General features: G+C 40.8%; 1 protein-coding gene across 1 annotated transcript; it reads left to right on the forward strand.

Moving 5' to 3' along the window:
- Positions 1-5,201: 5,201 nt before the first annotated feature.
- LRRN1 (leucine rich repeat neuronal 1) lies at positions 5,202-41,463 on the forward strand. Its single transcript, XM_060766309.2, has 2 exons — positions 5,202-5,521; positions 38,368-41,463. Exon 2 carries the CDS (start codon positions 38,588-38,590, stop codon positions 40,736-40,738), a length of 2,151 nt encoding a protein of 716 aa, XP_060622292.2. The 5' UTR covers positions 5,202-5,521; positions 38,368-38,587; the 3' UTR covers positions 40,739-41,463.
- The last annotated feature ends 30,626 nt before the right edge of the window (positions 41,464-72,089 follow it).

The following is a 72,089-nucleotide window of genomic DNA, read 5'->3' on the forward strand; positions in this document are numbered from 1 at the left end:
CCTTTCCCTTTAAGAAACCACCCCAAGAGGCAGAGAATGCAGTCAACCTCAGCAACTCCTTTACAGTTAGCCAGCCTATGGGTGCCAAGGAGTCTCGAGGCTGCAATATCTTCCATCTCTAAGGTTGAAGTCAAAGATTAAGGAGACTCAGTCTAAGGTTAAGGAAATTCAGTCAAAGTTTAAGACTTGGATAAACAAGTTTGAAGTATTGAGGAAACAAGTCTTCAGTTTAAAAAAGAAAAGAGGTTTAACAGGAAGAACACTGAAAATAGGCTAGAAAAAGGAACTCTTCGGGGGGAAAGTCAAGAGAAACCCTGTTTAGTTCTGAGTTTCATCTGCTCCTTCAAGTAATTGTTTTAGTCCCTGGGAGGAGTACAATAAAATTACTTTTTGTTTACTGTTACACCTTTTGTTGTGATTTTCCAACTCTGTTCTTGCCGAGAATTGGGCACCTGAGAGAGTTAGCATGGGGATAGAACACTAATACTAAACACCTAAACAGGCAAGAAATAATGACATGCATATAATTCTAAAAAAGCAGGAGAGACAGTAGGAGAAATTCAGTTCCTAATGGCTAAATAGGCAGGAAAAATAGGGCAGATCCTGTTCTGAGTAACTAAAAACACAGAAGAAGAAACAGTTATAGAAGTTTAAAATACCCCTATCCCAACTCCACATTCACCCACCATGCACTTAAAGCCAGAAAACAACTCTTGTGCTTGGCTTTGTAGATAATTAACTCTTCAATAATGAACTTCTCTGGATGTTAAGATCTTCAAGAATAGTCCTCCTGAGGATAAAATTACTTGTGTACGCCACAAACCCTTTCTTCTCCACCGTTCTTACAATTTGAGTTGCAAACAGTTCTTCACTGATACTGGTTTTTTAGGAAGGGTGAGAAACCACATTTCCTGAATCTAGCCTATTTTGATGCTTATTGATTATTCTGATGGTTTTATTGCCTCTGGTTTTAAAAATATTTTTTCCTACCTGGAGTGCTCTCTTTTTGGAAAACAGGCAGCATAGAACTGCAATAGAATTTTTAAAAGTAAATTAAAGACAGGGGAAAAGACATTTGGGCTTTGGTTTAAGCCGCAAAACCTTGTGGTCTAAGTCTTTTGACAGTGCCAATGTCTCTTTTGTGATGGGATATGCTCCAGTGAAATGTGTTTTGTCAGAATGGACCTTCATTGGTCATTAGTCTCATGTATGAGGAAAGGAATAATTGCAGTCCATAACACTGCTCCCTTTTATTATTTATTCTTTGCTTCTCCCTATGAGTTGAGGTGGGGCACAACAAGTTAAAATACATAAAGCCATCATCTCCTCATTATGTCTTTTCTACACAAATGTTGGAAGGGTCCAGATTGTTTAGCCCTGTCAGATGGTGTAATGGTCTGAGAATAGGACTACAACTCTAGAGACCAGGATTTTAATTGCCAGTTCAACCATCATTTTGAGCAAGTGACACTCCTATCAATGTCAGAGAAAGAAAAGTCCTCTATGATAGGTTTGCTATAAGATTGCCATACGTTGGGATGACTTGAAGGCACACAACAACAAATAGATTATTCAAAGTCTCTCCTCTAACAAAAGCACAAAACTTGCTCAGCAGAAGAACAGTTTGATTTACATAACATTTTACATAGCGTAAGAGATGTCTCATTATTCTATTGTGGAGGCTTCAATTTCAGTGAAGTGTTCAATCAGCTCCAGGTTTTAGTACAAAATTCAAATTAGCTATTCAATTTTCTGAACCTATTTTGGTGGCTGGGTTCGGCATCTTGCATAACTCCTTTAAAATCAGACGAAAACATGGAGCACATTCCACAGCCCACTGACACATTAATAACTACCTTGGATACCATTGTGTGATCCCAATTTACATTTAGTTTAATTTAAACATAAATTCAATTATTATTTTCGAACCAACAGTTTGCTGCCATGTGTACAAAACAAAGAAAGCACATGTGTGAAATCACTGTGTGTGAGAATCTATTCTAGGCTGTTTGCCAGTCTAAAAACAATTTCCACATAAGATGCATACGGAACATAAAATGTATAGGATACGTCAATGTCATGGGTCCCATTTACAAGATACCCCATGATATCCTTACATGCAAATACAACTATTCCAAAATCCAAAATTCTGCTCCCAAGCATTTTGGATAAGGAGTATTGTATCACAAGTCTGTAAAGTAAAGCTTCTGCTTTCTTGCTTAAAGATGTTATTTCGGGACCTATAGAAACCACAAGGATGTTTTATTTATTTATTTATTTGCCATATTTATACCCCACCCTTCTCAACACTAAAGGGGATTCAAGGTGGCTTTACACATAGGCAACTATTCAATGCCTTAAAAACAACAGAAAATTAAAATAAAAATTTAAATTAAGATTAAAATTAATATACATAAAAACAGTTAAAAACATTACATCCATTATTAAAACCACACCATCCACAATCATGATCTGGGGCCATTCCAATAGTCATTGCACATATTATTTTATGGCAATTGTTCAAATGCTTGGTCACAAAGCCAGATTTTTACTTACTTATGGATGGTCAGGAGGGAGGGGGCTGATCCGATGTCCCTGGGAAGGGAATTACACACCCAGGGGACCACCACTGAGAAGGCCCTGTCTCTTGTCCCTGCCAATTGTGAGAAAGATGGGACCAAGAGCAGGGCCTCCCTGGATGATCTTAAGCTCCAAGATGGTTCATAGAGGGAGATACATTCAGACGGGTAAGCTGGGCCGGAACTGTTAGGGCTTTATAGGCTAAAGCCAGCACTTTGAATTACTTTGGATGCACCTGCAAAGCATGCACTTTGACACTACTTTAACTGCCACAACGCAATGATGTGAAAGCCTGGGATTTGTAATTTGCTGAGGCAGTGGCATTCTTTGGAAGAGAAGGCAAAGAACTTTATAAAACTTCATCTCCCAGGATTCCATAGTATTGAGTCATGGCAGCAAAAGTGGTGTCAAATTGCAATAATTATTCCACAGTAGAGATTCACCCTTTGTCTGATATTCTGCCTTTCTCCTCCTGGCATCCACTGAACTCCATCCTTTCAGGATTGAGAATGGAAGGTGCATCATTGGCTGCTGATAAGTCGCTGAGCCAAATTTCAAGGTGAAGGTCATGACCTATAAAGCCCTAAACGGTCAGGGCCCCGACGATCTTCGCGATCGCATCTCCTTCTATGAACCGGCGCAAGCTCTAAGATCTTCCGGGGGAGGCCCTCCTCTCAGTCCCACTAACCTCTCAAGCGCGGTTGGTGGGGACGAGAGAGAGGGCCTTCTCAGTGGTGGCTCCACACCTCTGGAAAGCCCTTCCAAGGGAAATAAGACAGACCCCATCCCTCCCCTCCTTTCATAAGAGCTTGAAGTCCTGGTGGTTTTGACAAGCCTTTGAAAATGACCAGTTCTAACTCAGCCCTACACATTGTCGAATACGGCCTTATTCTTCCTACCAATTACCCAGATCATTTCCTCTAATCGGTCCCAGAATGAACAGCCACAGACCCTTGCCTAATATTATTGTTGCCTGTACTGTAGCATTTCACTTAATTCTCAGCTTTTCCCTAGAATTTTTGGGCTTGCACAAATCTTGGCCCGGTCTTTTAAAATTTTTAGATTGCCTTGAATAGGCAGGATTCTTTTAATATATATGTGTTATGGCAACAATTTTTATACTTATATTTTGTTTTGTTAATCTTATGGTTATGTTGTTTTTTACTTTGTATGTTTTGTGCTGTTACCTGGGAACCGCTCTGAGTCCCCTCGGGAAGATGGAGCAGTATATAAATAAATAAATAAATAAATTATTATTATTATTATTATTATTATTATTATTATTTACACACAACCTCTGAGGATGCTTGCCATATATGCAGGGGTTTTTTTTTTTGGTTTTTTTTGTCGTGTCAGGAGCAACTTGAGAAACTGCAAGTCGCTTCTGTTGTGAGAGAATTGGCCGCCTGCAAGGACGTTGCCCAGGGGATGCCCGGATGATTTGATGTTTTTATCATCCTTGTGGGAGGCTTCCCTCATGTCCCCGCATGAGGAGCTGGAGTTGATAGAGGGAGCTCATCTGCCTCTCCCCGGATTCGAACCTGCGACCTGTCGGTCTTCAGTCCTGCCGGCACAGGGGTTTAACCCACTGCGCCACCGGGGGCTCCGACACCCAGATGATTTGATGTTTTTATCATCCTTTTTGGGAGGCTTCTCTCATGTTCCCGCATGAGGAGCTGGATTTGATAGAGTTGATAGAGCTGGGTATCTTGTATTTCGGGACCTATAGAAACCACAAGGATGTTTTATTTATTTATTTATTTATCATATTTATACCCCACCCTTCTCAACACTGAAGGGGTTCAAGGTGGCTTTACACATAGTCAACTATTCAATGCCTTAAAAACAACAGGCAATTAAAATAAACATTTAAATTAAGATTAAAATCGATATACATAAAAACAGTTAAAACATTACACTGCGCCACCGGGGTCTCCGACGCCCGAATTATTTGATGTTTTATCATCCTTGTGAGAGGCTTCTCTCATGTTCCCGCATGAGGAGCTGGAGTTGATAGAGGGAGCTCATCTGCCTCTCCCCGGATTCGAACCTGCATCCTGCCGGCACAGGGGTTTAACCCACTGTGCCACCAGGGGCTCCTATAGATGCAGGTGAAGCATCAGGCGAAAATGCTTCTAGAACATGGCCATATAACCCAAAAAAATTATAGATGCGGGGGGGGGGGGGGTGTTGTCGTGTCAGGAGCGACTTGAGAAACTGCAAGTCGCTTCTGAGCAGATTCTCCTTCACTATTCTAGACCAGCCAAGAAAGAAGTCATGCCTTGTTTCTCCTCCTCCTGGCAGATCCTTGCTGTGGTCGCTTGCTGGCCTTTGTGTGTCCCAGGCAGGTCTGCTTCTTGACACAAAGGTGCACAAAAGCCAGGAAAGAGAGGGAGAGAAAGCAGCAAGCGCCCTGATGGTCGAGGGGCCTCAAGAGCCACGAGAAGAGGAGGAGGAAGAGGAGGAGGAGAGGAGGGTCGAGGTGGCTCGCTCTTCTTTCCCCCTCAGCCACCCCCCCCCGGTTCGTTACCATGGCACCGCGCGAGCCCTGCCTGGCCCCTCGAGAGCGGGGCTGTCCCCTCCCTCCCTCCCTCCCTTTGTTTGCAGGCCCTCCAGCTGGTGCCCTGCTTGCTTGGCTCCCCGGCGAGGAGGGAGGAGGAGACAAAGGGGAGAAGAGCCGCCAGAGCAGCCAATGGCGAGGCGGCCCATCAGCTGACCCGCCAGGTGCGAAGCCGGAGCTGAGCTGAGCTGAGAGGGAGGGAGGCAGGGAAGAAAGGAAGGCAGGCAGGAAGAAAGGCAACGCCGGGAGGAGAAGCGGGAAAGGAGGCTTTCCCAGCTCCCTTCGGAGTGGACATTACAGCTCCTTCGTTGGCTCTTCTCCGGTCCCACCTGAGCAACGAAAAGACAAAAGGGAGGAGTTGGGTCTTTTTTTCCCCGGAAGGTAAGTCTGTTTCTGGGGAGGGAAAGGGGCGGGAGAGGCGGAGGCTTTACCTGGAAGGTGGGGGGAGCAAAAGAGTCAAGAGAAGGTCAGGAGAGATGGAGAGACTCAGAGGAAGGAGGAGAAGACGAGAGTTTGGTTGGAAAGGGGTCCTTCTTGCGGGGAGGAAGGCGTTCTTCAGAGGGGATGGCGACCCAAAGGGAGGAAGGAGGGCCAGACACTTGGTTTCTCCCCTTCATCAGGCGGGGAAGGGTCACTTTGGATGGCGAAGAGGAACTTCTTGCCTTTTTCCTGCCCAGTTTGGTGGGTTGGTGGCCCGTTTCCACTTCCGATCCGCCTCAGGGTCGCTTCTTTGTGGGCTGGGGGAACTTGGGATGCATCTGGATCAGGCCTGGGCAAACTTCGGCCCTCCAGGTGTTTTGGACTCCAACTCCCACAATTCCTAACAGCCGAAGGCTGTTAGGAATTGTGGGAGTTGGAGTCCAAAACACCTGGAGGGCCGAAGTTTGCCCAGGCCTGATCTAGAGTGTTAGAATTGGCGCAAGCACTTTTTGGCAATTAAAGTGGGACCAACTGGATTCATTCGACTGTCTAGACCTCTCTTTTCCTGTCTCTCCTCTGCAAGTGGGAGCTGGAGATGCGGGGCAAGTGGGGGAACTTGCCTTCCCTTGGCCCCCCTTTGTGCTGCCCGCCCACGCGGGATGGCGGCCGGGAGAAAGCCGTCCGATCGCAGCTCTGTGGGCTTGAGGCGTCCCCGTCCCATTGTCTTTCCGCAGAGGCTGGAAAGATTTGCGTGAAAGGCAGCAGCCATGTGGTCTCTTTGGCCATTGCATGGCTGGCTGCAAAGGGGATTTACTGCGGTCGGGAAAGTTAGCTCTGTCCAACAATGGCCAGGATAAACAAGGCGAACGTTTGGTCCTGTGCCTGCCTGCTCTACACTCCCTCCTTCCTATCTCTGTGCCTGTGAGAATCCTTCCTGGAATGCCATCTACTCTTTGATGCAATTGAGTTCTACAATCCCCTTGTCTTTGGCTCTTTCCCCTTCCCCACAGTTTCTCTTCCAACCCAGACCCAGTTTGGGTTTGCTGTGAGTTTTCCAGGCTGTATGGCCATGTTCCAGAAGCATTCTCTCCTGACACTTCTCCCACACCTCAGAGGTTGTGAGGTCTGTTGGAAACTAAGCCAGAGAGGTTTATGTATCCAGGGTGGGAGAAAGAACTCTTGTCCGTTGGAGGCAAGTGTGAACGTTGCAATTAATCACCTTGGTTAGCATTGTGAAGCTTTGCAGCTTCAAAGCCTGGCTGCTTCCTGCCTGGGGGAATCCTTTGTTGGGAGGTGTTAGCTGGCCCTGATTGTTTCCTGTCTGGAATTCCCCTGTTTTCTGTGTGTTTTTCTTTATTTACTGTCTTGGAGGTTGTGAGGTCTGTTGGAAACTACGCCAGGGAGGTTTATATATCTGGACTCATGTCCAGGGTGGGAGAAAGAACTTTTATCTGTTGGAGGCAAGTGTGAATATTGCAATTAATCACTTCGGTTAGCATTGCAAAGCTTTGCAGCTTCAAGGCCTGGCTGCTTCCTGCCTGCGGGAATCCTTTGTTGGGAGGTGTTAGCTGGCCCTGATTGTTTCCTGTCTGGAATTCCCCTGTTTTCAGAATGTTGTTCTTTATTTCCTGTCTTGATTTTAGAGTTTTTAAAATACTGGTAGCCAGATTTTCTTCATTTTCATGACCCAGTTTGTTCATTTTGCTTTTTAGTGAATTCACTTGCTTTAGTGAGGGACTAAACGGTTTGCCTTTTTTACAATTAAGAACAGGAAAAGTATACAGGGCTAAAGGTCCTGTCCCGTTCCTCCTCCCCCCCCCCCCTTTTTTTTTTTCTTATTCTCATTCTGTATGGTGAGAAGGAGACTTCTGCTGCCTGTCCAGTGGTGGGCATGTGTGTCCCCCTAAACCTCTGATTTGCATGCAAATGGGAGCGCACCCTGGCAGATGTCTTGCCTCATCCATTCACATGAAGGAATTTGAAAAGACAAGGAGTCTTCAGTTTAACAATAGACCTTAAGAAAATGGCATAAAGGCGCAGTGTGAGGGTGTCCCCCCCTTCTCTGTTTGGAAATTATACGGCTTGCTTGCTGTCTGTGGCGATCTGACCATTACGGGACAAAACCCACTCCCTTCTGAGAAGTTTGATGTAGCTTCTTAATGTCAGGTCAGAAAGGAGAGCAAACCAGGCCTTTTGCTGTCCCAGCTCGTTTTAACAGGGACTGTTAACTGATTCACAAATGAATCAGTGAGTCTGTGAGGAGAATTAAGTGCCAAGAAGCTGAAGTCCTAGAGTTGCTGCTGAGAGATGTTCTGAAGTAGCATTTCAGGCTTTCTACAAGGTCACCTAGCCAGGGATTGGAAGGAGTCCTTCATCTTGGAAGAAAATCTACTTCCATTGAAGACTATCAGTCCGTAGGAAGACAACAGCTCCCAATAAGTTGAAAGACTTATCTAGAGGATAAATTTTATGAGGGCAGGAATACAGTAATTCATGACAGTTAGATATAGATTCCCTTACTAGTCCTGACTGCAGAAAGAGGGAAAACTTATTTATTATTGTGCATTAGCTTTTTTTTATTAGCTACATTGTATTATATAGGCCCCCTGGTGCTGTAGCGGGTTAAACCACTGAGCTGCAGAACTTGCTGACTGAAAGGTTGGTGGTTCGAATCCGGGGAGCAGGGTGAGCTCCCACTGTTAGGCCCAGCTTGCCAACCTAGCAGTTCGAAACCATACAAATATGAGTAGATCAATTGGTACCACTTCTGCAGGAAGGTAACGGCGCTCCATGCAGTCATGCTGGCCACATGACCTTGGAGGTGTCTACAGACAACGCTGGCTATTCAGCTTAGAAATGGAGATGAGCACCACCCCCCAGAATTGGACATGGCTAGACTTAATGTCAGGGAAACCTTTAGATTATTATATTGTATTATATCACACCTTTCCTCCACTGAGCAAAAGGCAGTATACTTGGCCCTCCTCTCCAGCATATCCTTACAACAGTTTTGTGAGGTAGCTCATTTTATTTATTTATTTATTTACAGCATTTATATACTGCTTTTCTCACCCCTAGGGGGACTCATACACTGCAAATAAGTAACTGCCCCAAGGTCACCTATTTGGAGCTTGAACATCCCCAGCACCATAATAAATACACTCCACTTGCACTCTTAGATAAGCTGCTGCTTCTAGTTTCTGAGAAACATTTTTCCAACAGTGAACTGCCAGTTTGGCAAACTGTTTGGCATACTGTATATTTGGCAAATCAAACCTACAGTATGCAAATATTGCAAATAAGTCTGAAAATGGGATTAGTCGACTTGTCCACACATTCCTGCCATAGCTTTTACTGCCATAGCTTTTGTAAAGTTGCCCTTGTTCCTGAAATCATATCTTAATTTCTGGAGGTGGCTATTTGTATTAAGGCAAGTTCTCTCACCTGCCAGTGTTCGAACATCCTTGAGACACATTGCAAGAGTGGTATTTTTATGAAGACCGGAAAGTTATTCTGGCAGTACTATTAATGCTACTAATGAGAGAACCAGTGCTGTGTAATAGTTTGAGTGTTTTATTTATTTATTTATTTATTTATTTATTATTTAAACTTATATGCCGCCACTCCCCTGGGGCTCGGAGCTGCTTACAAGTATAGCTAAACTAGAACCCTGGAAGACCAGGGTTTGATTCCCTGCTCAGATATGGAAACCTACTGGGCAAATCACATTTCACATAGAGGAAAGCAATGAATGACAAACATTCTCTGAACAAATTTTGCTGAGAAAGAACCATAGAATCATAGAGTTGAAAGAGACCTCGTGGGCCATCCAGTCCAATTCCCCTGCCAAGAAGCAGGAAAATCACATTCAAAGCACCCCTAACAGATGGCCATCCAACCTTTGCTCAAAAGCCTCCAAAGAAGAAGCCTCCCTGGGATACTTTCACCATAAGTCAGAAATGACTTAAAGGCATTTAACAACCATTTACTGGTGAAGCCCGGGACATTGTTGTTTCATTGTGCACACAAGCCGTTTCCTTCCTATCCTGATTGATCTGAAGTAACAACATGTATCTATGTAGTTACTTCAGTTTCATTCCACTTTAATTGTCTTAGCCACAACCTAAGGAATCATGGCATTTGAGGTTGGGGAAGAGGCTTAGAAATCTCTGCTACTGAGCTTCAGTCCTATACTACTCAAAGGGGTTGGCCATAGACTAGTTTTTGGTCTGTGAACCATTGGCTCTTTGTCTGCAGCAAGTTTCCAGGGGAAACAGTTGTAGTCGGTTGACAAAAATATGGTAGTCCCTGACACATTAGAAATAATTAGTTCCCACATCAGCTAGCATGAGCAGCACTGTGTTGGCCTGCTTCCTTAAACGACATTCTCCATGTAACTGTGTATAAAACAGAATTAAATTGATTTAATTCTTAATTCTTCTCTTTTCAGAAGCTTAACGTCCCAGGGCTCCTCAGAATGGAACAATGACAGTTAATGAAAAAACTCATAATATGGCTGTATAGTCCAGATATACATTAAATTAACCATAATAAGAGACGTCCAAGTTAAATTGTCTACATTAAGAACCTAGAGTTCTAATCACCCATCATCTAGATAGACTTGGAAGCCTTTATGGCAGAGCAAATGTATAATATCCCATATTTGGATTCCGATCTGCCAATCTTAATTACCTTACGATAATAGAGTTGGCATCAGTCACTGAACCAGTAGACACCCCCCCCCCCCCGGCTTTTAAGTGTTCCTTGGTGCAGAATCTTCTTTTCTCACTGCATTTGTGTTTAGTTCAAGTTTGTCTTGTGCCTCTTGCCACTAGCATGGTCACCAGGAAAAAGAAGGGACAAACAAATTTATAATTTATGCTGAGCAGCTTGTGTTGGAGAAGGAGTATGAAAAAAATAGATGCTCTCTGGATCAAGTGGAAGGAATAAAGTAAATTAATGTAACAGACACATTTTGGGCTGAATGTTAACAAAAAGAGTTAATAATCTGCCTTGCAAAAGCCAATCATCTTTGGTTTTTTGCTATTCCATCCTCCCTGCCTCCCAAATACTTTGTTAGAAGTCAAAGAATATTTTTGGCTCACTGATACCATTCTTGTACATGGATATAATTCCTTTCAGCTGTCTAGGATCAAGCATCAAATTTCCAGACAGCTACCAGCCACTTCTCCTGTTCCATACATGACAGCTGACAGACTACTGTAATCTGTCTCTGCTCTTAGTTTACAGAGTGAGCTCTCCAGTGACGCCACAACAGAAAAAGCAGCCAGGGTGTTTTTGTTGTTGTTTTTTAGATATCCCATTGACCAGCATCACTGAGACTTGCATACAGGTGGAATTTAATGGACTGTTCTAACTTTGTAAAACTCTTGAAGGTCTTGGCATTGGTAGGGCAGATACCCTTCCAATGTTAATCATCATGCAAGATTGGACAGCTTCTATGTAGCAGATCACAATCTCAACTAGCTATTCTTTTTGTTAACATTGAGCCCAAAATGTGTCTGTTACATTAATTCTACTAATGAAAAGCTAAAGAAAAACAAAGAGTAACAATGTAGTTTAGTGAAATGTAGGGTCTTTAGAGTTAACAAACTTTCTATTTTGTTGTCTGTTATACATACATTACATTGTTGGTGTGGGTCAATATCTGAGAAATAATTAATTAGGACTTTCAAACTTCCAGGAAAATGTTAAAATCTATGAATAAAGTGAATGGGAAGTCGGTTTACATAACAACAGATTAGCAGGAATTATCTTTATGTTTTCTGTAACTTCTTGGACCAGTAGTAAAGATTTTGCATTCAGATGAATCAACAGGCATCTGTCTAATTCTAACATAATCAGTGACAGATTTAGTTACAAGAAACCATTTTCATCAAAGCAATTTTGTCTCATCTGCTCATCTAGAAAGAAGAAAATGGCCCATTTACTCCATCAGATCCCATTATTCCATCACTGGAAGATTTTCTAAATATGGGTTTATCGGAATACATTGTGTACCAGGATTTGATTTTCTGCTGCTAACTTAGAAACAGAATGAGTTTCAGATACAGAAAGTTTTCTTTAAAAATCATCTGCATAGCTATGTTGGAGGATGAGGCAATTATTTTCCCCGCTTCAAAGCTGACAGAATGTAGTTCATAAACTTATTCTTTGGTGACTTACTTTGATTTTCTAAGGTCAACGGAAACATTTGTGTGTATGGCTAGCCTCGGGGAAGGTGGCTCAATTTAGTGACTTTAGCTGACTTAGACCCACTTATTTCAATGGTAATTACTCTCAAGGAAGTGTATTTAATATCATGTGTAAAGAATGAGGGATACGTTGTAGTTTTGGCATGATAATGCCTCAGGGTGGTTGAGGAGGGAAGAGGGCAAGGAATAGACCTGAATAACCTCTACAAAAGGACACTGGGACATTAGTTTAACATTCATTCCCATTCACACAAAAATAAAGGATAAAGCAGGAATAAAGAACTGCTAGTCTATCAGATAAAAGATGAACAGAACTAATGAAGATACAGTCATAAATCTGTGTTCCCTATTACTTATTTAATTTTAATGCTTCTTTTAAAAAATGGAGCTTTGATTAATGAAAAAAAATTGTAATTTTCAGACCCCAACCATCTTAGTTCTCAAATAATACTCTTTTTGGCAGGCATGTGGTCCTCACAGCTGTCCTCTCATTTGTGTATGAAATAGAAACACTGGTGTCATTTGTAGGTTACCATAGCTACACGAACAATACATGTGTGATACTTCATCCTTCTAAGCTAAAAGGGGTTTTCAGTTCTGTGACTAGAAAATGTCTGCCAGGAAAGGGGGGAGAACCTATGTGAAGAGGGACTTAAAAACCACACACACCTCTCATTTCTTCCCTTTTTAAATCACTCTCCAGAATGTTAACTTCTCACAATGCTCCTTTTCAATGTAACAAAAGCTAATTGCCAGCCACCAGCCAAATAAAACAGTCAGCAATGTTCCCTCTGCAGATTGCAGGTGTTTCATATACTCGTGAGTCTGCTCTTTGAGTAATAGGCAGATATCACAAAGAAAAAATTACCTGGTGAGCAAGATTTAGGGAGACTTAAGAAATATGTCTTCCAGATAATCTTGGCTCCAGATGATCTTGACTCCAGACTTCTGTATTCAAGTGAAGTTAACTGTCCTGTGCCTGCAAGTTGACTTAGAATCATAGAGTTGGAAGAGACCTCATGGGCCATCCAGGCCAACCACCTGCCAAGAAAATCGCATTCAAAACACCCCTGACAAAACACCCCAGCCTCTGTTTAAAAGCCTCCAAAGAAGGAGCCTCCACCACAACTGCTGAACAGCTCTCACAGTGAGGAAGTTCTTCCTAATATTCAGGTGGAACCTCCTTTTCTGTAGTTTGAAGCCATTGTTCGACGTCCTAGTCTCCCGGGCAGCAGAAAACAAGCTTGCTCCCTCTTCCCTATGACTTTCTCTCAAGGTGACCCCCATGAATATCATAAGGTTTTCTTAGGTAATGAGATGGTTTTGCCAGTTCTTTCCTCATTATACATCATTATTGTATTTTGGAGAAGTCTTTTGTGATTTGGAACATTATATTCAGTGAAAAGGAAAGGTAACAGTGTGGAGGAGGTTTGACACAATCATAGCCTACAAATGTGCCCTTGGGAAAAAGGTCAACACTAGCATTCAAATTAACAAGTAAAATACTTTTTGCAGTAAATATGAATAAAAATACAAAACTGAGTGACTTAGCTAAAACATTAATTCAACTGTGCAGAAAGATGCTGTCACTCTGTCATAGTGCTAATACTTACTCATGTGATTCTGAAATTGTTAGTTGCCTGGGTTTGCGAAACAGCTGGGAGATTAACTTTGACTTTTTACTTTTAAAATGTGAAATGATTTAGTACACATCTGTTCTTCATGCAGCATATGTGTGTCCCCTCCTCCCCAAGTAATATTCATTCTAACTATATTTTTGGGATGAAATACAGACAAGTGGAAAAATCAGTTAGGATTAACTGACAAATTTTTGGATTAGGTAGGATTAACAGAGATTTTAGAACAACTACAAAAATGCTGAAAGTTAGTTTTAGGGCTGTTTTGCTAGCTGTGTAATGCTGGTAAAGGAATTATAACTTTATTTTCCTGTTGAAATGTTAAGTCAGCCTAATCTGTCTTCTATCTGGCATTTAGCTGTTGAAATATATGGCAATATGTACTAGCTTGTTTTTTTTAATGACTATCAAATTTGTGGAGAATAGTTCCATCAGTTGTTACTGTGACTAAATAGTTGAATGATTGAATATGGTTCCAAGTTCAGCTCCTAGTGTCTCTAGTTCAAAGGATTTTGGATGGCAGAATCCAGTGCATGTTTTCTCAGGAGTAAATGTCATTGTATTCAGTGGGGCTTCCTCCCAGGTATGTGTGCACAAACATATTTTGGGAAACCTTGGAGAACCAGCATCAATTGGACACCGAACTTTAAAAAGTTCCTTTTTTAAAAGATTGCAACTCCCTTAGCCACTCTAGTCACATTGCTTTAAGATTAACAAGCAAAGTGGAAGCAGCTGTGTTACAGAGGCTACTGGTGCTTTTGGTCAGAGTTTCTGAGAGGGAAAGCCCAGGGCCCCACTCCACTGAATGAGCCTGATGTGCCAAATCGCTCACCACATTTTGAACAGATTGAGCTAATTATGCACATGACAAGCTAATGAGCATCTCCCCTCACCTACCTTGCCCCTGAAAACCATTAAGAGAAGTGTCTAAAATTACATAAGTGCACATAATACTGAATTTCCTCATTCAGAGGAATGATGTCTATGGAGCACCAGATGTTGGAGACACACAGCTGGGGCTACTGTGCCTTTCATGACATGAAGGCTTTAGTGGTACTTCGCCAAGATCACTATGTGCATAAATGGATCTCACTATGGTCCACCAGGTCAGCTCTTACATATGTAGTCTATCTGGGGGATTACAGCTTTATTTGTATGTTTAAAGAGTATATGCTTCCTCTTCTTTTGAGTGTGAAACTTCTGAGATTCTGTAATCTAATGCAAAGTTGTGCTAAGAGCAGAGCTGGCCTCCCCCCCCCCCCTCCAAAAAAACAACTTTCAGATTTAAAGTAATTTAAATGTTTGTGCCTTTAAATCTGAAAAGTTATCAACTTGTGCTGTGTGTTTGTTTTTCATTGGCGTGCCTACTGTGCTGCTGATATAGGCCACCACTTGAGTGCATTAAGAGAAAAACCTATTTTTGAAACACCTTGGGGTTTAGTATGATACCAGTTTATTTATGAGGCATCTTTCATGTTTTTATAACTGAAGTATTATCATCTTGGAAAACCATGAGGGAAGGTATTAAAACACAGCATAATATTTTCAGTGTCCTTCTTAAATATTTCCTCTGCTCCCATAGTATTTTCAGGGTAGTCAATGGCTTTTTAAAAAGATGTACAGTAATTGAAATCAACATTCAAAGATTTTGAACATTATGTGCTCTTAGGAAATATTACCACTACTTTGTCATGTTAGGATGAGACACATAGCATGTTCTCTTCCTACCTGCAACCAGTGCTACAGAATTTGGAGTCCTCCTAACATGTGACATATTGAGCAGGGTGCACATTGTGGTCATGGTCTTGGAGGTTATTGATCTAAACTGACTCCCTGTGAACCTTGTCACTGACATTTTACATTGCACAGTTGTAGTGATATGGTTACAGTTCATCTCTCATGGTTGTATCACATGGAATCCTGGGATATGTAGTTTGGTGAAGTACTGGAGCTCTCGCTGGAAACATCCTAAATGCAAATTCCAGGATTTCATAGAAAGGAACTATGAGAGCTGAATGTGAATCTTTACTGTGTACAGTGAATAGAACTTAGGTATGAAACGGTCCTATCTCTTACTTTGGATCTCCTTGTTAAGTCCATTTTATTATAGTGTGGAACCTTTATACTTAGCCTAAAAGATGTTCCTGATTTATATATTGATATTTTTATCCCACTTTTCCACTTTAAAAAGTGTTCAGGTAGCCTGAAAAAACCCACCAAAGCCAAACTTACTTGTCACCATGGTTTATTGCAACCAAAACAGATTTAAAAACCACTTTGAATTATCCTTATCCTGCCTAAAAGCAATGAGAAGGGGACAGTTCTGAGGAGAGTACATTCCAAGACTTCAGTGTAACACATTTTGAACAGGAATATAGCGTACACACACCCAAAGTGGGAAGAGACTGTCATTATTATGGCTAGAATCTTCCTGGTTGCATGCCCAAGGTTAGTGTAAAAATAAACCTGCCTATAGATGGAAAGATTGCTGTCATTCACTGCCTTCTTTGGACAGCAGCTCCATGTCCACAGAGCCCAGCTCTCTCCCATGACCATTTCGTGAGGAGGGCAGAGTATCCAGTTAGGTTTCTGCAGAATAGGATTCCAGCTGGTGGAGTTTTATGTTATCCCCATCATTTAGGCTGTCTGCCTTTATAATTTCCTGTATGCAAAATAATCTTGGGGACTAAGAGAAAGAAGTTGATAGCATAGGCTCTCACAGACAGTATTTCCAAAGGGCATAGTATCTTGGGGACTAAGAGAAAGAAGTTGATAGCATAGGCTCTCACAGACAGTATTTCCAAAGGGCATAGGAACAGAGGTTTGTAGAGTCAGGGTGAGTAAATAATCATATGAGTGATGGAGGGAGTTGTTGGAAGGCATTACGATGCTGGCTGGGAACTAGAAAAGAGATGTGATAAACTGGGTAAGAGGACCCCATGAGGCTAATCTTATAATATGTGTAGTATGCCAAGAAATCATTGTGTCTCTTCAACCCACTGTCAATGAACTGGAGTTTATGAATACAGAGACACAGCAGTAACAGTGAAGCACTTTAGTACCCATTCACACTAGTTTACCATAGAGGTCAGGACCATGAAATAGTGGTTTAAAACAGTGAATCAGTCCAGATGTAGGTAAGAGCTCATTACTGAACCCACTGTGGCAGTAATGGTATTGAAGAGCCAGTATTTCTCAGCTGCTGTGGTGTCTGTACAATAAGTTCTAGTTAACATTTCCAGAGCACTTTATAGCATTCTGCAGCATTGCCCAATAGATGAAATAAAGGTGTTTCACTCCCATTTTACTTGGTAAATTTTTTGAAGATATTTTAGTTGAATTCACCTCAACTTGACCACAATAGGTGCTGCAGTTTATCCTATGAGTGTATCTAGTGTAGTATATGGGCCTGTTTTGTTATATTAATGTTTTGTTAACTTAATGCATCCTGTGGATCTAGACAAGAATTTTGAAATAGTGTGACCTACAAATGGTATGCTGATGTTTGGAGAGTTATTTTTAATATATAATTGGTTTGAGGCTTGGGAACCTATAGCTAACTGTCATAATGGCTACAAATATTAAGGGTAATTATTTTTCACTCCAGTTTAGAAAAGCAAAATGCAATCCTGCACACCTTCATTTGAAAGCAAGTCCCACTATTTTCAAAGGGCCTTACTTCCAGTTGTACATGCTCATATAGCCACATTCCAGTTTTATAAACTTACATAAATGAACCGGATTGTGCAGCAGCTGTGTGTGAATTGAACTGAGGCCTCTTAGAATGAGTTATATCAAGATTAGTCATCAGTTCTTACACTTCTGGTTATAAAATGCTATTCTGAAATTCAACTCCTAGCCTAGAGTACATGTTCTGTGTATGAGATTGTGAATTATGGCTCTGCTCTGTTTTGAACAACCTAAATAAGAATAAACCTGGCTTGAAGTTTTATTTTGTTACTGACATATGCAAATACAAAAAAAAAAAAACAACAGTTGAACTATTCAAGTGAAGTTAAAGCCAATGTGGCATAGTAGTTTGAGTGTTGGAGTGGGACCTTGAGAGACCAGGGTAAAATCCCCACTCAGTCATGGAAAGTCACACACTCTCAGCCTCAGAAGGCAAGGCAAAGGCAACACCTCTCTGAATAAATCTTGTCAAGCAAACCCCATGATAGGATGGGCTAAGGGTTGCCACAAGTTGGAAACAATAAAAGGCATTCATCAACAACATGAAGTTTGTATGTTAAGAGCATGTTACTTCAACATAAATTATCTCCCAGTCAGTACGTCTTTATTTTAGGCAAAAGTTCATGAACTTAAAATGAAAATATGAAAAACCCATTTGCAAATGTGCTGGACTGGCTGGCTGGCATTCTTTCCAGTGATCACTCAAATATACAATCACAATACTTGTTCTTCTTATCAAATCACTGGCTGCTGAATATAGTCATCAAGAGAAAAATATTTCAAAACATGTTGAGAGATTACTGTGATATTATCAGCAGTATATATGTTCACGATCTGTGTTAAGCTTAGAGGGGTAAATCAGAGAGGCACCACACTGTGGAATGGTAAAAAAAAAAAAAAAAGTAAAGAAGCGTTTGGGGTCACCATATAGATTATAGTGCCAAATGTGATAATCAGAATTCATACTTCCCTACTGCTCATAACACATATGATATATTCTGATGGAAATACTTTTATGAACATTTCAAATTTCTCAAATGGTCAAGAAAGAAGCCTTCATGCATCTCTGAGGCCCTTTCTACACAGCTGAATAAAATCCCACATTATTTGCTTTGAACTGGAATATATGGCAGTGTGGACTCAGATAATTTATTTCAAAGCAGATATTGTAGCATTTTCTATCTTGATATTCTGGGATATATGGCTGTGTGGAAAGACCCTGAGAGCCCTTCCAGACAGTCCTATATCCCTGAATATCAAGGCAGAAAACCCCACATTATCTGCTTTGAACTGGGATATATGGCAGTGTGGACTCAGATAACCCAGTTCAAAGCAGATATTGTGGGATTTTCTGCCTTGATATTCTGGGAGTTAGGGCTGTGTGGAAGGGCCCCTTGTTGTCACTCGATTTCAGCTAAACCAAAATTTGTAGAAGATCTGGATTTTTCTTTGCTAGGAACACTGTTGAGGATTTCACTCATGAGTTTCTGGTTTCTTGTGGAAGGTGCATGTCTGTGACGAAGACAGATGATATTTGACTCCGATGCTTACTGTAGATGAACACTGCAACCAACCTTGGTCTTCTTAAAGTCCAAAGTTTCAAGTGTGAATGTACCGCTATTCCTTTCAATATCATTCCTACCTATGGAATTTGCATGTCTTCATTTGTCCATGTACCTCAAGGTCCAATCCTATGCTTTTCTGCTTAGAATAGCAGTGGGATTTGTGTATTTCTCTAGATGTTGCTGAATTGCCATCAATCTTCACTATTGTTTAGAGCTGCTGGAAGTTGCAGACGAACAACATCTGAAGGACTGCATGACTTCCTTGACTTCAATCAGCCTATTTCCAGTTAAGTGTGTCTTAAGATTTCAGTGTTGGAAAGGTTCAGCGTGCCTTTGTTGTTTTGAATCACTGAATAAACAAAAGCTAGATGAACACTGTGACTCTGCTTGAAGCAGCTAACAAAACTTATTTTGATTTCAGTTATACAAGAGGCTTTTGCTGCACCTTTGAGACTAACTGAGAAAAAGAAGTTTGTAGCTAGGCATTCATAGATGTCATCTACTTCATCAGATACAGACATGAATCTACAAAACCTTACGCCGATCTTTTTTCTTTCAGTTGGTCTCAAAGGTGCTGCAAGATATCTTTGTTTACTACTATAACACGGGCTATTTCTTTGAAATTGATACCAAATAATGGCATGGCTATTAGAATACGTGCTGTAATGAGAACTAGTGTGTTATAGTGGAGCTGTGGGGTCCTGGGTTGAGATACGCTTTACATTGATGATTTTTAGAGAAGCCAATCTGTCAGGGCTGAAAGATAAAATGAGATAACTCTCTGTTCTCTAATTTCCTGTGGTTTTCTGAAGAAGGGAGAAATACTAATATGACAAAGGCTCCTTGGACTAGAACTGTTCTTTCCCTTTATTTTGAAGAGGTTTGCCCAACTAGAAAGCTGGCTGAGAATCTGCATCACAAGATGCAACTATAGAGAGCTACATCTTCCAGTACTATCATCCAAAACCTGCCTTTTCAGCAGCACCAACTGTGCATAACACAATAATTGTCAGAGAGTTTGGGCAACAGACAGTATGTCATACCACATTCAGTTACAGGAAGAAAATTGGATGTGTTTTCATTCTCCCCTGTTCACCAGCAATATGAAAATGACCATGTTGAGGAAGGCTGCATGGCTGAAAGTATTGGGGCAAAATCTTTGGTCATTTGTGCACAAACATAAGTCTACAATTCCCCTAATCCTACTGCCCACTTGTCTGGAGGGCACGAGGACAGAAAAGCCTGCTCTGAAATTTTATTAAAATATGCATTTCATAAACTATAGCCCAAAATTGTATTAATGTTGTACATTAAGGAGCGGAAAGAGACATTGGTATTAAAGGTATTTCTCATTCCTCTGAAACAGAAACTGCCAAGTGATCTCACCCCAGTAACTTTACTAAGTTTTATTACAGTATAGTAAAGCTTTTACTTTTGTTCATAGAATCATAGTGTTGGAAGAAACCACATTGGCCATCTAGTCCAACCCCCTGCCATGCAGGAAAAGTACAATCAGAGAGGCCCCTACAAATGACAATCCAAAAGTGATGGTTGGAGTTGCCCAGCTCAGTAAAGTGGTGAATCCACTCCAGGTTTTAGTATGGAACTTTATCACCACAATGCATTCAGCATCTTGGCTAGCTCCTTTAAAGTTCATACTAAAATCCAGAGTTGGTTCACCACTCCACTAACATGGAAGCCACAAGCTACCAATGCATATAGCTTATAACCAGTTTGATGCTTGTGCTAAGGCAGATTCATACTGGAAAAGCAAATAATATTGACAGCTAATGTCATAGACCCCTTCTACACTGCTCTATATCCCAGGATCCGATCCCAAATTATCTATTTTAAACTGAATTATATGAATCTCCACTATCAAATAATCTGGGATAAGCAGATAATCTGGGATCAGATCCTGGGATATAGGGGCAGTGTAGAAGGAGCCATAGACCATCCTCAAATTGCAGCCCTCCAGCTGTTTGGGCCTCCAACTCCCAGAAGCCCTAACGAGCTTGTTCAATTGTCAGGAATTCTGGGAGTTGAAGGCCCAAACAGCTGGAGGGCCTCAGTTTGAGGATGCCTGCCATAGACAGTCTGAATTCATAGCATGTTCATGAATCCCTTACAAGACAATGACAAATTTATTATTGATTCTTTTCCACAAGACACTTTATGGGGAAGTATTTTTCTGTGCTCCAAGTTATAGTCAATAGAACAGAACTGATTTAATAAAACTGATTGGCTAGCTTGATCCAAATGATCGGATTTTATTGATCCCATTTAATACATACAATTAAATGTTAAGAAGCAATTTAAAAAAACAATATAATTAAAGCAGTACAACAAACTGTTATAAGCTCTTCAGTTTCGAAAAGCCCGTTGACGGAAGGATAGCATAAAGGTTGCCTTTCTAACCTTCTCAGGAAAAAGACTTGCAGATCTTAGGAGCAACTATTGAGAATATTCTATCATACATCTCAACTAATTGCTCCTATGATGGTGGTGAGAATGAAAAAAGGGCTTGTCTTAAGGATCTCAGTATTTACACCAAATTAGACCATGGATCACGTCGCCTGGAGTCCCTATATCAGGAGAAAAGTGGAATACAAATAAAGTAAATTAATAAAAAACAAATAAATCTATCTCAGAATGGAAATTTAAAAGGGGTTTCAGTTTCTTGTGAGCTATAACTCCCAACAGACCTAGCCAGCATAAAGATGGATATTTCAATTTAATAATAATAATAATAATAATAATATTTCTTACCCACCTCTCCTCATGGCTTGAGGCAGGTCACAGAATAATCAAAACACATAAGCACAGCAAATACACCAAAAATACACATTTTATCTCTATATAAGTTACACACTAAAACGTATCCTTATACATATTTGAGATCTGGAGGGCCACATGAGTTCCACTCCTACTCTAGTTTGTAGTATTAGTCATAGCAGCCGATCTTCAGGTTTCAGATGTCAATGTTGAAAGTATTCACTTATTTCTTGCCGTCACTCAGGATAGGTGCATTGAGGTGGAATTTTGTTCCCACATGCAAGGACAAGATAAGAACAGTTTTACTTTCCTAGTTTCAGAACGATTTTTTTCCTAGCCTTAACTGAAGATATTGAGCATTCTGCCAAAGACCTTTAGCATGCAAAGTGTGCTGCCTTCTACTGAGCTGTGACCAATACTCTCAGGGTGAGAGGTGATTGCGTGACAACTGTTTTCAACAGATGAGTTCCTAATGATGTCAGCTGGGGGAAAAGGGTACAGTTACTAGACAATACAATTCTAGTCATGCTTTAAAACCTGAAACCTCTCATTACTATGACATGAATACTATAATATTTTTAATGTATATGTGTACTCTTGCGTATTTTAAATGACAGGTATTATTTAGCATGCAACTATTCTGGAAGATATGTTGGTATTTTGGGAAAATATAATGGTTATTATAGCCATAATATGTCTTGCTTATGTCTAGACATTTTGGGCCCCATGTTAACAGAAAACAAGGTACAAATTGACGTGAATAAATACCATGCCACAGGGACAACATGGAAACATACTATACGAATCCAGCAGGGTATCCTGTCTTTTTGTTATTTGTTTTGCACTATAGCTCCTAGCAGCTACCTGCCAGCTACGAAACAGTCTGTCTGGGAGGATTCTGGAAATCGTAATCTAAAAGATGAATGAACTTCAGGAGAATGAATTCATACAAGGAAGCTGCATAGTACACATGGCTATATGAGGTTCTTCCATTAGGGTTGCTAAATTCCAAAATGCAGCACAATAAGATCTGTTTGGAATAGCAGATTACAGAATATTTGGGGGACAGTGAGTGGCCACTGTTCTGGCAGGCATCTCGGCACCTGTAGATAGAATGAATAGACCAGGCTGGTGAATATGTGTTTCCCAGCAATGATGCTTTTCTCTGCACAGTGACAAGGAATCTTCCTTTTGTCTTTCCAGAAACAAAACCAACTGGAATTGCTTTCATTCCCCTGTCGATTCTGATTCTGTACAGTGTGTGTATACTGGTGCAGATAGAGTGCAAAATCTGGGTGTGGTCTGTTGAAACCAGCTGGAGTAACAAATATTATTTTATGCAATTGTCCATTTTTAAATATTGGATGATGTTACTCTATAAAAGAATTATTATAGAACATCTGTAAACAAGGTGGGGTAATAACAAAGTACTTGGTACTCAAATATTGGGTATGGTTTTGTTTTTACTGTGTTATTATTGAAGAGTCAAGGCCATAAAATAAATGAAGTGTTTATATGTGTACTTACCATGGGGTTTATGTTCTTCTAATAGTCTTTGTCATTATTATGTTAATTTAATGAATGCACACTTATAATCCATCATTAATTTTTATTTTACAATCTTGCACTGTAGCAAAGGGCTTCCCTGACAGTGGGAAACCCCTGAACATAGATCACATTGAAATAAGGACAGAATCTGTTAGAGGCAGGATAGCTCCATATAAGGATTCAGTATCCCATATCTAATCCTTATATGAATCAGATCCAGAGATATTGGAAAAATCTCTGGAGCATGGTAATGGTGTCCTCTTCAGTATTTCCCAATTGTCTTTTTAACTAAAAAAAACAAAACCCTGTAATACTTAAAAAAAGAATCAAATCTGAAGGTTCAGTTCTGTGAGTGAATACAGTTTCCATGAATAGATAGAAAATCACAGTTACAAAATCAAATGTTTCGACTCTTTAGATCTTGGAATCTCTGCAGGGGTGAGAGGTCTACCTCAAGAGGCTGATGGATGCTGATGAATTCCTGATGGTTCCTGAGGATTTTCCAGTCATCTTGGAAAACAATTCTGTTAAACATTTGACTGATATCTGGAATGGAGAAATATCTAGGGAAGTAGATAGAATCACTCCTGAGTATCCCCTTGTAGAGAGATAAACTGAAAAGGTGGTGCTGGTGGACTGCTGTTATTCTGCTCCCCCCCCCCGCCGCCGCCGCCGCCGCCATTGGCCTGTGTGGTCCCTGAGGGCCATATTTTGTCCCTCATGGTATTTAACATATACAGGAAACAGTTGAGAGAAGTCAACTCGAATTTAGTAGTGTGGTGACATCAATATGCAGATGAAACCCTACTCTATCATATATTTTTCTCATGCAAAGCCATGGAGATTGACCTAATCTTTCTGTCACTAGTAATGTATTGGATAAGGACAGACAAATAGGAATTTAATCCAGACAAAACATGTGTTCCTGGTCATTCAGGAAGCAGATCAGTGAATAGGGGTGCATCTTGTGTTAGGTGGTGATATATACCACCTTAAGGCATATGCTAACAGTTTGGGTGTACTCCTAGATTCAACTTTAAACCTAGAGGCCCACTTTTCTTCATTGGTTAGGAGTGCTTTTGCACATTTAAAGCTTGTGTGCCAACTGCACTTGTTCCTTGAGATGCCGGATCTCGCCATAATTGCACATGGCTTAGTGACATCCCATTTAGACTAATATAATATGCTCTACTTGGGTCTGGCTTTGAAGAGTGGTTGGAAATTTCAGCTGGTCCAAATGGCTGCAGCCTGATTTAACTGCAGCAGATTGCAGAGAACAGACTACAGCCTTGTTGAAATTCTATTTTTATGTTCTGTATGCTTTCAGTTGTATTGTTCTTTTAAATTATGAGTCACTTTGTGTCCCAATTTTTTGGGGGAAGTAGGATATAAGCCAAGATAATGGTAACAATGGCTTGGATCTATAATTCTGATTGATATAGATCCCAAGAGCCCTGCAGATCCAGTCAAAGAGCTGGTTGATCTAGTACACTATTCAGTACAGTGACCAACCATATGCCCATGGGAAGCCCACATGGAAGACAAGAGCCTTGGTCTCTTGCAGAAATTTCTTAGTGGTATACCAAGTCATGCTGCTTCTGATTTCTGCAGTTTACAGCAATCATCATCATCACTTCTGGGCTTTTGTCTTCTTCCATGAATGTGTCTAATCTCCTTTAAAATCCTTCAAAATTTGTATCCATCACTGAATCTTATACTGAAGTGACAAATTCGAAAGTTCACTTGTGCATAATAGAAAAAAGTAGATATGCTATCCTCTGAGCTCTGCATAATTTGGTAACATTTTGTCATGCCCCCTTCTTAATTACCTCCTTAAAAGCATTGCAACCTTGCCTCAGATGAGAATTGCTTCATTTCCTTAATCATTCTGTTTGCCCTTTTATTTATATTTTCTAGCTCTGTAATATCCTTGCTGAGGTGCAGCAGTGAGAACTATACACATTATTTGAAATGTAGTAGCATTTGAATATATACATTGCAATATTGGACATTTTATTTCATTCTGCTTCCTTGTCAACCCTGAAAATGGAAATCAGCTTTTCTACCAGTGCCTCACTATGTGTTGCATCCCAGTTCAAGAAACGAGACCATAAGATTAAATCCACCACACTGGACTGTAGGAAAAGCAATCCTTGTTTATTGATGAAAAATTGGTTACAAAAGAAAGATAAATGCAAAGTCAAAAAGCCACAGAAAAACACAGCAGTCAGTAGAATCTCTGAACTTGAGCAAAATTTCAAAAGCCACAATACAAGAACCAGGAATCTGTTAGCCTTTTACTAACCATGAACTTGATAACTAAGCCTCTGGGATTACCGGCCATGAAACACAGGAATTCTGTCAAGGCACAGCCACAGTCCCAAACGTTGCTTGATCTAAAGAGGCACCCGGCAGGAGGCCTCTTAAACCAAAGAAGCTATTCTTTGAAACACCCCTTGACTTTGACGTCTGGGCCTGTTTCTCCTGTAGTCGACGTGACCTTCGTAGAAATTGGGAAACATTTCTGTCTCTAACTATCTGTTCTCTTCGGTCCTCATTAAAAACCCCAGGTGGAGAGATATCATGGCTAGTGATATCACGGCTAACTTTCAAAACATTTTCCTCCAGCTGTTGAGTTTCGTTTTCATCGCTGCTGACCTCTGCATCAACAACAGATTCCACACTGTCAGGGTCAGGGAGAGCTTGCTCAGTTGGAAAAACTGTCAGAGAATACGGTTCACACAGATCAGGATCAGGCTGAACCCCAACACTATGTAACAACATTTTCAGTGAGCTGTCTATCTTGTAGAATTCTTCATTTCAGTAAAGTGATGAATCTGCTCTAACATTTAGCCAAGGTTTTTAAAACTGCCCCAAAGATGAGAACTACCCCCAAAATAGGTTCATCCCCTTTGAGCTACTTGAAAGTTTAAATAAAAGCCCAGTGTGTTTCACTACTACTCTGACTTGGACCACATCTGCACTGCCATATAATGCAGTTTCAAGCCATATAATGCAGTTTCAATATGTTCAGTATAGACTCCTATAATATAGTTTGAATTGCATTATGAGTCTACACTGACCATGGATTGCCATTTCAAGTTGCATTATATGGCAGTGTAGATGGGGCCTTGTATGCCATCAGCTGCAATGATTTCCATAGTAACTCCAAGAACCATTTTCCCCAATCACTGCTCTATGAGAAGCTGTATTTTTTTTAACCCAGTGCACATATTTTCCTGCTTGTTTACACTGAATTTCATTTCTGATTTTAATGAGTAATTACTCATTGTGGAGAGATTCTGTTAAAGATGTTCAAGAATCCGTTCACAGTTTCTCTTTCCTGTCCCTTCCATCTGCTCTTCCATGAAAATCTGTTCATCTTGAGGAACCCTCAGGGGTGATGTTGAATAGTGCTGGCAGAATTCACCTTCTCCCACTGTGAACAGAGGAACCACCTTAGGATACATTGGCTGAGCTCCTATGCTGCCCAGTATAGCTTCAGAGTGCCATAGGCAGTACTCCGTTACAACTCCAGTTCAGCTCCCAAAACTCACAGTTTTGCTGCAACAGGCCCCCTAAGTGGATTTTCCATTGAATGCATAGAAGGGACTGAAGGAACATCTGGCTCTGACTTATATACAGACACAGACCAAAGATGCCATCAGTAAACATATTCCATATTACTTAGATTAGACCCAAAATGCCTTTTTCTCAAAGATCATTTTGTGCAATTACAGAGCATCCATTAAGGAAATTCTGCCTGAACATTAGGAAGACCTTCTCTTGGTCTGATCAAACATATTCAGGATTGCACTGCATGTAATTCATCCAACAATCTATTTTCATTCTCCTCAAACACTGCCCTTCTCCTGACATTTCTTACAGGAGTAAATCAAATGTCTAAGACTAGGATAATTCAGGTTGAGAGGAGATCTGGAGCTTTGCCCTATAGAATATTTCAGTAACAATATAGAATTCAGTCCAAATTCATGATCAGTGCTCCATATTTACTCTGTCGCTCAAATGTCATAAGCTAGCTGTTTGCTTAAAAGACCTTAACAGCAATATAAAACTCTCATTCTTCTTGGTGAGGCAGAAGGACTTCAGACAACATCCATGTGGTACCCACTGAACAATATTGCCTTAATTAAGTTGGGAAGACAGCAACATGAAAGTAGGAACTTGGAAGCATGTAAAAGGAAAGAATGAGTGCCTAATTGAAGCTGATGGCTAGAACTGTGAAATAGACTGTGCATAGGAAACAATTACCTAAGAAATCCAAAGATAATGTTGAAGTGGTTTTTGTGGTATTTAGGAATAAATCACCTCATTTAGAGGAATCACTGTTAAGCCACCTTGGGGTATCTTTCAAGGGATGGCAAAGCTTCATGTTGTATAGGGTGCTCCCAAGACAGCTCCTAGGGTGGCCATGTTTCGTACTGTGTAGGGAACATTGAAGCCTAAAAGAAGTGCTGTTACAACTGTTTCAATCAATAGGTTTCTGCCCAGTGGTGTGTAGAATAGCTTGTGAAATGCTTGGCTTGCTCAGAGGCAGCTTTGGGAGTCCAGAAAGTGACTGACTGGAAGGAGTGGGAAAAATGCAGTAGCTGGAGTTAGTTTGTCATTGCCAAGTCAAGTATTATCCAATTCTGTTTGCCTTGCAAGGCTTTTTGTACCATTTAAAGTGTTTATAAATATACTTTTATTTCCATAGAAAGCAAGACAAAAGCATTCTAGTTTTGTAAAAACACCCGGCAGCCCACTCTTTGCAATCACCTATTATTATTTGTGATGTGTCTAATATGGCTTGGTAATGCTTATTTTGCTAAAGACATTTAACTAGAGGGTGACGGAAGGGATCAGCGCTGCTGTTCCCTGATTGACTTGTGTAGCTTCCAGTATGTCATATCGGCTGAAATGTAACAGCATTTGCAATGAAGGAAATATGGGTTGTTACAATGCAATGGTTTTATATGATCCAATGAAAGTAATAGCTGTAGGCTAATAGTCCTCCTGTAACAAACCAAAAGTCTCCTGTGCCCTGCCTTTGTATCATTCTTGCTGTTTTCCTGTGGAAACTGTAACTTAGAGATAAAGACCTGAGCATGAAGATTTCCCAGATTGGTAATGATTAGTAGGCATTGACAATCACATTCTCCAAAACAAATGTTCCATCGTTTTTGAAGCTATCAAGCATAATTGACTTCAGCAGCAAATTCCACATATCACAAGTGGGAAAGGATATACTTACTTTACTCTGTTCTGGATCTCTCATTAATTTGTTTTGTTTGATCATCTTTGAATTTCTATGAGTGAGAGGGGAAACTTTTTCATGTTCTTGTGTGCCTTCTGATTTATGACATCCCTGCAATAGGGTTTTTTTGACAGAATTTGTTCAGAGCCTTTGCCCTCTCTGAGGCTGCGAGAATGTGACTTGTCCAGCGGCACTTGATAGGTGACCTTGGTTGAGCAGGGATTCAGACTCTGATTTCCCATCGCCATAACACAACATTCAAACAGCTAAACCATATCCTGTATAATTTTCCATTGTATCTACTTCACAACTGAAATGCCTCTATTGTAGTCTCTTTTATTTTGTGAGAGCTTCTTCCATCCAGCTTTCTATAGACACACATATCTGTATTCCATGTTAGTATATGCAGTGGGCCAATAGCTGCTAATGCCACTTTTAACTTTACTGAAATGTTGGTGTGATTCTTATTTACTCTGCTTTCTTGAGAACTTAAGAGTTGCAGAAAGAAAGCAAAACTTTCAGGTTAGCAAAATTTGTGTTTGTTTTTCACATGATTGTGTGGTTGCTGTCATGGTCCAGTGAAAACAAACTTATAAGAGTAAATTGTTGAACAACATATATAAAAGCAAAGCTGAAGTGATTGTGTGGTGGAAGATAAGTTTTCACTCTTCCCATTCAGTTTTCTGTTAGACCAAGCGTGAAATAGTATTCAAAGACATAGCTGTGTTAGTCTGGAATATCAATATTCAAAGGGATCTCATAGCATTTCAAAAACTGAGATTGCAAAGAAGCATAAACTTTTGTAGACAAAGTCTACTTACTCCGTTACAACAATACAATTGATCAAGTAGTTTCCAGATACAACTGAGGAAATACAAAAGTTTATGCTGCCAATTTCACTCTCAGTTACTCTTATGCATGAAATAGTATCAACTGTCCATTATTGAGGCTGATGTCTAACTTTAAAAGGCAAGGCATACAGGACTCGGTAGTTGATATTTCTTTGTTTTGCTTGTATTTGAGGGGATGCCTTAGTCAATAGTGGATCAAAAACATTTGTTTCATAGTCTTTCAGAGACAGAGTTTTCTCTTCATATTATTTGCAGTCTCTTAAACCACTGGCTTTTTACCTTTGGCCTCCAGAAGTTTTGGATTTTAAATCTCAGAATTCCTGTTTGCCATGTTATCAAGGCCTTCTGTAAATTAGAAATTCAAAACCATCAGCAGGGCAAAGAGATTGGAATCACTGCCTTATGGCAATGCTGGACTGTATGTGACAGGTAATTGCTTCTTTCAATCTGAATACTGATAACTTGTAACCTAGACATTGTAGTAACCAATCTCTATTCCAGAAACTGCTGCTCAGCATGCGAATGAGACCAGGGACTACATCACACAGGGTTTTTCCCCCATCCTAGGACCTTGCCAAGACACAGTCAGGATGGATCCCTGGTCTACTTCCAGTGGGGCTCCGTCCTAGCTCCACCTTGGCAGCGTGGTCAGAGGCAGCCCTGAGAACACAAGTGCCTATCCTTGTTCTCATTCACTAAGCCAGGGACAGCATGGGAGGAAGCCGGGGGCAGCTGGAAAATGCTGTGTGAAGACAAGGGGACGATGTGCTGCTGACCCCTGATGCGTCACAGATTCCCCCACTGTCCCCCAGCTTATTGACCTCCATTCGATGAGGTCCCAAGAGAGCTAACTGTTGGCAAGGTAGTTACAGTAATTCTACACCCTTGCAAATATTATTGTTAACATGTTGACCTATTGCAGCCCTAAGAGATTTATAGGACTTTCTTAGACTTGAAACCCACAGAGGTGTTTTGCCATTGCCGCCTTCTGAATTATAGTCCTCAGAACCTAGGTTTCCCTGGTTGCCTCCTGTCCAAGTACTAGCCAGGCCTGTTTAGCTTCCAAGATCAGATGGGATCTGATACCTTAAGAGTAAGACAAAAACCCCAATGCAAATTAAAATCCACAGATAAGCATCAGTAAAATGTATAACAGTTAAGTTACAATGCAGTTAAACTTTATAACACTAAAAAGCAGAAGATAACAAGACAATACACTACTAAATGCCTATTACAGTCAATACCTAACAGCCTTTTAGAATTAGAAAAGTTTTCACTTGCCAGCAGAAGGGCAGCAAGGAGAAGAGCCATCATAGCTTCCTTAGGTAAGACATTTTAAACCATTGTAGCTGCCTTTGAGAGTGCCTTTTCCCATGTTCTTCCCAAATGCATGTCAGAAAGTGATGGGACTGAAAGAGAAGCTTCCTCCAAAGATCTTAAAGCTCAGATAGAGCTGCAGCCCTTCAGTTAATTACTTTAATAACTATAAGAAGGTCCTTTACAAGTAAAAGCATCTCTTTGAGATATCAGCCTATTCAGTACTACCACTATTGCGCGATGGAATATCTGGACACATTTTTATATATGAACTGATTCTGAGTCCACTATATTGGACATATTGGTAAAATGTGGTTCTTTATTTAATGTTTTTTTTTCATTTAAAAATCCACAACTTTAAATTAGAAGATGGGAATGTTTATATGAACCAATTTGATGCAAACAAATGTACAGTACACCTCCTGTATCAGAATTTGATATCCCCCAATTTCACTTATGCTCCAAAAATGTTCAATCCCTAGAAGTATTTCTTGGCATAAGTCCTCCAGTGTATGTCTGTGGTTTCCTCTTGGCCCAAGTAGAATCTAAATAATGTATAGGGTTCACTTTTGTTCAGTTTCTGGTGTCCACAGGGCAACTTGGAACATATTCTCATAGTACAGTACATGAAATTATACAATTTCTTCATTGCTTTAAACCATTGCACATTGAAGTAGCATCAAGAATAAAATATTAAGATACAGCATCGATACCATTAATTTTCAAGTTGTCCAGAGTACTCAAACTCTTGCTCTTTAGCTTAATATGCTATGATTCATGTAAATTAACCAACAATTTCACAGATGATTCCCCCTCCCCATGAAAACTCCATTAGCCTTTGCAAACTGAGACCTGATTTTAGATGAGGCCAAATGCAAAACATGTTCCTTTTTGTGTAATTGCTTTACGCTGAGGCTTTAACAGTTATTCTGTGTTCAGCCATAAAATGATATACAATAATATCCAGAAGCACAGACAACAATTCATTTCTCATTCCATCCAGGTTTTTCAAATCACTTGCCAGCATTCATTGCAGAGAGTGCTGGAAAGGTGAGCAGTTGCAACAACATCTCAGAAGTTAAGCAATAATAGTTCTATGTATCACTATCTGTCCTGAATTGCAGTGCACACTTATTGAATGAAGGTTGAAGGCATAGGGAAATCTCGTTGCTTCACTGGGACTACTTGTGATGACTTGTAGTGGGTTTCAGGTTTCTGTCTTATTCCAGTTTGAATTTGTGATGGCCCCTTCCAAAGTTTTAATAAAAATCTCAAATTTTGTACTTGTTCAGTTACAGTTCAGATGCACTTTTATTTATTTATTTACAGCATTTATATCCCACCTTTCTCACCCCAAAGGGGATGGAACACATACACAGCCAACATTCAGTGCTGTTAGACATACAGAACAGATAGACAGATAGAGGTGTGTGTCTTGGCATTTTTTCAACTTCAGCGTCCTGGAGGTTATGCTCTATTCAGGTCACAGGGGGTTGTTGTTGCTCCATCCTCTATGATGACAAGCCTTTTTGATCACAGACTTTTCCTCCTGTTCTTTGATCACCGTTATTTTTTATGGTGCCATAAAATACCTCCCTGCTTAAGTGGTGCCTAATTTCCCTACTCACATCTAGGCTGTTTTTGAACTGCTTAGGTGGACAGTAAGCTGGGCTGAAGGTCAGGTGCTCACCCTGGTCCATGTTCAAACTCCTAACCTTTCAGTTGAGAAAGATTTATTGCTGCTGGTGATTAACCAGCTGGGCCAAAGCCCAGCTTAAAACTTATTAGAATTCTAGGACAGTATCTTAGAGGACAAGGATATGAACAGTTAGAATTGCCTTCTAAGAAATTGTTTTAGTAATGATAAAGTTAGTTCCTATAAAGTTAGATTTCTTGCATTTTTTTCCAAACTTTCTTCCTGGATGTTTGCATGAACTGTGGTTTCTCTTTTACATTTCAGTTCCCTCATTTTCTTTGAGCATGGATTAGGAAAGGGTAGAACTGTAGATGTAGGACGAAAGCTTCCACCAGTCCTAGCCACTATAGCCAGTGGTGAAGGATGGATGGAGCAATATAGCATCAAAAGGAAACTACATGTTCCCCATTCTTGGGTTAGAGCATGTAGTTAGGAATCTATACAATATGTTAAAGCCTCTTTGTCCTTGACTCATCACAAAGGCCCTGAGTCCCCCCTAGGGGGTTGAGAAGGGCGGGGTAGAAGTACTCGAAATAAATAAATAAATAAATAAATTTATGCATTTTGGGAGTACATGGCTTATATGTACTTTTGGAGAATTGTATTAAATTCTAGGGGGTGGTGAGAGATTATTTGGCTAAAAGAAACAAAAAACATTTTATTTGCTCAAAAACAATGTTTGAACAAATTAAATATTTACACAAAGTCAAAAAATATGGGGGAAGAGCAATGGAAAAGAGACAAAACATTGTATTATCACCTGCTGGAAAGAGGAGCTCTCAGAACTAAGTGAATATTTGCATCCATGCATGGGACTCTATCATTGAGTACTATTATTTCTAAACTAAAAGAGCTTTGGGAAGGGTAAAGTTGAAGCAGAAGGAGGTGCCTTTTATGTAACCGTTTCCTTTGTTGCTGCTGCTTCATTCCACCTAAATTAGCAGGATGGGGAGCAAAAGCTACCACAAAGCCATGATATATGAAGCTGGGAACATTAGGGCTCCTCCTTTGCTTCCTTCCCTTCTTTTTTTTACATCCCAGTTTCTGTGGAAGGATACAAGCAATATTCTTGTCTGAGGAGGAGAAATAAACTAAGATAGGGACACAATTTTTGGAAAAAATGTCAGGAATCCGCCTTTATTTGTCTACAGGTTTACATTACCTTTCAGAATCCTTGTGTGCATTACATTTCATATCTGCATTGTGCTGAGCAGAATTTCTTCATTTGGTATCACCTTTTACATTTTTTTAAAAGCTGGTCTTTTTCCAGTAAACCCATTGCTAAATTAGAGTTGGCTAGGTTAACTGGCATCTTTATTTTTCTTTGAGACTTCAGGGAAAGTAAACACTAATTATGTAAAAAGGCCAAATGTGCATTTAGAGAAAGATAATCTTTCTTGGTGGCTGTTCCCTGGCTCTAAACATCTCTTCCTAGTGAGGTTAGACTGGTCCTTCCATTGTGTCCTTCTGGCTACAGATGAAAACTTTTTTCCCCAGTGGACCTTTGTGAAATAACTGTTTATGGGGAAAGGGCTTTTTTAAAAAACCAATGTGCTATATTTCGTTAAAATACAGAAGGTTCTCCTATTGCTAACCTGGACTCAAACCATGTAGGTTTACAAGGTCAAAACACCTTGTAATTTGCCCAAAAAGTAATTGGCAGCCAGTGGAGTGACTTTAGGATAGGTATAATATGCTCAGTCCTAGATGTTCCTGTATCCAGTCTAGATGCCATGTTTGAAGCCATCTGGAGTTTCTGAACTTGGTACATAGCCCAATGTATACTGCATTACAGAAGTCCAGTAATGCCATGATTCTGGTTCCATAGTGTTAATATAGAGGTATTATGAATCCATAACTTTTAACTGTAATACAAAATACCTATGTTTTTACATTGCTTTTAATCCTGTTTAATTAGAATTCAATATAATTAGTATAATGTATAATGATACATTTATTAATATGTATTGTAATATTATATAAATAATATACAGGCAGTCCTTAAGTTATGAACAAGATACTGGTAGGTTCTGTAGGTTTGTTCTTAAGTTGAATTTATTAGAAAGTCGGAACAGCTACATTTTTAAAGTGTAACTCCAGCCAATTCTTTTTTTAGTTTTGGATAGCATCAGGAAGGGTTAACACCCCTGGAATGTTTGGGTTGCAGGTTCAAATCCAGGGAGCTGCGTGAGTTCCCACTGTTAGCCCCAGCTTCTGCCAATCCAGCAGTTTGAAAACATGAAAATGTGAGTAGATCAGTAGGTCCCACTCTGGCAGGAAGGTGCTCCATGCAGTCATACCAGCCACATGACCTTGAAGGTGTCTACAGACAGCACTAGCTCTTTGGCTTAGAAATGAAGATGAACACCAACCCCCAGAATCGGACACAACTGGACTTAATGTCAGGGGAAAACCTTTACCTCATTTTTGATTTTCTGTCTGTGGCCCTGTTCAAAAGATTTCACCTCACTTTCTGTAACTTTGACAATTGGATTTTGAAAATGTTGGCTTCTTGTGAAACAAGGATTGGTGATAAAGCTTCAGTGGAGATATCTTTCCCCCATGATAACTTATACAGAAGTGAATTTCTATTACTAGGGGTAGATTTTTTCTCACTTCCTATGGTCTCATCCTTGTTTGAAACTGGGAGTCAGATGTAAGTCAGATATTTGTAACTGCCTGTTGCGCCATTATATAATAATTTAAGTATTGGGCTATGACTCCAAAGATCAGGTTTTGAATCCCCTCTCAGCCATGAAAACCCACTGGGTGACATTTGGCAAGTCTGTCAGCCTCAGAGAGAGGCAAAGGCAACTCGATGAATAAATCTTGCCAAGAAAATTCTGTAATATGATTGCCTTAGTGCTACCATAAGTCAGAAATTTCATGAAGGTACTCAACAACTATAATATAATATAATTTATATGTAATTCTAATTTGGTAATTTAAATATATTTTATTTTTGTATATTTCTAAAGTTATAAATTTTAGAGAGGAGTGTGGTGTCCCAGGACTGAGGAAAAGGTGGGATAGAAATACAATCCTCGCCATCACCATCATCATTATCCAAGTGCCAATCTTGTCGTTCCCAGATGGTGAAGCTGGGTGACACCTGCTTGGACCCCTGGCCTTTGACCTGTGGGGTCCCGCAAGGTTCCATTCTGTCCCCCATGCTTTTCAACATCTACATGAAACTGCTGGGAGAGGTCATCTGGAGTTTTGGAGTTGGGTGCCATCTAACTCCAAGGAAGCCCCTCAGGTGCTGAATGAGTGCCTGGCCACTGTGGCTATCTGGATGAGGAGGAACAAGCTGAGGATCAATCCCGACAAGACAGAGGTCCTCCTGGTCGATCGTAAACCAGATCGGGGTATAGAGTGTCAACCTGTGCTGGACGGAATTGCACTCCCCCTGAAGTCACAGGTCCGCAGTCTGGGTGTCCTCCTGGATTCATCACTTACGCTTGAAGCCCAGGCATCGGCAGTGGCCGGGAGGGCCTTCGCACAATTAAGACTTGTGTGCTAGCTGCGACCGTACCTCGTGAAGTCAGATCTGGCCAGGGTGGTCCATGCCTTAGTCACCTCCAGATTGGATTACTGTAATGCACTCTACGTGGGGCTGCCCTTGAAAATGGCCCTGAAATTTCAATTGGTACAATGGGCGGCAGACAGATTACTAACCGGTGCTTCTTACAGGGAGCGGTCAACCCTCCTGTTTAAGGAGCTCCACTGGCTGCCATTCATTTTCCAGTCCCAATTCAAGGTTCAGGTTCTTACCTACAAAGCCCTGAACGGGTTAGGACCTGCCTACCTGCGTGACCGCATTTCTGTGTACAAACCCACACAATCTCTTCGATCATCTGGAGAGGCCCTGCTCATGCTCACACCTCATTTGCAGGCGCGATTGGTGTCCCCCCTTTTCGGTGGTGGCCCCCTGACTCTGGAACTCACTTCCCAAGGACATCAGACATGCTTCAACGCTGGCAGTCTTTAGGAGGAGCCTGAAAACGTGGTTGTTCCAGTGTGCCTTCCCAGAATAAGGAAAACTCTTAGTGATATGTCCTCAAATGCACTTTAACATTGATTTAGGATTGCCTACGTGCCCTCATTTTCCTTTGAAAACCATATCCTAGTTATACCCTATGTTGTTCATGCCCAGCATTATTTTTAAATTTTTAAATTATTACATTTGGCCCAACCATAGGTTTTTAAATGCTTGTATGTTATTGTTTATTGTTTATTTTTGTTTATGAGATTTATTTTACTGTTTTGTATTGATTATTTTGTTATTGCCTTCATTTTATTGATGTACTGCGGGCTTGGCCTCATGTAAGCCGCACCGAGTCCCTTGGAGAGATGGTAGCGGGGTACAAATAAAATATTATTATTATTATTATTATTATTATTATTATTATTATTATTAATCTACAGTTCAGTTCCTCCCCTCCCCCACAAGCTTTGGTTGCAGTTGGAATTTCTGACTCAGTCCTGTATCAGCTTATAATTAACTAAGTACTTAAGGTTAACTCTTTGGTATAGATGATCACAACTCAGTAACAATTTTGACCCTATTACCACAATCCTAACTTGTTCCCAAACTACTTTACTAGCTGCATGGGGAGAAATGTGCATACAATGCTTAACATCAGCTATTCTGTATAGTAAAACTAGAAATGTACAATGGCATGATATGTAGCATACAATTAATGGGATTTAAATCTTAACAAAGAAATAGATTTGAAGTTGCAGCTGATCCTGAATTTTGCTGTGTTTGTATGTTTTCCTATAAGCTCTGTATAAGATAAGTAAGCCCCATAAACAGATGTAGCCAGAGTAGTTTTAAGCGTATAATTTCGAATAATCAATCTCCTTTCTGCACAAAGGTTATATTGTGCCTTGGGATTTTCATAAGGCGACTATTAATTCCTGAAATCAATTATAGTAAAGTAATGGTATATTTGAGAAAGAAATACTTTGTGGCTTAACAGGGTTGCTGATAGTGATTGAGAGCTCAAACCATACGAATGCTTCCCGTTCGTGAAACATTTTCATAAAAGCTTTCCTTGATCTATAATTTAGCCACGTGTTTTTAAGAGTGATTATTGTCCGTTCACATCTGCAGGCTTGACTTTTACAGGTTTGATTATTCAAGGATTTAAATGTTCTCCCAAAAGATCACTTGGCCCTCCAGTGCAACTTTCTGAATCACTCTGGAGGACTTAGAGATTCTTAGAGAGGACATTTCTCTGGCAATCTCTAGATCCTCCAGTGGGATTTTGTGGTCATCTTCCAAAGTATGTTCACTGTAGAATTCTGTTGGAGGGCCTAGAAATTGATAGAGACCTCTTTTTCTGCCAAAAAAGCATTTTTATTCACAGTTTTTCACTTTTTCCCAGTAAACGTTGAGGGCTGTCTGTAGTGTTCTAACTTGATTTATTATATGATATAGATAAAAGATCCTTACTGGCACATACAGATCAAAAAGTAAGTAATCCATACATTGATATCTAAAAGAGATTTTTTTTGCATACATTAGAACCTCTTTGACCACATCAAATAGAAAGTGAGCTGGGATTTCATAACATGATCACATTTTCCATTGTATGTAAGGAACTACTGTAAATACCCTATTAAACTTGCTGGATTTTTTACATTGTATTAACTGTATTTCTTTGTAGGGAAATAGATAGGTTATCTGGTTATCTGTTGGCCACCTAGAAACATGTTAGATAATACCTTTAAACATGTGGAGATGTGTCACATACTGTATGGTTATTGTATTAAATTGTACTCTGATCCAGACTGTGGACCACTAAGATGTCGACTGCTTATTTTACAGTACTATTTTTCCAATATTATCCTAATGTAAATGGCATGGGACTGGAAAAAAATCTTTTTTTTTCAATGTCTTTGTTTTAGGCCTGTTCCTGGGGTTATTTGGGGCACTGATTAAAAAATTGCGTAGGCTAGACCACATCAGCTCTAGTTTCTTAGATATTGCTATCATAGTTTTCTATGGGCGAGCAGATGGAACTGGTAGATGACATATGTTCTCTATCTCAAAAGCTAGAGCTGATAGAGGAAGCCCTATGCCTTTTTTGGAATCAGTAGGTGAAATATACTCAGACACAAGTCTAACATTTGAGGTACCAAAATGTGTGTTGGCCAATATAACAAATAGCATCAAGATGTGGAAATTAGAAGGTTTAAATTGAAAAAAAAGATATGAGATTAATTTAATTTCTCTCTTTCTTTTCAGACATATCAACACAAATTAATGAAGATTGCTTGCACAGAGTAAAAAGCATCAGTTTGTCAAAAAAAAAAGAAGAACTTTTGAACTATTTCAAAAAACATCATAAGAGTATCTCCCATTCTCTGGATGTCTGAACATTTAAAACATATTCTGTTCAGTAACTACAAATTTGACCTGCTTTTATTTGGAAGTGATTAATTAGCACAGCCTGCAGCAAACCAATATGGCTCCTGTGGATTTTCCTTTATTGATTTGCCATTTGATGCTGGGATTACTCATAATTCCATTTGCTGCATCTTCCATACAGAGTAATGAATGTCCACAATTGTGTGTTTGTGAGATAAGACCATGGTTTACACCTCAGTCAACCTATAGGGAAGCTACAACCGTTGACTGCAATGATCTTCGTTTAACAAAAATCCCTAGTAACCTTTCCAGCGATACCCAGGTACTTCTCTTACAAAGCAACAACATTGCCAAAACCACAGATGAGCTCCAACAGCTTTTCAATTTGACAGAATTGGATTTTTCACAAAATAATTTCACAAGTATAAAAGATGTGGGGCTGTCAAATCTTACTCAGCTGACTACTTTACACCTAGAGGAGAATCAGATTACAGAGATGACAGATTACTGTTTACAGGACTTGTGCAATCTTCAGGAGCTTTATATAAACCATAACCAAATCAGCACCATTTCTGCAAATGCATTCTCGGGCCTAAAGAATCTTTTAAGACTTCATCTTAATTCTAACAAATTGAAAGTTATTGATAGTAATTGGTTTGATTCAACCCCCAATTTGGAAATTCTGATGATTGGTGAAAATCCTGTGATTGGAATATTAGATATGAACTTTAAGCCACTATCAAATTTAAGGAGTTTGGTCCTGGCTGGGATGTACCTGACTGACATTCCTGGAAATGCGCTGGTAGGCTTGGATAGTCTGGAAAGCCTATCATTTTATGACAATAGGTTGGCTAAAGTTCCTCAACTTGCACTGGAAAAGGTCCCAAATCTAAAATTTTTGGATCTTAACAAGAACCCAATCCATAAAATCCAAGAAGGAGACTTCAAAAACATGCTTCGTTTGAAAGAACTTGGAATCAACAATATGGGAGAGCTGGTCTCTGTAGACAGGTATGCACTTGACAATCTTCCTGAGCTTACCAAGCTTGAAGCAACAAATAACCCAAAGTTATCTTACATTCATCGCTTAGCTTTTCGGAATGTTCCTGCTCTGGAAAGCCTGATGCTGAACAATAATGCCTTGAATGCAGTCTACCAAAAAACAGTGGAATCTCTTCCGAATTTGCGTGAAATCAGCATTCACAGTAATCCCCTCAGGTGTGACTGTGTCATCCACTGGATAAATTCAAACAAGACCAATATCCGTTTCATGGAACCTCTCTCGATGTTCTGTGCTATGCCACCAGAATACAGAGGGCAGCAAGTCAAGGAAGTATTGATACAGGATTCTAGTGATCAATGTCTTCCAATGATTTCACATGATACCTTTCCTAATCATTTGAATTTGGACATTGGCATGACTGTCTTCCTGGATTGTCGGGCCATGGCAGAGCCAGAACCTGAGATCTACTGGGTAACTCCACTTGGGAATAAAATAACTGCTGAAACCCTTTCAGATAAATACAAACTTAGCAGCGAAGGGACTCTGGAAATATCAAATATTCAGACTGAGGATTCAGGAAGGTACACCTGTGTAGCACAAAATATAGAGGGTGCTGATACAAGAGTAGCTACAATACGAGTGAATGGGACACTCCTGGATGGCACTCAAGTGCTGAAAATATATGTCAAGCAAGCAGAATCTCATTCAATCTTAGTTTCTTGGAAGGTTAATTCTAATGTTATGACGTCCAACTTAAAGTGGTCATCTGCTACAATGAAAATTGACAACCCTCACATTACTTATACTGCTAGGGTTCCAGTTGATGTGCATGAATACAACCTCACGCATTTGCAGCCTTCTACAGATTATGAAGTTTGTCTCACTGTATCTAACATTCATCAGCAAACTCAGAAGTCCTGTGTTAATGTTACAACAAAAAATGCAGCATTTGCCCTGGACATTACTGACCAGGAAACAAGTACAGCTCTGGCTGCAGTCATGGGATCAATGTTTGCAGTTATTAGCCTTGCCTCGGTTTCTGTCTATGTTGCTAAAAGATTTAAGAGGAAAAACTATCACCATTCATTGAAAAAGTATATGCAAAAGACCTCATCTATTCCCCTGAATGAACTCTATCCTCCACTTATTAACCTCTGGGAAGGTGACAGTGAAAAAGAGAAGGAGGGCTCTGCAGAAACCAAGCCAACTCAAGTGGACACATCCAGAAGCTATTACATGTGGTAACTCAGATGATATTTTGCTTCTGGTAGTAAGGAGCACAAAGACTTTTTTGCTTTATTCTGCAAAAGTGAAAAGTTTGAAGACTTTTGTAATTTTTGACTTTGCTAGTTTTGTGGCAGAGTGGTGAGGACAGGTGGATATTTCAATTTTTTTTAGTATAGCGTATCGCAATTGTTTTGACACACACAAATGGCAGCTTCACCTAGCTTCCAATTATTTTTAGTTGTGCTTAATTTAACAATGCTGTTCTAACTATGAAAAAATAAGGAAAGGCTGGGATTGCCCTTCGATTTACAAGTCGCATGATCCCTTTCTTCTGAAGCCATCAACAGAAAGTACAGTGTCCTGCAAAATCTAACTATACCAACTTGAAAATACATTAAACCAGCTTTGTCATAATCTAGTCGAAGGACTCCTGAACTTGAGATAAGATGACGAGATTTTGAACAATGTTAGTTGGCTGTACTGTAATGTTGTATCAACTGATTGAATGTTTGTTTTTTGACTATGAACAATTTTCTTTCTTTTTTAATAGTTGAAGAGACTTAGGTAAAGCTAACAAAGCAATTAAAGTATGTACATCTTTTTCAATGTAACAATCTAAATGTCAGTTGCTCTTTTATTATATTTAGTAGAAACTTTTAAAGAAAACCTAGATTTTTTTCTGTAATCCACCAACACTTGGCATAGAATGAAGACAGAAATATAATAAATTATAGTTTTTGTTCTATTTGGGTCTTTTTAAAGAAGTGTCAAAAATAAGTCCAAAATACAATATTGTGGGTCAAATTAGATTTCCCCCCTAAAATATATGTGTTATAAAAACTGTGTTGTGAAAACAGAGAACATGTCTATATTCTTAAAATGGTAAGTGAAAATTCATTAGAATGAGGTAAAGAAGTAATAGAAATCTATGTCAGATGAACAAAATATGATACGTTACACTTACAGCATTATAGGGTTTACTTCTATGGTTTATGAACTAAACAGCACATGGAAAATGTACCAAATGTTATTGAGATCCCTAAAGATGAAAGTGTGTTCAGTAAAAATGGCTTCAGTTTGCAACCTTAAAAACATGTTAAGGAATCAACCCAATAAAACTTCATTCATAATAGGCAGGTTTAGGATTGCTCTGCACTTACACATTTATATAACAAAATAAATAGTGCTTGTTTCTACTATCGTACAATTATTTCATGGCACAAGTTGTATCTTGTTTTAAACATGTCATAATTCTATATAAATGTGCTACATTTTTTAAAAAGCCTTAGTTAGAGTCTTGCAAGCTTCTACCCCTGAAAGAGTTGTTGCCCCTGATGTGCCTGGAGATTTTGCGTACAACAGAAAGTGTTGTACTGAAGAGTTTTCAAATTCCAGTACTTCTTATGAGATCTGATATCTTTCCATATGTTATTTCACTTATGTAGCAGAGGGCAAGTGAATGTAGCTTACTAAGAGGCAGTTGTCATCTTCTAATGAGGCATGCTGGACTGATGATTCACGGACAATGAATGTAGTTTTTCACTGGGAGCTTTTTAATATAAACCCAAGGGTTATGTATGAGATTTCATCTCTTTCAAACTCTTTCTTCGGTAGTTAGGACAGTAAGTCATGCACACAAAGCTTTATTATGAGACTATTCCCATACATCTCCACACCTGCTTTAAATGCTTTAATTTGTGGCATGGTGGTCCTTTAGAAGGAAGGCTTCTGCTAACCCAGCTGAATTAAGACACATTTGCTATTAGGCAGGGGGCACTGAGTCATTCTTTTCATTGGTACATGCAATGGGTCAAAAGAGAGCACTTTGTCTATTTATAAAAATATCTATGAGCTGAACTGTGGCCTAAAAACTTTTCACATAAATGAGTCTGCTGTGCTTGCTGTGAAGGGGCAATAAAGATCTCCAGCCTGCTCCCAGGACTCCTTGTGAGTAGCCAGCAGCCCAGGCCTCCTCCAGTGGGGTGTGACTCAGCAATCTGCAAGGAGGCCTCTACATCTATAAAGCTCTACATCTGCGGCCGCCATCTTGCGTCTCGCTTTTCCATTGCCGCCGCCGTCCCTTCACCGCTGCCGCTGCGACCGGACCACCGCTGGGGCCAGGGCCGAGCCAGGGCGTCCCGCTTCTCCATCGCCGCCGCCATCCCCTCACCGCCGCCGGTACAACCGGACCACTGCTGGGCCACGGAGAGCGTCGTGGCCGCTGAGGCCGCCATCTTGGCGCCCCGCCTTCACCATCGCTGCCGCTGCTGCGACCGGTCCACCGCTGGGGCCGTTGGGCCAAGCCAGGGCACGGAGAACGCCGCGGCTGTTGCGGCCGCCATCTTGGCGCCTCGCCTCACCATCGCCGCCTTTCCATCGCTACCGCTGCAGCTGCTGGGCCGCCGCTGGGCCATCGCTGCCGCCTTCCATCGCGGCCACCACCATTTGGCCCGCCGCCTTGTCATCGCTGCTAGATTTCACCTTTGCCACCACTGCTGGATCTTCTAGAGTTTCATCTTTTCAGCGTTGACTAATATTGTGTAGAACCTTTGTATGTGCCTTAATATTGTGTAGACCTCTTGTGCTGGCCTCAGTAGTGTGTAGACCTTTGGTGCTAGCCTTAATAGACCTTTAAGCCAGCCCCTATATTGATACATACTGAATGAGAGTTTGATTGACCATCTGTGCTGCCCACCGCTGAGTTGTCACCTCCGGAAGCCCCATCCGCTTGTATACCAACCGTCTAAAGATTCCACCGGGGATCATATCAATAGTTAACTAATTTGCCATCACTTTCATCCCCATTGGAGGGTAATATATACTACCAACTTAGTATATTCCTGGTTGTCATTTGTACCAATATGGTGAGAACATAATAGAGCACTTTAGGCGCCTGCCGCCTGCTGCTAGATTGCACCAGCACTTTCGCCCCTTCCCCATCCCTCCGTGCCGCACTTTAATTATTGTCGAATAGAGCACTTTAGACCTAGCACTTTATGATTGTGCCCGATAGCACGTAGTGTCTGCTGTTGATTAAATACTACTATAGACAGGGCTGCATTTAAAAACTTGCACTTTAAGATCTAGCCCATTGGTGTGGCTGGAACACCACCACCATCTGTATTGCTGCTATCCATGTGGTTCCCCATCCCCATTTATGTACTGTCCCTGTTACTTCTGTGTAGCGGAGGGGGCAAAAAAGGAGGTGGGTTGGAGCCTGCGAACGAAAATGGGATAGGGAGGGAGGGGGAGGGGGAGAGAGGATGTTGGCAAGAACCAAAAAATCTAACAACGAGCAAAGTAGAAAGCAATTTCTTGACTATGGATGGCGGCATGGAGGGGGGGAGGTCTTCCACTAGCCGAGGGGCCCCCATAGAGGTCGTGGTGGGAAGGAGGAGATGCGGAAAAAGGAGACCTCAAATTCGGCCTAATTCGGAACGCTTATCCATATTAACAACCCCCAATCGGTCTCCTAAGGTAAATTGGTGTAACCAGGTGAGCGGACCCTCCGGCTTGAAGGTGGTGTTGTTGAACGCCAGATCTGTCAACGGAAAAACGACCTGGATCCAGGATTTAATCCTGGAGGAGCGGGCAGATCTGGCGTGCATCACGGAGACCTGGTTGGATGAAGCTGGGGGCGTAAATCTCTCCCAGCTTTGCCCTCCAGGTTTCTCCGTGCAACACCAACCAAGAGCCGGAGGACGGGGAGGCGGGGTCGCAGTGGTCTATAGAGATTCCATCCATCTGACCAGGAGCCCCATCCCGCAGACCACAAATTTTGAATGCGTCCACCTGAGGGTGGGTGACCGGGACAGAATAGGGATTCTGCTAGTGTACCGTCCACCTCGCTGCACTACAGTCTCCCTACCTGAGCTAGCGGGGGTGGTCTCGAGCCTGGCGGTGGAGTCCCAACAGCTCCTTGTGCTGGGGGACTTCAACATCCATGCCGAGGCAACCCTCACAGGAGCGGCTCAGGACTTCATGTCCGCCATGGCAACCATGGGGCTGTCCCAACGGATAACTGGCCCCACCCACTGTGCTGGACACACATTGGACTTGGTCTTCTGCCAGGGATGGGAGCAGGGTGGCGGTGTGGAGGAGCTGTCTATCTCTCCGTTGCCATGGACCGACCACTTCTTGATCAGATTTAGGCTCACTGCGCCCCCTAACCTCTGCAGAGGTGGAGGACCCATTAAGAAGGTCCGCCCCAGGAGGCTTATGGATCCGAATGGATTCCTGACGGCTCTTGGGGATTTTCCCGCCACCTCGGTAGGTGACCATGTCGAGGCCTTGGTCGCTCTCTGGAATGGGGAGATGACCAGGGCAATTGACAGGATCGCTCCGGAACGTCCCCTCTCGAGTAACCGAGCTAAACCAGCCCCTTGGTTCACTGAGGAGCTGGCAGCGATGAAGCGAAGGAAGAGGGTACTAGAGAGCGTGTGGCGCTCGGACCCAAGCGAGCCAAATCGAACACGGTTTGTGTCCTTTCTGAGGGCATATGCCGCGGCAATAAAAGCCGCAAAGAAAACTTTCTTTGCGGCTACTATTGCGTCTGCAAAGAACCGTCCGGCGGAGTTGTTTCGGATTGTCAGAGGTCTTTTAACTCCCCCTACCTCAGGTGGGAGCCCTGACAATTCGGTCACGCGCTGTGAAGCATTTGCTCGGTTCTTTGCAGACAAAGTCGCTTTGATCCGCTCTGAGCTGGACGCCACATTAAGTGCAGTCTCTGTGGATGTGACACAAGCACCTGCTTGTCCTATTTTGTTGGATTCTTTTCAGTTTGTGAAGCCCGAGGATGTGGACAAGATACTTGGAGGAATGAGGCCCACCACGTCCATCCTAGACCCCTGCCCATCCTGGCTTCTGAAGGAGGCCAGAGGGGGATTGGCCGAGTGGGTAACGGTGGTGGTGAATGCCTCCCTTCGGGAAGGCAAGATTCCAGCGAGCCTAAAACAGGCTATTATAAAGCCGCTGTTGAAGAAGCCATCACTGGACCCCACCAAATTCGAAAACTTTCGGCCTGTTTCCAATCTTCCCTACTTGGGCAAAGTCATGGAAAGCGTGGTGGCCTCACAACTCCAGGTATTCTTGAGAGACACGGATTATCTGGATCCGGCACAGTCTGGTTTCAGACCGGGACATGGTACCGAGACGGTCTTGGTCGCCTTAGTCGATGATCTGCGCCGGGAGCTAGACAGGGGGAGTGTGTCCCTGTTGGTGCTCCTGGACCTCTCAGCGGCCTTCGATACCGTCGACCACGGTATTCTTCTGGGGCGCCTTGCAGAGATGGGTCTCGGGGGCACTGCTTTGCAGTGGCTCCGGTCATTTCTGGAGGGCCGTACCCAGAAGGTGTTATTGGGGGACTCCTGTTCAACACCACAGCCTTTGACCTGTGGGGTTCCTCAGGGCTCCATCCTGTCCCCCATGCTGTTTAACATCTACATGAAGCCGCTGGGTGAGATCATCCGGAGTTTCGGGGTGCGGTGTCATCTGTACGCAGATGATGTCCAACTCTGTCACTCCTTCCCACCTGCTACTAAGGAGGCCGTCGAAGTCCTGAACCGGTGCCTGGCCGCTGTAATGGTCTGGATGAGGGCGAACAAACTGAAATTAAATCCAGACAAGACAGAGGTACTCCTGGTCAGTCGCAAGGCCGAACAGGGTATAGGGTTACAGCCTGTGCTGGACGGGGTCGCACTCCCCTTGAAGGCTCAGGTTCGCAGCTTGGGTGTGACCCTGGACTCGTCGCTGAGCCTGGATCCCCAGGTTTCAGCGGTGACCAGGGGAGCATTTGCACAGCTCAGGCTCGTGCGCCAGCTGCGCCCGTATCTTGGGAAGTCTGACTTGGCCACGGTGGTACACGCTTTGGTCACATCCCGCCTCGACTACTGCAACGCTCTCTACGTGGGGCTGCCCTTGAAAACGGCCCGGAAGCTCCAGCTAGTCCAGCGCGCGGCAGCCATGTTGTTAACAGGCGCAGGGCATAGGGAGCACACAACGCCCCTGCTGTCCCAGCTCCACTGGCTGCCGATTTGCTACCGGGCCCAATTTAAGGTGCTGGTACTATCCTACAAAGCCCTAAACGGTTCCGGCCCAAAATACCTTGCAGACCGCATCTTGGCCTACGAGCCCACGAGGACCTTGAGATCATCCGGGGAGGCCCTTCTCTCGATCCCGTCTGCCTCACAGGCACGCCTGGCGGGGACGAGAGAGCGGGCCTTCTCGGTGGTGGCCCCCCGGCTGTGGAACGCCCTCCCTGCTGAAGTTAGACAGGCGCCCTCCCTTATGGCCTTTCGTAAGAGCCTGAAAACATGGCTCTTCGAGTTGGCCTTTAACTGAGTGCTATATCTTGGCAATGATGACCGGAATGGACCACGACTATGAGACTGACTATGACCCATGATATGACGAAGCGGATTTTTAGTATAAGTATATGTCAAGTAGTAGTAGCATGTTATGTATTGTTATGATTACTGTAAATTGTCTTTTCTATGTTGTTGTTCACCGCCACGAGTCGCCCCCTGGGCTGAGAGTGGCGGTAAATAAGTGCAAGTAATAAATAAATAAATAAATAATAAATAAATGCTGCATACATCGATTTAGAGTTGAAAATAACCATATTTTAAAAGCAGAAATGCAAAATCAATTACATTTAAAACTATTTTAAAAAGTAAGACATTTGAAAGATGTTAAATGTTATTAGTTACAATCCTTCTAACTGTGCCTTTTACACTTATGTCTTGATTTAAGCTCAGGGAAATTGCTCAAGCTGCCTTCATATGACTCCATCATTCTTCAATGTTCAAATCAATTTTCAGTTTTAACATACTGTACTCTATTGTCCAGAACGACCGAGTGCATACACTCTTTCATAGCACATCAGCTATATTCTTTTGTATGGAATTCAAAAGTTTCTCCAAGTCATGCTCAGAACCTTACATAGTCCTGTAACCTTCTCTTGCCAGTTGTGTTGTACTCATTAGAATGCTGTGCTCTCAACTAGATCAGAGGGACTTCTTTAAGTATAAAAAGCTTAGATGTAAAACTAGTAATCAAAATTCCCACCCACCAGTTAATTTGACTGTGAACCTGACCAGGAAACTGTCTTCAATGCATGTTATATTCCAGGGTCAGGGAATCTGGATGGCCTTCCAGATGATGCTTGAATCCACCTTCCATCAACCCTTTCCATTATCACTGGCTATGAGCCATTCTGGAAAGGGTTGACGAAAGATGGAATCGGGCATCATCTGCAAGGCTCTCAGATCCCCAGACCCTGACATGGAGCATGCAAATGAATACTTCTGAAAGGGAAAAGGCACATGAGCAATAGCAATTTTTTTTACCACTGAAAAAGTCTCCCAGTGGTGGCTGCCCAGTTTCTTCATTGTCTTCTGTGCTGGGTCATGGCACTTCACTCCTAGGAACTTATCACATGAGGAAATACTCAGTTTATGAGACTGTTTGAGAATGATTTCGAAAACATGACATTTGCCCTATCCTGTCAGTATTCTGTCAGAATTCGTCTGCAAAGTGCCTCAGAAACGGATTAATGCAGACAGAATTCTAATCATGCTTTTTGAAATACTATGTATTCTTCCATTGCTGAAGCACTGTTTTTGTGTGTGATAGGAAAATCTGTATGCATCCCATCAACAATGATACTTTTTAAAAGATCATGTGATCTAGGGGGTGTTTTGAATGGATTGGGAGGAGCCAGCCTTCCATGGTGTGATGAGTCAAGTGCAGTATTTTCAAATCATAACAATCAGGTGTGATGAGGAGAGTATGCATTCCGTCTCAATATATTAGGCACCTAGTCCTAAAAAAATATGGGACGCATAGTGATATAAATGGATTATATCCCAATGTGATAAAATCCTTAGCTGTGTAAGCCCAGACCTGACTTTGGAAAAGAGGTGGACTAGTGGATTGAAGACAACTCTTTCAGTTACATGTTGAAATGAAGTTCTCTTTTTAGAGCAAAAAAAAGTAATGTCACTGATGTACAATGAAACAAAAATTTCCTGTAACTACTCTTGATTATAGCAAACAGAGTAAAGACAGAAGAACTTTACTAAAACAGACCAAAGGGCCATTTAATCACATGATGATTTACAATTTAGCATTAATATTAAAGGAACCTCATTGTTTAAATCTCTTCACTGACAGAACTGTTCATTTATGCTAACTATACATTCTCTGCAAATTTTCAAGTTCCAAATAAAAGAAAAACATGTAGCAGTTGCTCTCTTCATGTTTACTGGTTCTTCCAGAGAACTCAAAAGAATCAATAAAGCAGAGCTTCCCTTTGTGAGAGCCATATTTGTTCTTTTACAACAGGACCTGGTCAGTATTCGTGGTAATTTTAAGAATGTTTTCCAGTAAGTTACCTGGAACAGACATTGTGAAAACCAGTGTGTAGTATCTTGGATCTCTTTTTTAAAACTGGGTTCTCTTAGGTTCTTTGCTAAAAATCTTGGCTACATCTTGACTAATGCCAGCAATTTCACATTTGAATTATTTAAGGACTCCCTGATTTATACAAACTTTCTGAACCTGGGCCCATTTCCCAGCTTGCAAATGAGACATTAAAATCTACTAGATGCAAACTGTAAAACAAAATTAAAATTAAAAAATTAGAATCAGATTAAAATATCCATTAAAACACATACACAAACACAACAACATTGAGTGCATTGTGTAAGACAGGCCTTATACAGTCAGCAACTGCCTTCATTTGGTGAGATATTAACTACTAATCCATGCAGTCAGTTCCTGTTTAGTTTTTGTAATACATAAGAAAGGACAAGGATATGCAATGTCCACTTTAGTAATATTATTTTGATATTATTCCAGTTTAAATTTCCATGATTGTGTGCCATGTAATTCTGGGATTGGCTGTTTAGGGAGGGTATTTATAATTCTCAGACATAGTGCTCCAGTGCCTCACTGAATTGCAGGCTGTGTCAATTAAATGGTAATAGTTCTCTAGTGTGAATGAGAGTCTGGTAATTTGGCTTTTTGGTTGTCAATGAGGTCTATGATTTTGATGTTGTTGGCTTCTATTGTTCAGACTCCTTTCTGAAAATGATTGGTTTAGCGACAGTGAAGACAGATGCAAACAATTCATTCACCTGTGATCTTTACTAGCTGGCCTCCTGTTCCTAATGTAATTAAAGAATATTTCATTTTCAACCCATAGCTTTTCCTTACATATATCTAAACTCCATTCTCTTTTTGTTTCCCTTTTTTAAAAAAATCATTGACTGTTAGGAGTTGAGCTAGCTGGTTCCAAAAATGTGATAATTAGTTTAAATGTATGAGTCCTCTATTATGCAACCAGAAAAGATCCCAAAACAATTTACAACATTGCAACATGCAGTGGATAACGATGTGTGTATTAAGAAGTCTAAAAATTACATAGAAATGTATTTTAACTCAGAGAGACACTCTTAACAGTGGTCCTTATCCTTTGATCATCCAGATATTTGGGGTGTCATCCTCCAGAAATCTCAGCCAGTTTGGCCAATGCTTAGGAGCTCTGGGAGTTGAAAACCAAGACATCTGGGGAACCACTGATACGATGTCAATGTTATCACAAGCCAGTGATAGATCAAGAAATAGTAATTGGGACAGACTCCCATGTCTTCCCAAAAAAAAGGTGATTGCAGTGATTAATGTGGTTGAGAACCATGCTTGTAATGAATCTAAGGAGTCTTTACATGGACCAAATAAACCTTGGAACTACTGCAAGTAGTTCACGTGATGTATGGCTGGTTTTGCAGAAAAAGCACTGCTTCCAGCAGTTAATACAGCACAAGGAGAAATTATTTATTTATTTATTTATTTATTTGCAGAATTTATATTCTGCCCTTCTCACCCCGCAGGGGACTCAGGGCAGATTACAATGTACACACACGGCAAACATTCAATGCCATAGACACACAACATATATAGACAGACACACAGAGGCTACTTAGCATTCCAGCTTTTTTATGAGGGAATTCTGGCCACCAGGGGAGCTATCGCCTCACCATCCACTTCTGACACTGATGACATACTTCCTCATTCTTTGCATGCTTGCTGGAGATTTTTATGGCATCAGAAATCAGTTAAATTAGCCTTCCCACATAAGCGGTATCTAAATTTTCTACTTGACAGGCACAACTGTCTTTCGGGCTGCAAAGGCCGACAGCAAGCTACACAAATTGGTCGGAAGCTCACTCCAACTTGGGCTGGGTTCGAACTCATGACCTTCGGTCAGTAGTGATCTTAATGCAGCTGACTCCCAGCCGATTGCTCAGGGCTTCAAAAAAACTCAGGACTGACAGTGATTTTAAGGTGTGGATAGCTAGATTAGACTCTATCCATGGCAATCCGGTAGCCACGTGTCAAAAAGATCCAGTGTTTTATTGTTAGGTAGGTACAGTTTCCTGGCAGAGCCTTCCTTGCAATGTTGCTTCTGATGAGTTATATGACTGGGAACCCTGTTGTGACCTCACCAGAAGCAACATCACCAACAAGGCTCTGCCAGGGAGTAGGCATGTAGCCGGGGGGGGGGGGGGGGCTCGGGGGGCTTCAGCCCCCCCCCCCCGAAATTCTCATGGTGGTTCGCGAAAAGGCCTTACTGGTGCATTATTTAAACTGTTATGTTTATTAATATCATGATTTGATCACCATTCTCAATATATCCCATATGTATGGGGGTATTGGGGTAATGATACAAAAGGTTTGCTAGGCTAGACCCTCTTTCACTCAGACTCAGCCCCCCCCCCCGAAACTCAGCCCCCCCAAAAAACCCCCTGAAATTTTTTTAGCCCCCCCCCCCCCCCCCGAAACGAAATCCTGGCTATGGGCCTGCCAGGGAGCTGCTTTTGGCCAGCTGCCAAGCTAGCTGCCTGGACTCCAAAAAGGGCTTAGCTACACTCTTGTGCTGTATCTGAAACACTGCAGAGCAGATTGCTCCCGAGTATTTCAGCTGGTATAGGTGCAGCCTTGTTTAGAATGAGCACTGGAGTGAAGAAAGGTAATACACACTGTGGTAGAACAATGCATGTAATTCAATGTTATATTGTGCTCTCTACCAGGAAAAGGTTTACCGTTAAATGCCTAGTAATGATGACATTATAACATTGAGAGCTTCAATAGCTTGTTTCGTTGACTGCTGCAGGCAGAAGCAAGAAAACAAAAGTAAGAACCATTTATGCTTTGTTTCCAGACTGTCATTTTATCCTTTAACTCATGAAATAGTTTATTTTACAGAGGCTCTGTTTTTAGTGATACTAACCTTCCTGCTCTCATATTCTTTAAGGAAACCTGCACCTTCCCCCAGCAGGATTTAGTCAGCAGTTCTGCAAGACAGCATGTGGTACAGAAAGTTAATGACTTATTTATATTTTGTTTTAGATTGTTTCCCCTTCTAATCCTTCAGCAACTTCCTCCTTTATATTGCAAGGGCTCTCCCTTGGAGACCATGACCACTGATGATTATGTCAGTATGATTCAAATCAAGCATAAGCAACACAGCAAGTGGAATTTTAATTTTAACCTTCACCATAATCTGTCTTGCCACGAGCGTTTTTTCAACATGGACTAAATGAAAGGTATCTCCCTGAATACCACTTTAGCACAATGTAATTTGATGCACCAAATGAGATTAGGCCCAATGTAATTTTGTTCATTTATCCTGAAGCTAATTTTAAAAAACCTTCTGTAAAATAAACTTTAAAGCATAAGTGTTGGAAGTGGCCATCGATTGCTGAACAGCAAATGAGTTGTGGAGGTAACTTTTCAAGCTCAGAACTAATTTACACACAGTAAGCTTTATAGCCCTTATCTGGATATTGTATATTTATATTTATTTATTTTGGACATTTGTATCCCATCCTATTGACCTCTGCAGTGGGACTCAGGGCAGCTAACAGCCAGCACACCATGGTGCCCACAACCAAAAGCATAAATGTGAAATTTAAATAAAAACAATATAAAAACAGTATAAAAACATTCAGTCAAACAGTTGCCAATTTAAGTCATTGTCCTAAAAGTAGTCCGTCAAATCCATTAAAACCATTGCTTTGCCAGCAGGTCAGCCTAGCATGCAAAGGCCGGATCCCATAGCCAGGATTTCACTTGTTTCCGAAAGATCAGGAGGAATGGAGCAGATCTAATTTCGCTTGAGAGGGAGTTCCATAGCTGAGAGGCCACCACAGAAAAGGCCCTGTTGCTTGTCCCCACCAAAAGCAATTGCGATGATGGGGGGGGGGGGACAACGAGCAGTGCCTCCCAGATGATCTTAGGGTTCTAGGTGGATTGTAGCAGGAGACACATTCAAACAAGGAAACAAGTGATTTTATAATTTTCTGGCCTATCCTACATGTCACTACAAAACTGCTTCTCTGTACAGTTAGCCAAGTTATAGGGTTTGGAGTTTTTTATGGAATTACAAGCTTGGTAGATGACGAGAGTGCTCTGGATGTAGCAAACCTTGATTTCAATTAGGCTTTCAACCAGGTCCCCCATGAAAGTCTCACAAATAAACTAGTTAAATGTAAAATAAACCAGGGTTTCAAAACTTTTTCCACTCATCACCCTTTCTGCTCGAGAACATTTTATGTTAATCCAGGTATATGGGCTTATGAAATAGGAATGAACATCAAACATTTACTAAAAAATAAACCAGCATTTGCAAAATTTGCTAAGCAGACTGATTTTCCATTTTGGAAGTACAGCTGAAGCATATTCTGCAGAACCCACTGTAAACACTGCATGTTGTTGCTAATATTTGTGTAAATGTCAGAAACGGACACTAGATGGCATTCAAAAACCCTTTACTGTTGTCATATTCTACAACCCCAACAGTAAGTTAAGGGACCTCATTTGGGGTGGGGACTCCTAGTTTCAAAAATAGTGAACTAGACAATGCTACTGTTAGATGGATTGGGAATTGTTTAACTGGCTGAACCTGAAGGGTGCTTAACAATAATTCCTCCTCATTCTGGAGAGAAGTGACCAGTGGCGTGCCACAAGAGTTGTCCTGGGCCCAGTGCTATTTAACATTTTTATCAATAACTTGGAAAATGGAACAGAAGGTATGTTTATCAAATTGGCAGATGACACCAAATTGGGAGGGAGAGCTAATACTCCAGATGACAGGATCTTGACAGATTCGAGACCTGAGCTGAAAGTAACAAAATTAATTTCAACTTGGAGAAATGTAAGAAACTGCACATGGAACAGTTTGTGATAGAACGCTTGAGATGCAGAGCCATAGAATTTTTTCTTTGTAGAGCCACTAACATCTCAGCTGGTTCAGAATTGTCCAGTTCAAGAAATCAATCTACAGAAGTCAAGCATAAGTAACCAATAGGATTCATGCTATTCAGTGATCTTATACATTGACCCTGATACAGGAATATATTTACACACAAATCTTTTCTCTCCTATCTTTTTGCAAGAACAATCCTATTTTGGAATTATTTTGTTGCCACTAAATTACAGAGCTTCTTGCATAAAATGCCATGCAGTCTATGTTGACAACTTTTCAGTACTCATTAACATACAGAGAATATATTATCGAGCCACTCATAAATGCCACGAAGTAACTGATTTGTTGAAGATGAAAGCTGCTGAGAAAGTGTTTTTGGGGTTATTAATAAAAGCACAGTGTTGTGAATGATACTAGTTCAGATAAACTGCTAGTCTTGTGGTAATAGTGGAAGCATTTGTTGTTTAGATGATGTTGCTAGTCAGAACTTACAGTGTCCAAAGTCACCTCTATCCAAACCTTTTCATTTTACACTCCATTTCTATCCTGACATTAAGTTTGCAATTCAGAGTTGACCGCATTTTTCAGTAGTTTCACTTGCCATTTGAGGCACTCCTGAGAGAAGCCATAACTTTATTGAAAAGCAACATTTAATTTCCGCTAACAGACGGAAGATAAAACTGAGTTCAGTCAGTACTGCCCTCAGCTGTACTGCATCAAAATAGAAAGTGATGACTCTTATCTACAGGCTCATGGTCAATTTACATGGAAACAGAAAAATGATGCAAATGTAAAAAGGAAATGACTCCTGCACCCTATCAGAAATGTTATGTTATCAGCACCACATCCAAATCCTCCAAAATTGTGAAGACAGCACATGATGTGATTTTGTAGCAGCCATGATTCATACATCATCAATTAATGCAGGAGTTACCTACCCCAGCCATTATACTTTGCCAACATCTCTTCTGTGTCTTCTATATGTTCTGCTCCTTTACTGCAAAAGTCCCATTTCAGTCAAAGATTTGGAAGCAGTGTGTGAATAAATTCAGAATGACAGTTTACTAAGAAAACACTGAAATCTCATGTTCATTCCCACAGTAAATCTTGTCAAAGGCGTGAATCTAGTCTTTTTAAACAACCAGTCAATCGAGGGGTTGCAGGATAAAAAGTTATGCCAGCATGGCCATGCCATAATTGTGCTACACTATTCATATAATTGATCGTACTGTTCACACAAGCCACATCATGCCAAGTCATATTCCCATTGTGCAAGGTTGGCATCCTGTGATAGGAATGCACACATATCAGCTTCCCTCATGCTTGTCCAAGTCCTTTTTTGGGTATATCCAAATTTCCTTTCTCCACAATACCAAAAAATACCTACCCAGACCTATTTCCTGAACCCCCTTATCACTGCCATTCTGTGCCAACTCAAGTGGACACATCTGAAAAATACCTTCTGTGAAATGTAGTTTATGTTAGGGCCTTTGGAATTCTCAGATATAGATGTCCTCACCTTCCCAAAGTACATTTCCCAGAATTCTTCAGGCGGCAGAAATGAGGGCCGGCCCACCTTAAAACCCCGGTGTGATGTCATGTATGTAGAATGCTATGCTGAACCATACAAGATTGCAGCCAAAGTGTGTTAGTGAATGCACTTATGTAGTGTTTTGAATAGTACAACTATCTGCATAGTGGTTATGGTGGCAGAACTCCATTTGTACAGCTATAATTTGTACAACCTTTGCACTACACCATAAAAAGTGCAACTGCTGGTATGAAAGTACCATATTTCTTCAACTGTAAGACACAATCAATTGTACGATGCACCCTAATTTCAGTAAAAAGTAAAGGTAAAGTTTTCCCCTGACATTAATTCTAGTCGTGTCTGACTCTGGGGGGGGGGGGGTGCTCATCTTCATTTCGAAGCCAAACAGCCGGTGTCTGTAGACACCTCCAAGGTCATGAGGCCCGCATGAGTACATGGAGCATTATTTCCTTCCCGCCGAAGCAGTACCTATTCATCTACTCACATTTGCATGTTTTCATACTGCTAGGTTGGCAGAAACAGCCTAACTCCCCGGATTCAAACTGCCAACCTTTCAACCTTTCAGTCAGCTGCGTCACCTGGGGGAGGAGGGCTAATTTTAGTACCACCACTAAAATATGTAAGATACACCTGCAATTTTAAGATGCACCCCATTTCCAGAGATGTTTATATAGGAAAAGAATGTGTCTTAGAATTGAAGAAATACAAGATTACCACCAGTAGATAGTATCTGAATTGTTAAATCTTAAACAGGTTTACATCTGTGCAACTCTTCGGCTACAGTAATGCCTTTTTAAAGAGTATCACCTACTTTTCTTCAGAAGTTAGGATTCCTAAATCGGGTTTTATGGGAAACTGCAGGCCCAACAGGTCCAAAGCATGGGAAACTGCAACAATAGGAATATATGCAGAAACAGTCAATCCTCTTAATTTCATTTCACTTTAAGATTAATATACATAAATGGCAATTACAGGTTGCATCTGACTATCCAAAGAAATACTGCAATTATATGATGTCCAAAAGCAGAGAATAAAGCTAACTTTTTTACCTTCTATTCCCTAGGAACAGCTGTTTGAGACAAATGTTAAACTATTTAAAAACTCTTAACAGAACATGTTTTTTTAATACTGCCCTACAACCCCTAATGGCTAATTTCAATAAATATTCAGCATGGTAACAGGATGGATTTACTGAAAGCTATCAATGGATATTTGTGGCTTAGTGACTGTATTCACTATTTGCAGACATGGGCCTGGGATGTGGCAGATTTTTCTGAATTAAAGCCAGTTAATTCCAGTTAATCATTTATCCTAGCAGGACACAGTGGCCACCCATTCATTATTCAGAATTTCAGCACCTGAAAAAAAAAATCTAAGGAAGATATATAATAAAAAGAACAAAAAATGTAAAAATTGTATTCATTCTCTATCTGACAAGAGCATCTTCATTAAATCAATAGCAGGCCAGCAAACTTCATAGTGTAGGGAAACAGAATATGTTAGCTAGAGTAGGATACCAAAGGTCACTGAATGCTTGTACAAACAACCCATTAGTAACTGTAGAGGGTCAAATGAATTTGATTTGCTAGGAGATAAATATATTAAATATCATCTACACTTTAATGGTAAAGTAGGTTGTGTGGGGTTTTTCAATTGAGGCAATAGTGCCATAATTGTGATTGCTACTTATAGCCTCATCACACTAGAGAACGAATCCACTTTAAATCCAGTTGCTGCCTCCTGCAGAATTCTGGGGCTTGTAGTTTAGGGGGGAGCCTTTAACAGCCTCACTAAACTATAAACCCCAGAATTCTGCAGGAGGCAGAAACCAGATTTAAAGTGGATTCATTCTCTAATGCGATGAAGTAGTTAGTCATGATTTTGGCACTATTTCCTCAGTTGTAATTCCCCTCCAAAACTACCTTACTAGGAACCAGCTGCACGGAAAGAAAGCAGTCCATTCTGCCAGAGCATGGGTGAATGATGTTTTCATCAGATTTGGCATGGAGTAGTCAGGTCAGGAGAGGTTACTTCATGGAATATAAGTACAACAGGCTCAACATATTCTGGTAAATGATATTTCTGTCAGTACATATATCTATTTTTATTATTCATGAATTCATGACAGTCTTTTGAGTGAGAAGTTTTATGTCTCAATGTCACTTTAGAAACATGTATTTAGTGAACAAAGCTGTTATTATTGTGTGCCTTCAAGCCATTCCCAAGTCATGGGGACCTTAAGGTGAACTTATTATGGGGTTTTCTTAGCAAAATTTCTTCAGAGGCAGTTTGCCTTCAGCTTCCTCTGAGGCCAAAAGAGTATGACTTGCCCAGGGTCATCCAGTAGATTTCCATGACCAAATGGAGATTCAAATCCAGAGTCGTAGCATTGTGTTCAAACTATTATATTGCAGTTTCTGTGCACAAAGGCTATCCTATAAATGCAATCAGCAATAGTTTCCAGCTCTCCATATTCTTAACACAAGGTCTCTCCATGTTCATAAAGCAAGGGTGGCAACATGAAGTTCCTTTTACTATGCTGTCTATGGCTGCTGTGACTTGTAGTCCAACAACACTTAGAGTGTGGGTAGAGTGTGACCCATAGACTGCATACAGCCCCCAGTGCCATTTTTGTGATCTCTTTGGTTTTTGGAAATCAAATGCCCCCAAATGTTTCCAGGCTCTGACCCCCTAATATTTCCCCACATACTTTATGGACATGAGGAGTATTTTCACCTTATTTTAGCACTCCCTGGGGAATTTTAGGCCCAGGAAAGCCTTTCCTAATACCAGAAGTAACTTTCATATATTCACTGACACTTTGTTTTGCATAGTGTGTCAGAAAGGTTGTAGGGTCCTTAGTATACAAGCAAAATATATGAATGCACTCTCCCATCCATCAGGCATGGGGCATCCAAGCAGCATTTACATGTACTTCTGTAGTTGGGATCAAACAGCACCTCCCAAACCTCCAATGAAAACACTAGAGATCAGGTATGTACATGTTTGTCCTTTTTTAAAAAAAACTGCAGCTGCCAACTGGATATTGTAGGGCAACCTCATCACACTAGAGCGTGGATCCACTTTAAATCTGGTTTCTGCCTCCTGTAGAATTCTGGGGTTTGCAGTTCAGTAAGGCCCAGGACCTTTTTGATTGAGCAGCTTAAAGGCCTCTCTATAAATGGCAAACCCCAAAATATTGCAGGAAGCAGTAACTGGATTTAACATGGATCCATGCTCTAGTGTGATAAGATCCTCAGTAACTTCTTGTTTAGAAAAAAAGGCCCCATGCTCCAGGGTTCCTTAAAACATTTTTATAATTTTTCCACTCCAAAGCGCCTGATGGGTATTGGAGGACATTTAACTGCAAACCACTTTTTTCTAGCAAGGTGTGTGCATGATTTGGATACATCTCAAAAAGTCTCTGGCGGGAGTATGTGGCCCCCTATCACCCTGCAATTGTCTACTCCTGATCTAGAAGGTTTCATATATTCACTGACACTTTGTTTTGCATAGTGTGGCAGAAAGGTTGTAGGGTCCTTAGTGGACAAGCAAAAGATATGAATGCACTCTCCCATCCATCAGGCATGAGGCATCCAAGCAGCATTTATATGTACTTCTGCAGCTGGGATCATACAGCACCTGTCACCCTCCCAAACCTTCAATGAAAACACTAGAGATCAGGTATGTACATATTTGTCCTTTTTTTTAAAAAAAACTGCAGCTGAATATTGTTGGGCAACCTGCACGTTTCTTCCAGACACTAATAACCTCATTACATGGGGCTCTTGCTCCATCTTAGGATGCAGCCAGTTCAGAGCCCACCAGAGGCCATGACAAAACACAGGGCTACTTCCAGTTGTGCTCTGTCCTGGCAATATTCTACAACAGAGCCCTATCAATACAGGAAGCTTCCTGTGATCTCAATGATCAGAACGAGGTGACTACAGGGGGGAATCTGGGCAGCGACATTTCCCCCATGTGATGGGAGAGTGATCAAGTTGCCAATGCAGGGTACAGGGTGACAATTTCCCCCGCTGCCCACTGGATCCACAACACTGCCCAACAAATCCCCCCACTGTCATTCACTTTTTGGACCTCAATGTAATGAGGTCCAAAATTAAAAAATGGAATGTTGGCCTACCCTTTACAAGATATTTGTTGTTCAAGGAGCTGCCAAAAACTCTAGAACAGTGGTTCTCAACCTGTGGGTCCCCAGATGTATTGGCCTTGAACTCCCAGAAATCCTAACAGCTGGTAAACTGGCTGGGATTTCTGGGAGTTGTAAGCCAGAAAACCTGGGAACCCACAGGTTGAGAACCACTGTTCTAGAAGGAATACTTTCTAGATCAGAAAGATATACTTACTAGGCCTGTTTGATCAAGAAAAAATTTGTTTCTAAAATCGATTTGTAATTGGGGTGTTTTTTTGTTTCGATATTTAAAATATTTACAAAACTTTCCAAAAAAATGTTTTGTTATTTACGAAATTTCGTAAATATTTACAAAACATTTTGTAAGTGTGAATGTTGCAGTAATGGTCACCTTGATTAGCATTGAATGGCTTTCATTTCTCCCACCCCGGACATTCCATAGATAAACTCCATTTGCCTAGTTTCCAACAGACCTCTGAATTAAACATGATGTGAATGTACTACTAAAAGGGAAGTCCCCCACAAAGCCTAAAAAGTTAATTTCAAAAATTAAATAGTTATAGAATCAAAGCTCCAAAGATAAATTACGAACATTGTTATATTTAGAAAAGTTAACTGTTTCTCAAACGTAATTAAAAGTAGCTACCTTATTAAGTTATTTATTTCTAAAATCAAATGATGCAGACCTGTGTCCCAAAACATTATCCCACCGCATCCAGGAAGTGCCAGGAGGAGGAGGAGGAGGAGGACGCAGGAGCCGGAGCCGATTGGATGGCGCGCGCGCGCTCACCCTTACACCCGGCCTCCGCGCGCCATCCAATCGGCTCCGGCTCCTGCGCCCTCCTCCTCCTCCTCCTCCTGGCACTTCCTGGCTGCAACACAGCTGGGAGGAGGAGGAGGAGGAGGGCGCAGGAGCCGGAGCCGATTGGATGGCGCGCGGAGGCCGGGTGTAAGTGTGAGCGCGCGCGGGCCGGGCGCCCAACAGGCAGGGGCGGTGCTTGGCTCACTGGGTGTGCGCTCGCGCCGCCCCTTTGCCCCGCCCGCCCCATTTACTGCTGGGGTGCTTGGGAGCGCCGGATTGGCTCCCAGGCACCAGCAGCACTCAGCAGCCTCCATCCCATTAACGACACGAGCTGAAGCTCGTAAAATATATGGGGCTGCTGTTTCGATATTTTTAAACCCTTCCGGGTTTAAAAATGTGTTTTGAAATCGCGTCGGATGTGGTAAAAATAACGAATTAATAACGAAATAACGAATTAACGAACGAAACCGCACAGGCCTAATACTTACGCGTCCCAGAAATTGTGTTTGCTAGATGTAAAGTAAATGCAACTACAAGTAATGTCACTAGTGGACACTAATGAGAGAAGAGTGATGTAACCTAAATCAAAGTGGTGTTTTTTATATTGTAGCTCCATCTACATTGACCATTTTATGCCATTTCAAACCTGAAAGAAAGTGGTTTCACTGTAGAGATGATTAAAAAGAAAATCCTGCAACTAATTTAATCTTGGATGGTGATTACACAGAGCACTGATGCAGATTAAGGCTTTTCTTTTATGCCCTGAACAGGGCATAGGGTTACAGCCTGTGTTGGATGGGGTCGCACTCCCCCTGAAGACGCAGGTTCGCAGCTTGGGTGTGATCCTGGACTCACCGCTGAGCCTGGAACCCCAGGTTTCGGCGGTGACCAGGGGAGCATTTGCACAGTTAAAACTTGTGCGCCAGCTGTGCCTGTACCTTGGGAAGTCTGACTTGGCCACGGTAGTCCACGCTCTGGTTACATCCCGCCTAGATTACTGCAACGCTCTCTACATGGGGTTGCCTTGAAGACAGCTCGGAAGCTGCAACTAGTCCAACGTTCGGCAGCCATGATTCTAACAGGAGTGGGACGCAGGGAGCATACAACCCCCCTGTTGTGCCAACTCCACTGGCTACCGATTTGCTACCGGGCTCAATTCAAAGTGCTGGTGTTGACCTTTAAAGCCCTAAACGGTTCCGGCCCAAGCTACCTATCCAACCCCATCTCGGCCTATGAACCCATCAGGACTTTGAGATCTTCCGGGGGGGGGGCTGCTCTCGATCCCGCCAGCTTCACAAGCATGGCTGGCGGGGATGAGAGACAGGGCCTTCTCGGTGGTGGCTCCCCGGCTGTGGAACACCCTTCCCACGGACATCAGATTGGCACCATCTCTGATGGTTTTCTGCAAAAGAGTAAAGACCTGGTTATTTGCGCAGGCGTTCGAATGATTGGTGCATAGACATAGGAATGGAACAATGGACGACGAACCTGGATCATGTTTTTAGTGATGAGATGCTTGGGAATGGTTACTATAGTAATTATGTATTAATTGTGTATTAGGTTAGGTTATTAATTGTTTTATATTGATGTTGAATTTTGCTGTGTTTTGTGCCTTGTGAACCGCTGTGAGTCGCCTTCAGGCTGAGAACAGCGGTATAGAAGTAAAGTAAATAAATAATAAATAAATAAATTTTGTGTGCTTTTGTGGGTGTTTGCTATATGGCTGCCTCAGTTTGAAACTAGCTTTGCACTGCATTATATGGTCAGTGTAGATATGGCCTCAGTGTAGATGTGGACTGGAAATGGTTCTATGGCTGATAATAATGTTTTAAAATGTTTTGAACTTACTGTTCTATTTGCTGTTTTAAATTGATGTTATATCTGTTATAATTGTTTTGTATGTCGTGGCATCGAATTGTTGCCAGTGTAAGCTACTCTGAGTCCCTCCTCGGGAGTTGAGAAGGGCAGGGTAGAAATGATGGAAATTAATTATAAATCAGTAACTGCTCTTTCTCCCACAGCAAAAATACAGAGGGCAGCATGGATGCCACTCCTGTCTAAATAAAACAAGGATGCAGCTAGGACCTAGCAATGGTTAGAGAAGGTAAATCTCCATCAGGTTTAGGGAAAAAGCATAAATGGCATTCAAATCTTATTATAGCTAATGTACACATCCCTAATTATCCAAATCTTGATTTGAAAATAAAAAAAATTTGATAAATGTTGAATATTTTCAAAAATAGGGGTCTTCTTCCTTGTCCATGGACCTTCCATATGCTGCTTTTCTCTCTTTCTTTTTTCTTTGAATAACTTATAACTATCACCAACTTACGGTTTTACAAGTAGAAATATTCTCAAGGCCCAAAGTCATAAAAGAAATTCATGGGTTTTTTTCTCTTTTGAAAGGGACAAAAGGAAAGATCTTCAAAGCCTCATCACCTCATCTCTTTCTTCCCCTAATGGAGAAAAAATACCTCAAGAGACATCATTAATCATAATCTTTTTCAAATATTTTGGGACACCTTTGCAATCTCCATAACCTCTCTCTTAGGAGTGCAAGTAATAATTGCTGGAGATGGAAGATCGACTAAACTGCTAACAATTAACTCAAAAGATAAATCTGCAAGAGAAAAATCCCACCCCTGAGCAACCATTCAAAGGAAGAAAAATGTCATTCACCTTTTTTTGCTGATGGAATCAGTTGATGTGCTTCATTTTTAGATAGCAAGGTGAGAAAATAATCATTTAAACGAATCTCAGGTGTAGTGTAAATTTTTTCATAGGGGGTTGGCAGACTCTGGATCCTGAAGCCTAAGCCCAATTGTTAGTTCCAAATAAAGTAGACCAATTGAATCAAATAAAACTGTAAATTCATGCTTCCCTAGGTTTCATTAATTCAATGACTTTACTCTAATTAGAACATACATTTGTATTTAAATCTCAGTTTCCTACATTTTCCTATTCTGTGCTCACCACACGACACTCAGCTTCATTTGCACCCTCCCTTGTGTAATATCGCCAGCCTTAGAGAGGCAAATCATCGAGCTGCAAGTGACCACAAGGATCATCTAGTCCATCTCCCTGTCATACAGGAGTACACAGGTGAAGCACTCCTGAAATATGCCCATTCAATACCACTCTAAAGACCTCCAAAAATAAAGACTACACCACCAACTGTGTCAGTCTATTCTACTGTTGAGCAGCTCTTAAAGTAAAGTAATGTAATGTTTAGATGGAATCTTATTTCTTGTAATTTGAATCAATTTGTTTGTGTCCTATCTTTGGAGTTGCAGAAAACAGGTTTGTTCCATCTACTACATGCCATCCCTTCAGTCTTCTCCAAGTTAAACGAAGTCAGCTCCTTCAATCATTCTTCATAAGGCTTAGTTTCCATACCTTTGAACATCTTGGGCCTCTTCCACACTACCCTATATCCCAGGATCTCACCCCAGATTATCTGGATTATGAGTCACCACTGCCAAATAACCTAGAATAAACAGATAATCTGGAATCAGATCCTGGGATACAGGGGCAGTGTGAAAGGGGCCTCAGTTGCCCCTCTCCAGGCTATCAACACAGAAATCCACTGGAACTGGGCTGAATGATCTAATATTGGATTTCCCCTCTAAGATATTTCAGAAAGCTTTACTTGGCATTATGAAACTGCTGGTTAAGTGAAGGGGATTTGTACAATGGCTAAATCAATGTGTTAGATATAGAAACAATTATACTTGAGATAATAGATACAGCCATAATGCCTGTGATTCTGTTTGAAGTTGACTGAGCATAATATTCTGTGAATCTACTTATGCAGGGATCCAGGTGCTGGAGAGGGAGGACAAAGGCCAGCTGCTGGGAGAGCATGAAGGAGATTTCCACTGTATTCACACAACCAAGCAGTAGTCATTTGATCATTTGAGCTGGAGGGAGATAACAACTGTGCCTAGCTGCCATGTGGCAACCATTCCACTGCCTATGTAAATTATTGTATAATGGTTATATCACTTTTTACATATTGAAAATAATTCCTGTGGGGAATTTGCAGTGTCGTAAACCAACTTATGGCTCCAGTTTATAATTGCAGTAATGTGCAAAGCATTGTTGTAATTGCACTATTGGGATCCTTTCACAAGTGGAGTGAATGGTGTGGTCACTGTATAACAGGTACTATGCACAATGACAGCAGAAAGAGGGTTGTATGCTCCCCAGCAAAGACAGGGAGCACTGTTAATTCAGAATGGAGAGCAACAGAAAGTCATGGTTCCCATGTACCCAGATGGAAAAATGTCCCCACCTTTTGTTGTGCAGTGGGGATCCTATTACACAGCAGAACATGTTACATAGTGCTGTGTTGTTCATCATCGCAATTCTTGAACAGGGTTGCATATCTGGTCAGAAATGTAGCCACATTATGTTAAAGTCTATGTTTCAGGAGTTTGACCTTTATTTCCACTAATGTAGCTAGGGGTTATGCTAACATAGACTCAGAACCTCATCAGACAGAGGTTCATAGGCACGGGAATCTGTGGAGCAGCGGGAGAATCCATCCTATATGGACCTCATCAGACAGAATTCCATAAGCCAGGGGACAGCAGGAGAATCATGTGGCAGTGGGGCATGGGGCAGTGCATCACTTTGTCCCCTTACCATCACATGACATTTTCTGGCTGCTCCCATCTTCCTCCACAAGGTTCTTGGCTTAGTGAGGGAGAGCACTGGTAGTCGCCTGTGTTCTCAGGGCTGAGACACAGCCAGGACAGAGCCCCTCTGGAAGCAGCCTGTGTCATGTCTCTGTCCTGGCTGCTGCTCGGATGGGGAAAAGCCCCTTGTGATGAAGTCAACAGTCAGCCAGGATATTTTTGTCCACTTGCTTGTGATTTTTTTTCTAACAACAACTCTGCAATGAACAAATGACCCCCTAGCTCAGAAATATATTTCTACTATAGCTATATATTGGTTTCATAGATTGGCTTGTCAGAATGTCTTGAGGCCATCTAAAGAAGAATGTGCTATTGAAGTGGCACTTAGAAAGTGACAGCTATTAGTCACAAATTCTTATTCCTTACAGATTTTCTTCACTGCTTGGACTATCAAATCTTTTCAACTGCCAGTTTATTTTTCTGAACAGATACTATATGATGAATCCTATCAGCTGTTATCTTTACAAAAAATACAATTCATACCATATGAATGTATACAAAGCATTGGGATTTCCATCACCATTCCAATGACCTTTCTTTGACCGACATAAAAATATGGCTCTCTGCTGTAATAATATTAAAATGTTATTACTTTAAAGGTCACAATGCCAGGGATCTATAACATGGTTAAAAGTATGAAGAAAGGTCTATTTGAAAGGCTGCAATTTTAAATAGAATAAACATATTCCAAGTGGTTTCCTTGATGATGGATTGCAATATAGAATGGAAAAAAAGATTTTGCCTAGGGAACAGCAAATTTCTAATACAAATCACTGGTGACCTAAAAAACTTTGCCACCCGAGAAAAAGTACAAAATAGTGGCAATGCGTGCTAGTGAAAGTAGATATGCTCACAATTAATTACATTCTTTTGTCCGCCAAGGCAGAAAATTCTACATCTTGTTATCTCCCTTCAGAGCATTACAATTCAATAAAATAAAATAAATAGCAAATAACCCCCCACCCCTGCGAAAAACATAAAACCAGCTGTCCAAAGCAGTTCCCTCGCTTCTCTTAATGGTAAAGTTGGCTCTAAGTGACCACTTGACCAGGAACTACTTTGACCAGGGACCACTCTCCAACCTTAGTACTGAAAGGGTTACAAACCAGTTTTTGGTCAATTTCAGATTCAGTTTAGTTATTTGGGGTGCTGATTCAGAAAACTGCATTGGATAAACCACATCAGCCCTAGTTTCTTTTACAGGACATATGCCATCCAGTAGTTGCCATCTGCTCGCCCACAGAAAACCTTATTTAATAAGCCTCAGCACTATAAGAGGGTTTTATGAGACCATTCACTCTCGTTGCAACAGTGTAATAACAATGAGGCCGCAGACCATATATTAGTTCTTGTGGACCACTGGTGCCCCACAGACCACAGGTTGGGAACCACTGCTCTCAGGGGACAATCAGAAGTAGATTTACAAAGAAGAGCTATTTTCTATCTATTCACAACTTCTGTCTGATAGACCAGCCATGTGCCTTTCCAGAAGGCTGCTGTTATCCTGCTCTTGCCAGTTCCACCCAACATAGTAAAATGTTGGATGGAGAATAGTAAGCCAACAGCATTTACCTTGATCATTTTTCCAATGGTAGATTAATTGACTTATCACACTACTTCTATAGTGCTATATTCCATTTTGACTTCCATGGCAACATCCTATGGGATCCCAGGATTTGCAATTTAGTGGGCAGAATATGGAGTTCTCAGCCAGAAAGCTCCTGGCTATTGCTAAATTACAGAATTCCACAGGATATAGTCATGGCTGTTGAATATATTGCTATACCACTATAGTGTGATAAAGATGACAGGTTGGTGATGTAAGCAAGCATGAAAAGAGGTTCTAATTATCTATTTGTGCCTCACTTTTACCAGATATCTCGATGGCTACTGGGCAGCCTTTGGCCAGAGCTCTGGCTTCCTCGTCCCACCAACTGACTATCTTTGTTCTCCCTCTTCAGAGGCCTCCCTTCATCATTGACTCTCTGGACTTCAGCTTATGTAAGTTGGTGAAACTTTTATTCTGTAAACTTCAAATAGGATCTTAAGTCTGATTTTTCGATATTATAGGTAAATCTAATATGCTGCAAAAAAAGAGCCTATGGGTATTCAATAGCTATCCTTTTGGTGTGACTGATTAACCACTTTTAAGCATTTTTGAAGCCATCATGTTTCACAACCTTGCGAAGTAGGGCTCTACAATTAACCATTGCTGATGCACAGGTAATAGTGTATCTTGATCCAACTATAGCCTGTATCTTCATCTGCATGAGAAACTGCCCGATCAAATAGGTAATAGATGGCTTTTGAAAGATTCCAAATTCAGTTCAATTAATATATTACGAAGCCAGTTTAAAGCTAGATGGATGAGGACATCTTCTGGGAACATCAACTCTCATGGGGTCCTGGTAGATATAATGTCTCCTTACACCCACTCCTGAAAGCTCAGTTTTGATTACCTTATTTTATTTTAGACCAAGCAATTATAAAAACAAAAGTCAAGAGAGAACAGCAGCAAATATGCACACAAGATGATTTTTTTTCTGTCAAAAATGATTGTGTAAATTCACCCTTAATGAAAGACAACATCCGTGTAAAAGACATCTGGGCTCCAAAGCTGATGCCAAAGCCTCCTGACATTATCCATTAACCAACCTTTACTTCCCATTGACTCTAGAGAAGTTAAGTAGCAGTTAGATTGATTTTAAAAGACACACTTCCGGTAGAGTTCCAGTTCATCACAGCACTCCTTTTTTCTTGCCAAGAGCAGCAGAGTGAGTAGATCCAGGAACCTGTGAATGGGAGAAAATGTTCTGATGACAGTGCCAGAGAGTAGAAAACTACAACTTAACATGAGATCTGCTATGACAGCATATTAAATTTTTCAAAGCACTTTGGAAAGACTCCTGAATTTGACTCTGCCTTACACATGTAAAACCTTTGTGTTGACATCCATGCCAATGTGAGAGAAAAAACAATTATAAGATTTTTACTGAAAGAGACTACTGCTGTAGGAGGGAGAGGAAATGACTATATGCACCATGCTAGAATGAACATCAGGCACTGCTTCAAATTTAGGAATAGACAATGGTGATGAGTTTCAGAGTCATCATTTCTCTACTTTCAACCAACCCCCACCCCAGACTGAAATTATTCTGATGAATCAAAAGTGACCCAGTTTTTCATAAGATGCATTCTTTACATTGAAGAGGAAAAGTGTGGAGATTGTATTTAATAGGATTCTGTATCCAGCTGGCCTCTGGAAATATATTCTCTATCTCTTTCTTTTTCTTTCTCTTTCTAAGGGCCCACAATATTCTCCTTTTTTCTTTAGAGTCACTGCAGAAGTAAACATCATACATGACTACTATTTAACCTGAATATGAAAGAGAACTTTTGGTAGAGTAAGCTTGTATATTATTACACAAAGAATCCATTCCAGGACTCTTCATGTTATATAATTGTATGTGTAAGTTATGTCTTGAGCTCTGTTAGAAGTGTATCATAAGGACTCTAAATGCCTAGAGCAGTGTTTCTCAACCTGGAGGTCGGGACCCCTGAAGGAGGTTGTAAGAGGGTGTCAGGGGGGTTGTCAAAGACCATCAGAAAACATAGTATTTTTTGTTGGTCATGAGGGTTCTGTGTGGGAAATTTTGCCCAATTCTATCATTGGTGGGATTCAGAATGCTCTTTGATTTTGGGTGAACTATAAATCCCAGCAACTAAAACTCCCAAATGTCAAGGTCTATTTTCCCCAAACTCCACCAGTGTTCACATTTGGGCATATTGAGTATTTGTGCCAAGTTTAGTCTAGATCCATCATTGCTTGAGTCCACAATGCTTTCCAGATGTAGATGAACTGCAACTCCAAAACTCAAGGTCAATGCCCACCAAACCCTTCCAGTATTTTCTGTTGGTCATGGGAGTTTTGTGTGCCAAGTTTGTTCCAATTTCATCATTGGTGGAGTTTGGAATGCTCTTTGATTGTAGTTAAATTGTAAATCTCAGCAACGACAACTCTCAAATGTCAAAATCAACCCACCCCCACCCCCCCATCCCCCAACCTCACCAGTATTCAGATTTGGGCATAGCGGGTATTTGTGCCAAATTTGGTCCAGTGAATTAAAATACATTACAGTTATGAAGTAGCAACAAAAATAATGTAATGGTTGGGGGTCACCACAACATGAGGAGCTGTATTAAGGGGTCATGGTATTAGAAAGGTTGAGAACCACTGGCCTAGAGAGTGGAAGTTGACCTTAGAATGGTGCTAGAGGCCTAAAGAGATAACTTCTCTAAACACCACTGGGTTCTCTGAAATGATTCTATAATACACAAATAATGTGTATACCCGAACCCATGTTTAAAGAGTTTGCATAATAAGCTGTCCTACTGCATTCTGTAGGCTTGTAAATCAGTGTGTATTTTGTATTCCCAAGCAAGAACAAACAATTTTACTATTTTATCATAACATTTTGGAAAACAGTTGTTGAAGACTGCAGATTTCAAGATGGTTCTCAGTTCATAAAACTTACTTTGTGCAAAATAAAAGTGTACAAAAATGGTAGTTCAGCTCATAAAACATCTTTTTCTCCTATGTCCATTTTTACATATAATAAGTTCTGAACCTCAAAGATGCTACCCATATAATATTATGTTTCATGGTTGATGTTCTGTAATAGATGTTGACCACCCAATACATACATCTAGCAAGGATCCAGGTAGAAATTTTAGCTAGTTATAATCAAAGAAAAACATCAATACTTCTCTCCTATAGAAAAGTTTGAACAGAGAAAGAATACACACCATAGAAACCCCCTCCACTAGTTTCCTAGGCCCTTCCGGATTCACTTTGGACAAAGTAAAATATGAGCAGGATGGCTTTTATCTTTTTCAATTTTCTTTCTGGTTTGTCTCCTTGGTTCCATTGAGGTGGGGGTTATAACCATAACAATACCATTTTCTACCATATGTCAGATTGAAGAAATGAGGGGATTGTAATCTGGTGGATTCAAAGCCTTCCCTGATCTTCCCAAGATTGCTTCCTCTTGGCCATTAATTCTACTTAATTATTTTCTGCAGTTTGAGGCTGTATTGTGAAACTACTGCACAAATCCATGATTATAAAATTAAGTCCAATCTCCTTGTTATTGGATCTCAAGCCAGTGTTTTTGCAGACCTATGAAGATAATTAAGACCAATAACTCGCACATAGAAAAAAATAATGATACTACATTTGGGGAGTTTAATAATGAAAATATCAGTTCCCCAGAAACTCATTTTTAAAAATAGGTTTTGAGCATGAATAGTCATTTATTAAAGTTTATAGCTGGATCTCTAACGATGGGTACCTGTAGTATTATTTCTGCACCGGACAAAATATACTCTCTCTAGGCAATTCTATGATATGCTTCTATCATACATTGACCATAGAGATGGAGGCAATCAGGAATAAAAGGTGAATTTCTTTAAGAAGTATATAAGGTGAGGGATGTGTCACTCCATGGATTCCTGAAGGGGTAATGTGTTCCCTGAAGTTTTCCACAGCTTCCCGAACCCTGTGTTAGGGGAGGTGGAAAGGCAATTTTGGTATATTGTCCACAGGGTATTTTATGCCCAGGAGAGTCCTTAAAGGCAGTGGACTCTAAGGGACATGGGAAAAAAATTGCCACAAGAAAAACACACACATTAAAAATGTGTTAAAGGAATGTGGCAAAAAGATGTGTAATGTAGGCCACTAGCAGCGGACTACTGATCTAGTTGAAGGCTCACAAAAATGGCAGCCATTAAAAGCTTATTGTATCCGGTATCATGATGCATTATTCTTTTCAAATAATCTTGACTCCATGTTTTGAATGTGTCTCTTTGATCCTTCTCTGCCCACTTCCTTGTTTCAGACTCCTTTGCTCCTCACTGGCTGTGAAATATTCCGCAAAGGAAATATTCCGCAAATGAATAAGCTACCTATGTTTTCTACTTTGCCTGATAAAGAAGTCTTACATGATGTATTTTGCACCTTTGGTTGACCTCATAAAAATCCACAATAAAGATAGTTAATATTCTACTCTTTAAATTCTGAATTATAAAAACAAATGGGAATAGTCATCCAGTTTGTAAAACTGCTAATCACAATGTTGTTGTTGATATATACAGATATCTCTTTGAAAGCAATGAAATCAAAGGACCTCTGATAAAAAGCTTAATATGATTACTTCAGGGACATTGAAGCAAATTCTGTTTTCTCCAATATGAGGAAAGCTTAAATTATGCTGTCGTTACTCCATTCTTCTAGTATCTCTCAATGTAACTTTGGATTAATGGGTAAACATAAAGCTTATGGCTCACCAAAGGGCATAAATCCATATTGCGTTATTCAGGAAGGCTGTTAAGTATTTTATCCATGACACAATTTATCATCAGTAGCCAACAATTCACTGGCTTTTCCAGGGATGAAAAGAGTTATTATGTAAATTCCTTTAGCTCCCTTTAATGTATCATATTGCCCCATAGGTCATCTCTTCTTTCAACCAATAAAGGCCCATAATAAGTCAAGCAATTCACTTAGACCTTTGGAACACAAAACTTTATGACTGACCTGCAGATATATAGTTACCATGTTGTCCTCTTCTTTGCCCCACTCCTATTGGTTAGTTCATTGAAGAGAACTAGAGAAGACCCATTCAATGGAATTATTATTATTATTATTATTATTATTATTATTATTATTATCCCTCTTTATCTCTCCCAAAGGGGACTCAAAGTGGCTTAACATAAAAGCATTAGTACACAATTTTAAATATACAAACATCAAAGCAGAATTAAATATAAAAATTCACAGTTAAAAAAAACATTCAATGCACATTCAACATATTCAGTGCACATTCAAGTTAAAACC

Source organism: Anolis sagrei, chromosome 2 (assembly GCF_037176765.1).
Source record: "Anolis sagrei isolate rAnoSag1 chromosome 2, rAnoSag1.mat, whole genome shotgun sequence".
NCBI classification, from domain to species: Eukaryota; Metazoa; Chordata; class Lepidosauria; order Squamata; family Dactyloidae; genus Anolis; species Anolis sagrei.

Bases quoted from the DNA above. Each gene is read 5' to 3' on its own strand.
- LRRN1 (XM_060766309.2), top strand. From the start codon at position 38,588: ATGGCTCCTGTGGATTTTCCTTTATTGATTTGCCATTTGATGCTGGGA.